The 68,160-nt window shown below is 41.7% G+C and overlaps 1 protein-coding gene across 2 annotated transcripts; it reads right to left on the bottom strand.

Annotated features, from left to right (window-relative positions):
• Positions 1–7,869: 7,869 nt before the first annotated feature.
• On the bottom strand, positions 7,870–46,024 carry AHCYL1 (adenosylhomocysteinase like 1). 2 transcript variants are annotated; one of them, XM_065872082.1, is made up of 16 exons: positions 45,633–46,024; positions 19,798–19,909; positions 17,156–17,299; positions 15,901–16,001; positions 15,360–15,462; positions 14,104–14,198; positions 13,418–13,524; positions 12,445–12,561; positions 12,126–12,189; positions 11,232–11,320; positions 10,798–10,868; positions 10,327–10,421; positions 10,141–10,239; positions 9,664–9,732; positions 9,134–9,212; positions 7,870–7,994 (listed from the first exon to the last, which is right to left on the bottom strand). In XM_065872082.1, exons 1-16 carry the CDS (start codon positions 45,750–45,752, stop codon positions 7,870–7,872), a joined length of 1,590 nt encoding a protein of 529 aa, XP_065728154.1. In that variant the 5' UTR covers positions 45,753–46,024. The 2 variants fall into 2 exon arrangements, with proteins under 2 accessions (XP_065728154.1, XP_065728162.1); XM_065872090.1 differs by lacking the exon at positions 45,633–46,024 and having other exon boundaries at positions 17,156–17,284; positions 19,798–19,903.
• Positions 46,025–68,160: the final 22,136 nt, after the last annotated feature.

Genomic DNA, 68,160 nt, shown 5'->3' with positions numbered 1-68,160 from the left:
CTAAATGGCCCTTGGGAAGTAATTTGCCCAGATAGAAATACAAAGGCAAGAGAATCATTGAAGGGGAGGGCATTTTGTTTGGTGTTTAAGCGCTGAAATAGAGGAATCAGTAATGAAATGTGTGGTAACTTTCGTGATTTAAAAACAACCAGAGCACAAGGGCCCAATTGCTCATCAGAGAATCTTTGGGGCCCAAGAGTAGGTAACTCTGCCCCAATTTGGCTCTAGCTTCGAGAAGCAGAGGCTGGTGCACTAGGATGCAGCAGGTTCCTTAGGTGTTCGGGGCTTGCATTCAGGAAGTATTAGGGAAGTCATGGCACCTGCAGTTTGGGTCTTCATGCCCATGTTAAGTTTCTTCTGCTGAGATATGAGTACCAGGGGATTACTGCCTGAAAGTACCCTTGGGGAGTCCCACGGTGACTCCAGAGAAGGGCCACAGGAAGCCAGAAAGACCAGGGTCAAATCCTAGCTCTACCTATCAATTGCGCTGTGACTCTGGAGAGAGATTTGACTTCCTTATAGCCCTGAGAGTTTGTTTCAGTAGGTCTGAGACAGAATCTAGGAATCTCTATTTTTAACCAGCCCAGCATATGACTCTGATACTAGAATCCTGGTTTGGGGCTGTTTCCTAGAATTGGTAGTACCTAGAGTCAAGCATGAACCCTGGAGCCAGACTGCCTGGGTTAATTTCAGCTCCACCAATTTAGGAGTTGTATACTCTTGGGCAAGTTACTTCACTTCACTGTCTCAATTTCCCTATCCATAAAATGGTGATAAAGGTCGTACCTATCCCATGGGGTTATTGTGAGGTGATCTCAAGTATGCTAATTGCGTAAAGCATTTAAAATGAAGCCACTTACACAGCAAACACTGTGTTATTCTAGAGCTACAAACCTTTATCTACAACTCCAAAATTAAAAGAATACTAAAAATCAGAAAGTCTTCCCCTAAAGTTTGGCACAAATTAACTTGGCAGCAAAACCTGATCTAACTGACAGGAGGCTATTGTTAGTCTGTATTTATCCCTTATTCTGTATTAATAAACTTAAGAAATATCAACATGTTTGATTATGGAATGCTGCTCCATAGCCCCAGAACAGGTGTAACATAATAAATTGTATATTTGTGTATTTCCTAAAAATCTGAAATATTCTCAATTTCAAAACACAGGGGTTTCAGAGAAGGGAGTGTGAACCTATATTTTATTATCCTTTGTTGGCCAGAGACCCTGTGTGACAACCATTGTGAGAAAACTCGCCATCTGGTGGTTGCAGTGGAGAACAAACAAAACCAGAATAAAACAAATAAACAAAATGCCATAAAAATTTCCAATAGCGTAGAGCTTCCAATACAGTATATATACAAAAAACTGATTGTAACTTAAAATTGATTACTAAGTCTAAATTGATTATAGACTCTAAATTGGAATCATAAATTTTAAAATATTTAAAAATTGCTTTATCAGTTTGCTGAGGTTTCCTAATCCCAGAGTGACTCCTACTCCTAGCCAGGATGCAGGTGGATTTAGCATGTGCTACTTAGACTAGAATACTCTTTGATATTTTTTACTTTCCAATGCTTTCATTCTCACTTTCTTCTCTGAGACTTTCTTTTCTTACCTAATAGAATGCAAATCAAATGCCTTTGGACACCTTTCCCTTTATACCTAACAACCTTTATGCCCGGGGTCAGCAAACTTTTTCTGTTAAGGGCCAGTTTGGACTTTGTGGGCCATTTGGTTGCACCTACTCAACTCTGCCATTGTGGAATGCAAGCAGTCATAGACATTACATAAATGAATCAGGGTGGCTTGTGTACAAAACTTCATTTATGGACACTGAAATTTAAATTTCATGTAATTTTCACAAGTCACAAATATTAGTCATGATTTTTAAAAACCATTTTAAAATGTAAAAACTATTCTTAGCTTGTGAGATGTGCAAACACAGGCAGTGGGCCAGATTTGGCTCATGGTGTAACAGGGAAGAGCCAATTCTGACTCCATGTTGGATCTGTTTCTTTTACTTTAAGCATTGCTTTTTGTTGCTTTTGATATTGTAATCAAATTACAGTCTATAGCTGTAAGCATGCATAATGGCCTGCCGCAGGGAACCCTGCCCCTCTGCCTGTTAAACTAAAAGGCTTTTGTTCAGCTCACAGAGACATTGACCCTGCCCACCTGTGAATGGCTGCAGAAAAGAAATTAACACATCCCCTCGTATTTTTTAAAAAGATTTATTTATTTTTGGTTGTCTCAGGTCTTAGTTGCAGCATGCAGACTCTTTGTTGTGGCATGTGGGCTTCTCTCTAGTTGTGGCACACAGGCTCCAGAGTGTGTGGGCTCTAGTTTGTGGCACACAGGCTCTCTAGTTGAGGCACGTGAGCTCAGTAGTTGTGGCGCACAGGCTTAGTTGCCCTGCAGCATGTGGGATCTTAGTTCCCTGAGCAGGGATCGAACCTGAGTCCCTTGCATTGTAAGGCGGATTCTTTACCACTGGACCACCAGGAAGTCCCCATCCCCTCCTATTTTACAAGATAAATGGTCTTTTTACTTTACTTCCTCACCTCCTCCCCCTCTGTTCACAAAAGAAACTGGCATTGAGACCCCGGTAAGATGGTTTTTTGGGGACCCTAGTCCGCCATCTTCTCGGTCTGCTGGATTTCCAAATAAAGTCTCTATTCCTTGCCTTTACACCTTGTCTCTTGATTTACTGGCCTGTCATGTGGCGAGTAGAGCTTGGACTTGGTAACAATGGGAGGGCTAGTTTGCTGATGCCTGCCCTAACTCAGGGTTTCACAACCAGTTAAGCAGTGATGTCAATTCTTATTGTACATTCTTTTAAAATTCAGACTTCTCTGGAATTTCCCACATTCAGAAGTTATTTGGCAGGTAAGATTCTGTTCAGGGAGCCCTTTGGAGTGAGGCCGCACCCCTTATCCCCACCTTCCTGTTGAACCATCCAGGTCTACGTATTACTTTCACTGAGCTTGTCAAATGAAATACTTCGTTTTGTGCAGGCGTGTAAAATATTGTTTTTCTGTTGCTTTCTTTTCCTTTGCTAACCCAGAAGGCTTAAGACCTTTATTATTACTATCTGGTCTAAGACGTTCCTAAATGGAGCAGATTTTTAAAATTTTCTAAATCGATAAAGCCAAAGTCTGATTTTTTTGTTTTGGAACTATCATTAAAAATTTTTTTTTTAATCTTTGCAATAATCAAACTTACAAAAACGTTAGTACATTACAGATAATCTTCTCCTGACCCATCTGAGAGTCGCTGACCTGATAAACCACCACCCCCTAATACTTCATCAGGAAATTAACACTGATGTTACTACCACATAGTCCTCAGACTCGTTTCGCAACTGTTCTAATAACGTTCTTGAGAGCAAAATGATCCACTTCAGTTCGTTAATTTATGTGTCTTCAGTTCTTTGACCTTGGTAGCCTTGGCACTTTTGAAGATTATAGGCCTGTTAGTTTGTAAAATAACAATTTTCAATTTGGATTTACCTTATACTTCCTCATGATTACATTCAGGTTTTGCATCCTTGGCAGAAATATCACAGAAGGGATGCTGTGTTCTTCTCAATGCGTCCTATCAAGTGGTGGAAGACTCAGATATCTCCCATTTTGTTCACTTAAGGTGAACTCTGCCAGGCTTCTCCATTTTAAAACTCCTCTTTTTCCCATTGTACTTAAAAAATATCTTATGGAGAGGTACTTTGAAATTACTTACATATCCCATTCTTCATGAAACTATTCATTCATTCATATCAGTATAGACTCAGTTTTCTCTTTTATTCAGTGATTTATAAGCCATTATTTGGATGCTCAGATTGTTCCAGATTTGCCCGGTAAGTCCCTTAAGGCTGGGTTCTGTGTCCTTTTGACATGCGATTATTGTTTTGAGTACTTCCTTGCTTTCTTGCTCATCTTGTACTTTTCCTGCCCGGCCATGGAATCCGCCATTTCCCCAAAGACTCCTGGCTACTTTAAGTGGAGAATGTAGTGCCTGAATCTGGATGCTAGGTGTATGCGCTGCACTGGAGGGAGAGGGGAACTGCTGCTCCACGGCTCACTTAGTGGACAGTGCTCCCCTATATTTCTTTATGTTGAAATTCATGAGTTCACACCAAAACCCAATACCCCCTATATTCAAACCCAATACCAGAGTTTATTCTAGTCTTTTCCCTTTCTGATGTGTAACATCTCCTCTAAAAATGAGAAAGCTGGCTTCCGTTATCCTTAATATTTCTGCTTATTTAATCAAGTTCCCTGTTCCTACCCAATCCACCATTGCCATCCCTCCCCTGCGTGGATGCCCTTCCCATCCCAAGTGTAGGATGACTTCCAGCACTAGGCCACACCCCCAGCTCCTACCCACACACACCAGGCTGGGAACCCATGTGGATGCCTGCCCCATCTAATGGTGGAATTGTGGGTAAAGGAAAAAGGGGAAGGGGAAGGCTGAGTCTTGTTGAGGTTTTATGTAAATTCCACAAAGGAAGAGATCTTGGTTTTCGTTGATGTATCCCAAATACCTAAAACAGATCCTAGCACGTGGTAGGCAATAAAAAATACCTTGAAAAATTTATAAAACTATAGGGTAAACAGTTCATTTAAATTCTTTATATTCAAATATTTAACTTCAAGATATTTCCCCATCATAATAGATTAACTTTATATAACTATAAAGTTATCAGATTCAGGAAACAGTTTAAAAAAAAGGTTAAATCTCTGATTAGGCAATGTGAAGTTGGTCTTAAATTTGGATTTATATGCATGGATAAAACCTCACAGAATTGCACTGAAAACATCAACATTGTTTGGGACCATTTTTAACAAAATAGAAAAGGTATTACTTCTGAACAATATTAACAGATACATTGTTAAATCAGAACACATGGAGATAACTTCAGAGATGGATACAGGTATGGGGGTGCTGAAGCTTACATAACTTTGGAGGCATTTTTTAAGGAAAAGAATTAGGTACAGGGTCTTATAAGGGGACCGTGTAAGTGAGGAGCCCTGAATTTTAGGTAGCAAGTCTGCTCCTGGAAGTAAGTCAGAGTGAAAGTGTCCAGGCCCAATGCTCAGCACAGAGCAGGCATACAAAATTTTAAGATATTACTGAAGAACTCTGCATCCAGCCTGTTCTTCTACGTATTAGGTCCTAAACAAATCTCTCCTAGATACTGCTAACTGACCCCTGACTTGTCCCTCCTTAAAAACAGGTTTTAACGAAAGTTTCACTGTTCAACCAGGAATGACACAGGATTCCAATAAGGTCTTATCATTTTAATTGACTTTAATGATTATTGCTCATCTGCAAGGATTAATATTGCATTCATTAAAAATCATACAAAATAAACTTGTTCCTCCCAAGTTGCTCTCTACACGCTCCCTCTGATGCCAGACATTTTCCCACAGTGTCCTTTGTTACATGGCTTGACAGAGACGGAGCCCTTATCTAGTATTCCTATGGACACAGTAATAGATATGGGAGCAGGGGGCAGGCCAGAGGGCAGCAGGACCTGGGCCCCTTCCCTCCAGCAGAACTCACACGATGGATACCACTGTTGGCCAGGTTACCTCCCCTAAAGGATGTGCTGTTCTGATTGGCTGGTTAAACGCCTTGGGAAAAAGGGCTTGAACCATTAGCATCTACAGAGAAGAAAGCATGGTCACACTGGCAAGGAGTGCGAATGGGCTGGTTACGGAGAAACAGGAGAGGGAAAAATGTTTTGGCAAGATCACTGACCCCTGCTAGGAAGTCACAGAGTGAAAGCTTTCCTTCTTAAATTTCTATTTTTAATGTCTGTCTTCTCTGATCAATGGCAATAGGGAAATGAAAATTTCTAGTACCTAGCACTACTGCCTGACCCAACTTTGAAGGACCACCAGCTAGAACAAGTTGAGAATTTAGAATCCTGGATAATTATACACTTAAAGCTCATGAGCACAAAGCTCACCTGACCATGCAGAAATGCTGGTAAGCAGGGTGCATGGCATGGGAATACATCTCTCTTATCTCTGAGGATTCTTTCAGAGTGTGAGCCAGGACACACTGATTATTTTCTCTATGCGCAAACTGCCCTTTAAGGTCTCAGTTCATAAACCTTCTGTGACATGGGTCCATCAAAAGTGGTACTGCTTCTGTAAAACTAAAGTCCCAGACAAGTTATACAGAGCTAATTTCCCTCAGCCTGACCCAATTTATCATTCCTCCTCCCATCCACATCTACCTCCCTTTAAGTATTTTAAATTGCAGAAGCACAGCTGATTAGAAACTTGCTCTTAAAGGATAAATCCTAAAGACAGAGCTCAGTGCTGTATACTGAGTAATGGCTCAAGAAATTTGCTTTCAGCACAAGCTGATGGGGCAGAGCTGATAAAATTTACTGTTATGGCCCCAGTTCACTGATGCTATAAACTATGGGCTAGAAACAGAGGGATTATCAGAGTTTGAGATCTGCATTTCTCTAGACTCAACTCTGCACTTTTAGCTCCAAAGGTTCAAAAGATAAACTGATAACAACCACTCAAGCAGCTCCTCAGTATTAAGACTAAACATTTTTCTTACTTAAAAAAACAAAATAAAAAAACAAAAACCAAAAAAACAAACAAAACAAAAACAAACAGAAAAACCCAGAAATAAATGCTAGGGGACAAAATTCAACTTAATAGAGTACAGTCTGGATAAAAACCTGGAAAATGAGAGGGTCTGATGGGAGTGGAGGAAGGGCTGTACTAAATCCAAGTGGGCCTACCAGATCTTAACAAGCGACACTCACTAGTACACATCTCTGAACCAAATATACCACCTTTACACAGGAAACAGGGCTTGGAACATCTAGGGGAAATTAACATGCACCACCTATATATAACCTACCTGCCTGGTAGGTACCATCCCTGCTCCTCTGAAGAAGTGAAAGAGCACTGATCTCAGCAGCTAAGAAATGGGCTCTTTTAAGGCAATTTAGACATTGCAGATTGTTCCACATAGAAGGTACCTTAGCATTTCCTGTTAATAAGGTACCCAATTAAGACTATAAAGTCCCCAGAAATGGTAAAGAAAGAATCACCTTTCTGGGCTGGGAGAGTAAAATCCTTCTTTAGTGACTAGGGTGAGAAACCTTGAATCTCTGTTTCATCTAAAGAGCCATGAAGCAAGTTCCTGTGTGGTCTGCAGAACTTGGATAATAAGATGAAAAAACAAGAAAGAAATTATAGGAAAAAAAATCAAGAGGAAAGGATAAAGAAGGAAATAAAAGTTTTCTTAAAAAATATTTCTTTTAGAGTTGTGTGGTTCATGTGGACTGGTCCTTGGTAATTCGGTCCATTAGTATCTGTAAAGAAAGAGATTGACTGTTTAGTATTTGTGTCTTCCACATGAGCGTTCCAAGAAAAGAATCCAAAACAGAGAACACTCTCCAGGGTCCTTCCCCTGCCCAGGCCAGGGATGCCTGCAGTAATTCCCCATGGATTGTTCCTCCCTGCGCTTCCAAAGGATTTCCAGCAATGCCACTTCTAGCTGTATCTCCTGCTCCCTAATACTATACGTCAGTGGTTTTCAACCCTGACAATACATTAGAATAATCTGAAGAAGTTTTACAAAATAAGCCGGGGCCCCATTCTAGACTAACTCTATTAGAATCTCTGGGGGTGAGGCTCAAGCTCCAAAATCTTAGAAAATGCTGACTTCTTTACATCTACTACTAGATATACAATTTCTCTGTTTACCTTGTTAGTGTGGGGCAGAGTTCTTGTACTCTTCAAAATTAGCTATAACACTATTTAAAAAAGCTGGCTAGCCTGCATGGCTTAATATTGGGGAGAAGAGCTTTTCATTTACTTTCTCCCAAGTTACCTGTAATAATTGGGTTTGAATGGCCCGTTTTTGTTGAGTCCCAGATATTTTGCTTGGTCATCTGTCAGCTCTGTCAGGTGGGCATCAAATGATGGCAGGTGCAAGCTGGCAACGTACTCATCTAGGAAGAACAAAGCGGCAGGGGGGCAGACTCCATTTCAAATATGCCTCTCAGGGCACAGCTTCCCCCTATTTTCATCTGAAGCTTCTTTGAGAGAGAGGACAAGGCTTGGAATAACTTCGAAAGAATCTGACTCGGAATATTTGCTTAATTTAAAAAACCCCTCAAAGTTGCCTTTAAGGTATTTCTCTCAGTACATCCAGAGTGCACTTAGAAAGCCATCTGCCAGCGGGACAAAATGGGCCGACTTGTTCCTCCCCATTCTTCTCCGGCAAAACTTTTGGGTTCACCTCAATGGCCAACATACCATGTACTATTCTCACTTTCCTGCAGCAACTTCCTTAGCTGGATCATAGTCAAATTATGAATCAAAGTGGACACCAGTAAGGTCAAAAGAGTTAAGTCATCAACATTTACTTACAATAAGATCCATAAAGGCCTCAAATCTTAGGATCATGGATTTCTAAGGCAGCCGGCACAAATGTATTAGTTTTCCATAGATAAGCTTCCTGGGCTTTTGCCTTTATGAATATGAATTAAAAACCAAAAGCCAACACCCAAAGGTAAGCTGAGGTAAGCTGTTGAAGGGGACAACAGCAAGAAGTTTTTTAGCTTTAAGAGGACAGGGGTTTGGGCCGACCAATGAGAGGGGAGGTTGGCACCATACTCAGAAAGGTAAAGAACTAAAGATGATGCATTATGTCACGTGAACACAACACAGCTGACCCCTGGAATGACAGATTTTTTGTATATCTCATAGAAGATGGACAATAAAAACTATATTTGTTTGTTTCTCTCATTTTGGTCCCAGGCTGTAATCAGTGGTAGTAAAGTTTACTAAACTTCATAAAGCTACTCAGGATAAGAGCATCTACCCTAAACCATTGTGCTAAAGCACCTTTACTCATTAGCTGTAATTCTTACTAAAATTTTGCAATATATTTAGTATTATTCTCACTTTACTGATAAAGAAACTGAGGCTCATGGAGATTAGAACTTGTCCCGAGGTCCAAAAACCACTAAGTGCTAGAATGGGGATTAGAATCCTGACTCTAAATCTAATGCTTTTCACGATATTCATTTTACCAAACCGTGCAAGAGTCTGGGGATCAATATAGGTTTCTACTGTTTTCACTCACCCATTTTCTTAGGAAGCAAGTATACATCTTGTTTGTATCGTCCCTCAGGTGCATTATAGAGTTCTATCAGTGCCAAAGCCTAAGAAGGGAAAAGAGGGTCAAAAAACACAAAAACGCTTCTTAGGGGCATTAAAAACAAAACAAAAGAACTAGATTTAACAGGGCCTTGGGGTAAATATTTAAGTGATCTACCACAGTGACAGCACACAGGACTTGGACTGTAATAAACACCAGCACACAACGTGGGAGGATTTACTGGTGCTTTTGTTTAGTTCCTAATAAAAGAAGGCACTAAATACAATTGAGCTGAAACACTATATTCTAAATTAAAACAGCCAACCAAAGGGACACAAACACTGACTCTGCCTAATGATTATTTTCTACACTCGAGAAAGCCGAAATCTTGACAACTTGTAACCTGAAGAAAACAGGTTGATAAGAACACAGGAGAGCACACTCTCACTGGAACTCTGATCTACGCCCAGTTCCACTCATCTTAGTGCAGGTTAAGCCGGTCTTTTGTCACATACCTGTGTTGTAGCTGTGATGGACAGAACAAATGTGGGAACTGTGGAGCAGCTCAGATTGAGCAGACGACCCTAAAAAGTTGAAACAGAGCCCTGGTATGAGTTGTGTTATCCCTCTGTCATGTCATGCAAGTCACACAAATGCTGGAAAGGACTTTATACTCCTTCTAGACTCAGTTAGTAGAGGAAGAATTACAGTTCCAAATCAGGACTCTAGGTTTTATCTTATTTTCTGCAAGTCCATCTGAGTCTGACAAACTGAAGAATTAGCTGTGGTCAGGAAGTAGTATGTTACTTAGTAAAAAGTAGATATTTTTTGAGTGATTCTATTTGGAGACCGGACTATTTGAGAAATATACCTCTACCCAAAGACAGCATTCAGGGAAACATAGGCCAAATAGGTTTACCCTGCCACCCCTCCCCGGATGGCTCTAACCATATTGTTTGTGCTGTACTGCCCGAACCCTTCTGTGTGTGCACCTCTGCCAGAAGGACGACGCGTTTGCCATCTGGCCAGATGACATGATCCACCTGAGAACGTACTCGCTCCCATGTCAGCTCCGGAGTGCGGAGGCTGGTCTGAAAGGAAGAGAGCGCAGTTGACTGGCTATAATGGAAGGAAGCAAAAAAAAAGGCCTAGCAACAAATCAATGAGAGAAGGCTTACCACATCAATTTCCGTGTTTGAGTGGCCCATATTGCACACGATACAACTGTTTTTCATGCGATCCAAATGCTCCCGTGTCACTACGTTCTTATTTCCTAAAAGTAAAGGAGAGTGGCTGAGGAAACAGATCCTGGCGGGGAAAGGTACTGACTAGCTTTCAGTTAGAACATGGGACAGAGGTTTGCTGGCACTAAAGAGCATGTATACGTTGTGAGGAAAGAAGTGTGCGTTGCCTAACAGCTCTTTAGGCTCAGTTTTTTGGTTTTAAGATCAAGCAGGATAAAAAGTCATCAAGGAAAAAGGCTCTTTGTTCAGGAAAATATGTTAAGGTTCTGATAGCTTACTCTAGTTCTCAGACTTTTAAACACAACACAGGTCTTACCTACTTTATATAAAAGTCAATTAGATCATTTTCAAGATTTAACCTCAGAGTTAATAATCCTCCATGTATACCAAAGCACTGACACTTACCTGTGCAAGTTATTACGACATCAACTTGCCGGATGACTTCATTCAGCTTTACCACCCTGAACCCATCCATGCTGGAAGAAAAGGAAGGCACGCTATGAGCAAAAGCAAGGAGGCAGTGGGACAGAAGCTGGTCACAAAATGAGACAATTAAATGTCTTTCTAAAGTTAAATCCAGGGCTACCTCACTGGAATGGTAGTAATAAGCTGTGCTAAACTATACACACTGGGCTCTTCAGACTCCCCAAGATTCCATCCAGGAAGGGAAAACACCAAGAAGCTCTATGAGTGCCCTATGATTACAATGCAGGGAATAAAGCAATCTTAGCCTTCTCCTTCTTTGAGAAATTTCTCCAAGGAATGGTTAATACAATAATCAAACTCTCAGAAACATAAAGTCCCTGGAGTGAACCTAATGGTATTACCGCTGTTCTTACCAGGCCTGCAGAGCACAGATGGGGTCAATTTCTGTGATATAGACAATTGCTCCGAGGGCCTTGAGAGCAGCACAGCAGCCCTTTCCCACCTGCAGAGCATAAGGAAGAAGTCAGGTCCATTCAGGCACAGATATTTAGGCAGGTAGGCTCTCTGGGAGATGGGAATTAGCCTCCGTGAAACCACCAATCATCTAGCAAGTCCTTGCAAAGATGCTCCAATCCAAGCAGAGGAGAAACAGATCCTGATTATGTTGTGACCCTTAGAGGAGTGATTTAGCAGACATTTCAAGGGCTTTAGCAAGGGCTGGAACTTGGGATAGTAAAAGAGATAAAGGAAATAAAAGTATCACCATCAAGGAAACAAGACCAAGGAAGATCAACTGTAACCTCTAGTTTCTTGTTCCAGGAAAGCCTGATAACTATCACTTGAGAAGCATCTCACTCAAGGACAGCCTAGCAGCTCAGAAACTTCTGTGGGTCATTGTTTATGACAATAAATAAAGTCTCCTGTCATCTATTCTAGTTTAGAGATAATCAACTATATGCCACTTCAGATTTTACCCTTCACTCCACTAAGTCACCTGTGGGACCAAAATGCTACATATTTACTTGAATTAAGTCTCATAATGAAAAGGTTACTGTTATAACTGGGTGGAAATGATGGCAACATTCCATACCATAAGACAAAGTGGTGAAATCTGAAAACTCAATTCGTTCTATATGTCTCTATTCATAAATCTGAATAAAGGACTTTTGCTACTATTTTGAGACACTTTATCTAAAAGCATATTTTAAACCCTGCATCAGTAACTCTACACTGACAGCACAAGTCTCCTTCACTCAAAATTTCTAACAAGTCTGTGAAAAGGCAGACACTGAGGCCCAGCTACTTACCTCACCATAGCCACACACCACCACTTGTTTCCCACCAAACATTACATCTGTGGTCCTCTTCAGGCTGTGGAAACAGACAAGCCTCAACTCAAACATTATTAGATCAAATACAGTCCCTCTGAAAATGTAAGTGTGGGCAATGCCCCATAAGAACTTCGACTGGAAGTTGGCTGGGCTCAGTATGAGATAGAATGCCTCTAACAAACTTTTAAAGCCATAGGAAGACCAGGGGGCAAAACTGGAGGGATATCAGACTAACATTATAACCCAACCCAAATTTATCCCCTATAAATTTGAATAATTATACGTTTCAACCTACCCATCTAAAATGGATTCTCGGCAGCAGTATAAGTTATCAAATTTCTGTTTGGTAACAGAATCGTTGACGTTCATGGCTGGAACACAGAGTTTCCCAGCTTTGGAGAGCTGATACAGCCTAAAGGGAGAAGAAAGCCACAAAAACAAAAACAAAGTTAGCTGGTAAAACACAGTAGCTGGCAAAGTCTGCCTAATTCTCTTCAAGCTCTGTGCTGCCATCCCCAGTCTTATTTATTGCCCAAGAATATTAGTAAACAAGGTAATTCCTTGTTATCCCTCCTAACTTCTTTTCATTTTCTCTTTCCCAACTCCCCCCCCCCCCCCCCGCCTTTTTCTGGAAGGAAAAAAACCTTTCAATTGAAGAAATTTACTTCTCTTTCATAAAAGGGGATACATTTCCTTAGACCAGCATTTCCTTAATCTTTAAAAAAAATTCATGCCTACTTCTGATAAAGATTGTCAGTGATTCTGATATGGTTCCGTGTGTGTGTGTGTGTGTGTGTGTGTGTGTGTGTGTGTGTGTGTTTAAGCATGTGTAAGGTGCCCCCAAAGGAGAAACACTCTCTCAGATATTTTATAGGTACTCCAACAAGCAAATAATATTTTGCCCAGTTTTATTTTTTGTAATGTTTATAACATATAGTTTTACAATAGATTTTTTTCGTATTTCAGATATAAAATTGTAATCCAAAATTGAATACAGTTTTTCAAGATATATTCATTCCCTACCTCCCAGCAATGACTGAGAATCACAGTGGAATAAATGGGAGAGAAAATCTCTGAACTAGAGTCTGAAATAACTTCCTTTTAGGGTCTCCTTGATTTTTTCCAAATTTATATATACTCAAAAGTTTTATCTAATGAAGATACTCCCATTTAGTTACAAGGCTGAAACATAGCCCTAAAGCCTAAAAGAGACCAGAAGAATCTGCTGAGGCAAGGACACAAGGGGCAGCTACTCCAGAATCTGTTACCTGTGAACACCAGTCACGCTCTCTTCCACAATGCCTCGGATCTTCTTAAACACGTTTGGATACTTCTTATAAACCCAGTGGGTTAAGTCTCCCCCATCATCCAGGATCTATAGAACAGCCAGAAGACTTCTATGGGCATTCAGGCTGCTAGAGCTGGGGGGAACTTTGAACCCACTTTCTGCACTAGTAAGAGAGCCCTGTATGTTTTGGAGAGCACTCCTCAGAGCTCCTTAGAGCAGGTTTAGACAGTGGAAACACAGTCAAATTTGTTGGTGTAAAATGGTTAAAAGGATTCCTAAGTTTGTTCTAGGCTATGGTGAAGAGTAGTAGGCTAATCACAGACTCATTTTTTAGTCTAGAGCCCTGATATAAAGCCCCTTGGAACGTAAAAGGAGAGCTGGGGCAGGAAGGAAAGAAACCAGAATTTTACTCCAAAGAGGTACCATATCATTTTCTTCTATTTCATTCTGCTGTGTATGAGCCACATGTGTTCAGTTGGTCTTACCCTTCCCCCGCCTTTCCATTCAGTACTCAGACCCATCCTGAATAGGTATCAAGCTAACCATTTTGGCAACAAAGTAAGTGCATAAGACCAAACATCCGAAACATATTTAGGGAACCATGTTTTGAGGGAAAAAAGGAAAGAAATCCATTGTCAAAAGTGTAGGATGAATATGCATTATTACCATGTTGGCTTGCCACCCATCCATGTTCACACAGCGGTCAATACACCACCAGAAGTCATCTTCTGACTCGCCCTTCCAAGCAAACACTGCAACTCCTGTAGAGATGGAAACAAATCAGCTCATTCCTCTTTGGGGGAGTGTCCTATACCAACATCACTCTCTGAGATCCAGGTGAAGAGAAAAAGGCTAAAGAAATTACGCTGGAAAGGAAACAACTTACGGAGGGCAAGAAGTCAGAAGAGCATCTTTAGTTCAGAAATTAGTTAAGAATTTAAGGGATATTTGTTTTTGAAAGTATTTTAGAACCTTAAAATGTTATTCACTTCAGTCAATTTTATACGTGGAACTTTATTCTAAGGAGATAAAATGAAGTGGGAATCAAAACAAAGCTGTTCACTACAGCATTATTTATATTAGCAAATATCTTGAAACAAACTAAATGTTCAACATTAGGAAAACAGTGAAGTAAAATCACATGGCCATATGACTATTATAAATGATGCTGTCGAAGTTTTTAGTGACATGGAAACTACTTCTGAAAATGTTATATTTACGTTGTAAAATTGTATATATACCGAGACTTATTTCATCTCTGTAAAAAGTGAACAGAAAAATGGAAAAATATGTCAAATATTATCTCTGTGTAGCAGGATTTTAGTTTTTTGGGGGACCCTCTTAAATTTTCTGCAATAAACATCAGAAAAGAGTAAACAAGAAAAACAAAAGTACTATACAGTTGCTTTCTGAGGATCATAGGAAGATGGGAGAACCTTAAAGAAACTTCAGAGTGATTTTCCTTTGAACATTTTAACAATAAAAATTACTTTATGTTTAACTGAACTCATAAGTAGTTCATATATTTTCAATGCAATACTGAATACCAAATTATCTAATGAACTATCAAATAGATGGTACCTCTTACTTGTGTTCTCTCAAAAGTGAGGAGACTTTTGTGAAAGGAGACCAGCTGAGCTCATACTCACAGCTCACAGTTTAAAGTTCTTTCTCATTCATTTAACATTAGAATTGGCATTTCCCCATATATTATATTCTTTACAAAGATCATTTTAAATGACTATACACTATTCCATTATGCATATGGACCTTTATTATCCATTTCCTTCCTGTTGACACTATTACCCTCCACATTTTACAGCACCTAGACATACATGACATTGTAAAGATAATTCTGATATGTAAAAATTATGTTTAGATAATTATTTTGCAGCAAAGTCGGTGAAAAAAGCTGAACTTACCAGCCTCAGCCAGTGCTGCAGCCACTTCATTCTGAGTGGAGTAGATGTTGCAGGCAGACCAGCGGCACTGAGCCCCCAGGGCACAGAGTGTTTCAATCAACACCTATATAGATGTATAGGAAGACAGAGTGAGAAGGAGGAGGGCCAGACTTGAGTGGTAACTAAGAGAACAATGCCCAGCAACTCAGCAGCAACAGGTGCTACACTGGGAAGTTACAAAAGGGTGTGTAATCCACTAGTCAGTACACTGGAATCTAACTTTACCCCCCAAAAATGGTCCCAAATGTCTTAATAACATATTTATAACAATCACATTTTTGCAAATCGAGATCTCCCTAAGTCAGGTTGGTTAAAAGTAGGTTATATCTACACAATCAAAGTAGAAAACCCCATTATTGTGTAACTGGGAGGTTCCACTTAATAGTTAGCACTTGGAAGTTAGATAGGGAAGGAAAAGCAAGTAAAAAAAAAAAAAGAAAAAGTGTCCCTCCCCACCCCCACTCCCATCAGAAGACCATCACTTTTCTCCCAACAAACTCACCGCTGTCTGGGCTGTGATATGTGTACAGCCCACTATTTTAGCACCAGCCAAGGGCTTCTCCCCCTGAGCACGTTTCCTGAGTGAAATCAGAGCAGACATGTCTGTGAAAGAACAGAGTATTTGAGCTAGGTCTGCACTAGCAATATCATTAATTCCTGCCCCAGCGACATCTAGGGCTGGTCTGGATCTGTTGAGATACGGTGAGGTAAGGAAGAAAAAACTCTAAGCACATTTTTTATTTTATTTTATTTTTGGCCGTGCCACGTGGCTTGTGGGATTTTAGTTCCCCGACCAGGGATTGAACCCGGGCCCTTGGCAGGGAGAGCATGGAGTCCTAACCACTGGACTGCCAGGGAATTCCCTCTAAGCATATTTATTTGAGGTCTGGCAGCTTCAACTGCAGAACAACAGCAGTGAGTTGTCATCTAATCACTTGGAATTTCTCTCTTCCTCTACAGTTTCAGCCTTATATACAGAGGGCTTATATGTAGTCAAATTCTCAAAAGTGATAGAAATGGAAGGTGAGTGTCACCATTCATCTGGGAGAAGAGGGAAGTAGTTATGGCACTGGCTAATGGATTCCTATATACTACAATCATCAGACCAGGAAGAAAGACTTTACATCAGCAGAAGCCACTTGCTTCTGTTCTTCTACGCTGTCTAATCCTATTCTATCAGTTTGTTTGAGTTCTGTACTCCTGCCCAGTATAGAACATGCCTCCAATGTGAAAACAACAAGACATTATTCGAGTGGGGCTGGGTAGAGAAACCAAGATTTAACTGATTGTCAGTCATTTTAACTCTTGCTCCAGCAGAGGGTGCTCAGGATCAAAGACCAAAAGAGACCCTAGGTCACCACATCCTTAGCTGAAAACCCTCCCACATTTGCTGCTTCTGGGAAATCTGGGTCTCTGAGATTGGCAGCTATGGTAGGATCCCGCAGAACTAACCACCATGTACTGATCCAGGACTTGCTGACTCTGCAAGCAGATCTTTGAATATGGTATCATGCGGGAGGAAAAGGGAAAGTACTCTGTGTAATTACCACACGTTGAGAACAGGAAGCAGCAGGGAGAACAAGAACAAGACTCCTGAGGCTCAGGCTCCATACAGATAGATGTGTTTATATAAAAGTCCAGGATACTGGAGTTTCCCAGGAGACTTTCAAGTTAGCTTGCGCGCCTTAAGTTGTTTGTGCATCCTGATGACTAGCAAGTGGGCTGCTTCTGGTCCCCTACCCACTCCCCTTCTTTACCTTGCTCTGCAATCTCAATCTCCCGGCGTCCGAATTCTGCCTGCTTGATGTTCTTCACACAGAAATTGCTGCTGCCCTTGGAGTTGGTTTGCTGCTTTTCTCGGGGGGAAACCTCATCATCAGAGCTATCTGTATAGGACGCAGCTAGAACCAGGAAAGAAATGAGGAAAGAAAAACCTCAATGGCCCCAACTCCACAGAGTGCAGTCACCAAGGGACTCTCATTTAAGTTAAGCGAACACTCTTAATTGGAGCCACCTTGTACGTCTCTCTCTGTTCTACTCCTCCAGGGTCTAAGAAATGGTACGAATGAAACTGTTGTAGATCTTTCGGTATTGTGGCCCTTTTACCCATCCCCCCCCACCGATGACTTTGCCATTAGTGCCTGTGATAAGGAGCTATTGATCCCAAACCTGCACCAGCTCAAGAGAATCCCTCAAAACAGGGGCACTTGGTCCCAACCAGGACTGGAACCAGACATGGCAAAAATGGAAGAATAATTTAGGCCATATAAGGAATGTTATTTCTATAGATCACTAGTTCTCAAACTTAAGTATCTAAAGCATCTGTCAGAATCACATGGAAGGCTTGTTGAAACACAGATGGCTAGGGCCCCACTGCCAGAAACTCCCATTCAGTAGGTCTCAGATGGGACCCAAGAATTAGCATTTCTAACAAATCCCCAAGTGCTGCTGATATTGCTGTTTAGAGGATCATACTTTGAGAACCATTAATGTAAAAGAATAAAAACAGTAAGATAACCTTATCTTATAAAATCTTATAAAGAGATTTTACACTAGGTTGCACTAAGGAACACAGAAATGGCACAAAAGATGAGCAGCACTGATTCTGTTGCCAGCCCTGAGATCACTCACGATGTTCAACTTTAAAAAGCAGCTTCACAAAAAGCCAAAAATGTCCTTGCAGATAGATACGCAGGAGAATATAAAACAATCACTCCTTACCTCTCAAATCACTTTTTTTCTCTCATTGAATATTTTCCTGATCACCGTCTCTGCCAGTGTACCAGGTCTCTCGCTGACTTCTACATACACATCCTCCTCTGTCCAGCTAACACAAATACTACTAAAGGTTATCTATCCACTAGGACAATTTAACTCTATCACTAAGCTTTTAAAAATGCTCTACTAGGTCCCCATAAAACATGGCCATCAAGATCTTTAAAGACTTCTTAAAGCTTCCATCACTCATCCCAACTTTTTCTCTCATAACTCAATCTTTCAAATTTTTTTCTCTTAGCTATAATTAGCCTGCTTGCCACCTATCACTTTTTGTATCTGTCTCACTCCAAAACACCTTTTCACTTATGATCGCCATTATATTTTGGAACCTTTTCTTGCACACATGCTCACAGTGAGACTGCATGTTCATTTATTTCCGTACTTAACCCTGTATACCACCATTTGTACTTGTCTGCCTATCTTGTCCATAATGGGTTAACAGTGTCACAGGGCAGAGAATACGTTTTTAAAAATTGTCTATCCATTTCTTTTTTTTTTAAACAGTCCTTATACCTCAAGCCCAGTCCTAATGTTAGTAATACAATGCAAACAAGATTATGGCAAAAGAAAATAAATGGCTTTTGGTACAAATTCCTTTGCTGACATTCATAGCAATCTATGACCTTGAGCAAGCCTTTTAATCTTTTAACACTGTTTCCTCAGTTGAACAATGAGGAGGTTGGATTAGATGCCCCATTTCCTCCAGTACTCAAACTAAGATTCTATATCCTTTTCCATGTTAATTTTCTAATACCCGCCTCTAAAGTTGAGAAGGGCACAGTTCAAAGCAGAAAAAAAGACTGCTTATATAGGGTTAAGATAGGAGAGGAGAACTAAAAAGAAACAGCTGGAGCCACATTAGTTGGACTCTTTCCCACTCCAGAGGTTAACAGGGGAAGATATTTCAACATAAAGGGTAACTAGTAAATAAAAAGAGCTAAATACTAATTTTTTTTTTGCCGTACGCGGGCCTCTCACCGCCGTGCCCTCTCCCACTGCGGAGCACAGGCTCCGGATGCGCAGGTTCAGCGGCCATGGTTCACGGGCCCAGCGGCTCCGTGGCATGTGGAATCCTCCTGGACCGGGGCATGAACCCGTGTCCCCTGCATCAGCAGGCGGACTCTCAACCACTGCGCCACCAGGGAAGCCCACTAATTTTTATTGTTGACAATTCAAGCAGTCTTAAAGGCAAGAAGGAAAAATAGGTGGCAGGGTATATCTTTAACAAAGAAATCAGAAATTATGCTTCCAAAGTACACCTCTTCTTCAAGGCCCGTTCTGGCAGCCAAAATACCATTGATTTTCTCCCTTCTCAATGTGGGTGAATAAACATGGGAATGGGAACCGGCCCAGTACTACCAACCAGGAACTGGCCACAGACCACACACAGAGACCATCGGGGAGGAAAGTCTCAAGATGACAAAAGCTTCTCCAACTACAACCCTGGTTGGGAACATTCCCATTGCTCAACCACTAGTTATCAGCTTTCAGCACAAAGACAGGCAGTCCTGACATGAGGTATTTTCAGATCCTAGATAAGTGAAGAGAACTGGGTGAAGTACTAGCTCAAGACTCTGGAGTAGGGAGGAGAGATCAGAGACAACAGGAAGTTCACACCTACCTGAACTGTAGCTGTCAGTGGAGGACTGAGAAATAGAGCGAGACAAAGATCGTCGGCCAGTCTTGGTGGGGAATTTGGTGAACTCCTGCATGTCATCAGCAAACTGGATTTGCTATAAGAGGAAGACAAAAAGTTGAAACTTACAACAAGGATTCTATGAAACGTCTCATTTTTAAAGGCCATACATTGCCTCCCCTAAAAGCTAGTATTATCAGGTGGCTCCTACTAAGCCAGTAATTCTTCCACCAGAAATGAGGGTGGAGGAGGCTATTCTCTGACTCCTCCCAAAATGCCGGATGGCTTCAGCAGAATTTTGTGGGGACAGGGGGAGGAGAGAGAGCGTAAGACCCAACTTCGTTTAGCATTTGTCTAATTTCACAGGTCTTCCTTCCCACGTTCCATAAAGTTTTCTTTTCTCTTCTCTTATAACCCTGAGACATTAAACTCTTTACCCTTGCTCTCAACTCTATCAAAAAGCAGGCATAATCTCTTAGGGCTTCTGCTTGATTTTTATTTCAGAATATTCTCTTGTAGCATATTCTTATCCTGAAGTTAGCAATGGTCTTGTTTTTTTGTAAGAATTATGAATAGATGCCTTAAATGGTGATGGGTATTGGGGTGCTAATAGTCAGAGTCCAATCATGTACCTATCCTTCACAAAGCCAATGGAATATTGCCAGAACCTTCTATACACAGTAAAATACCAGAATATTCTAATAAAAATTTAAAAACACACATACCATAGTAAATCCCAACTAATTAGGACTAATATATATATATATATATTTTTGCGGTATGCGGGCCTCTCACTGCTGTGGGCTCTCCCGTTGCAGAGGACAGGCTCTGGACGCACAGGCCCAGCGGCCATGGCTCACGGGCCCAGCCGCTCCGCGGCATGTGGGATCTTCCCGGACTGGGGCACGAACCCGTGTCCCCTGCATCGGCAGGTGGACCCTCAACCACTGCGCCACCAGGTAAGCCCAAATTAGGACTAATTTGAAGGAAGGAGAGAATAATGACTTGGTAAACTCTGTATTAAAAACTTACTTAACCATAATTCAAAGAGTCATGTACCACGATGTTCATTGCAGCACTATTTACAATAGCCAGGACATGGAAGCAACCTAAGTGTCCATCGACAGATGAATGGATAAAGAAATATGGCACATATATACAGTGGAATATTACTCAGCCCTAAAAAGAAACGAAATTGAGTTATCTGTAGTGAGATGGATGGACCTAGAGTCTGTCATACAGAGTGAAGTAAGTCAGAAAGAGAAAAACAAATACCATATGCTAACACATATATATGGAATCTAAAAAATTGGTTCTGATGAACCTAGGGGCAGTACAGGAGTAAAGACACAGACGTAGAGAATGGACTTGAGGACACGGGGAAGGCGAAGGGGAAGCTGGGATGAAGTAAGAGTAGCACTGACATATATACACTACCAAATGTAAAATAGCTAGTGGGAAGCAGCTGCATGGCACAGGGAGATCAGCTCGGTGCTTTGCGACCACCTAGAGGGGTGGGATAGGGAGGGTGGGAGGGAGACGCAAGAGGGAGGGGTTATGGAGGTATACGTATGCATATAGCTGATTCACTTTGTTATACAGCAGAAACTAACACAACACTGTAAAGTAATTATACTCCAATAAAAATGTTAAAAAAAACTTTCTTAAATGAAATAAGGCAGAAACAGATAACTTTTGAAGGATACTTGGAAGACTGGCTTTAATAGCAAATAGCTTACAATTAACATTATTTATAGTTAAATTAATTAGTGTTTCTGAAGTGTAGGAAAACACTTCTATTAACTGGTTTAAACCTTCCTCCTAAACTCCTATTTAAACTCTGATAAACCCTTTCTTTGAAATATAAAATAAACCTCGACCTCCTCTGAAAAACAGAATGGTTTGAGAATCTGAATCAAGCTTCTCCTCACACGCTGATTAAATATGAAAAGGTTCCCATGGAGAATTCATTAAGCTAGGTTTTCAGCAAATAATATCTGGAAATGTAACCTATTACAGATTAAAATCTTCTCTCCATAATGCTAGCAACCTGGTTATAGGCATTTTGAAGCCAGGAATAGTGAAACGCCCATTAGTTGCAGCTGCTAAACATTCCCCTCCTCTGTCATATGTACCCTCCAGCTAGGGTGGTATCTGGTGGCAGCGTAAGAATCAGGCATAACTGTGCAGCCTAGGCACAGGCAGCTAGTATGAGCAAGGCGATTACTGAATTAGTAGATGCTACAGGTAATGAAGCAGTAATCAAGGGAACACAGACTTGTGTTTTTACACCAAGAATCAAAGCAGAGAAACTGATGTCATAGATAATACTACTGGGCAGCAGGCCTGAAAGAAAAACTTCAGTGTACTTTCATTTTAAATCTACCTTGGCTTAACATCCAACCGGGCAGTTTTTCTTTAGGTTACTTTGTGAAATAGAGAGGAGGCAGAGTCCACAGACTGTATTTTTAAGTTTAAGGATAGATCCTAAAGGCATGGAAGGGAAAGAGAGCTACGTATTCTGGCATCTAGACCAGGATCTTGCACATAGGGAGCGTTCAATAATTATTTGTAGAATGAATGAACCTTTCAAATTTCTTTCTTCTATAAGATCAAATCAATCAAATTTCAAAAATAAGTAAATAATAAAGATTCAAGCTAAACCACAAACACTACACCTGAACTTGATTAACAAGTATCTTCGTACACCTGAAGAAGCAGCTTTTTTAGTTTAGGTGCTAAAACTTTAATCAGCTTAAATGTCAAAAACACAACTGCCTTTCAAACCCAAACCAAACCAAACCAAAAGCATTTATTGAAGTGGCCACAAGTCAGCATCTACCCTTCTAGATAGGATCTCCCACTGTATGTTCACATGACTTCTGCAGTCAGCAAAGCTAGATTTACTGAAGGGATTAATCCAGGACCAAGGTAATGACTTTCAACCCAATATGCAGTTATTTTGGTGGCAGAAAAAACAGTCAAGAGACCATCAACACCGTTTAACACTCTCCAGAGGCAGCTCTTCCTCCATCAGCTTCCTTGCTCCTGGCCTAGGCAGCCTATTTGGAAGTTGCTCTCCTCTAATGACTGTTACGATTCCCTCCCTGTTCATCTTCCCCACCCCCCCCCCCAAAGGTTCTGGGTATATTCCCAGACACCACCTACCTGGGGGTAGGAAGGGTGGGGGAGGGAAATGCAATAACGTTTGCAGTTTTTTTAAATAAAAAATATAGACAGCCTGCTGTGTCAAGACAGATATGTATTTCTTTAGCAACCTAAGAACTAATAGTCATAATCCCACCTTGTAGAATGGGATTAGGCTTTAGTAGCCTAAAGCTTAGCAAAATCTTTCCCATCTAAAAATACGAGACTGTTGCAAGCAGCTTACTAATCACGGCAGCGCCTCATCTCTCAGATAATGAATATGGTCCATATTTGAAGTGGGCAGAGAGTTAACTCAGGCCATGACATAAATGGGTCACTGTCTATTCTTGCAGCATATTGATAATCTCAATGCTTATAAATAAAATGATTCAGCTACACAAAGATATATGATAACCTTGTCTTCTCTCCCACCCCAAACTACTTGCAGAAGAGAACCTATATCAGTAACTGCTGCTGTGAAATGCAGCTTCTCTGCTAGTTTCCATCAGGCCTGCTAGCTCCACTGGCTGTCTTCATAGCTAGTAGCTCTGTCTTCTCCTTGGTGAAATACCTCCTGGAGCGTTGTTCACCTTCACATTGTAAATAGACAGTGTTGCCAAAAGCAATTTACAGATATCACAAGTTTTCTCTCTAGTGAAGCCAGATCTCAATAATAGCCTTCTAATTGGGTTGGACTCACTGCATTTAAGCAAAACATGGTTATTTAGTTGAAAAAAAATACAAAAAATGACGACAAAGTCGTCTGTTTACTTCCTATTTATCATGATTTCTTCCAATCATTATTAAGTCTTAATTGGTATGCTTTCATGTTTCTTCAAATCGAGACCTGTAAGGAATGCCAGGTCTAATATGATGTAGGATGGGGATGAGGAGGAGGGAAAAGAAGATAGTTGGAAGTCCAAAAAGGTCTGAAAATCAAAAAGTCCTATGTTAAAGAACTATTCTGTTTCAATACTCACTACCCCATATAAACAGCCTTACCCACAACAAACACACCAGTGTTCTATTTTTTTGGCCAGGCCACATGGTTTGCAGGATCTTACTTCCTCGACCAGGGATTGAACCCAGGCCCACGGCAGTGAAAGCACGGAGTCCTAGCCACTGGACCGCCAGCGAATTCCCACCAGTGTTCTATTCTTGAACTAATATCAATCATATATGAGAAAGGTTAGAATATCAGATTGACCCATTCTGCAAATAGCACATCCAAATACAGAAGTGTACTTGCTGTGCCTTAGCGACTCAATTAAATGTCAGGCCAATTTTATGTGCTATTTTAGAGCACCTTTTAAAATAGCTTGGTGGGTACAATGGTTGACTCTTCTATGTGATACTGAGAATGGTAAGAAAAGCTCTACTGAAGAAACAATTTGGCGTATGGTACATCTACCACCTAGTGGTAAGTCTAGTGACAGACTGAGCTAAAAGAATTGCTCTACAGAACTTGGCAAGAAGAAGGAATCATAGGCAATCGATAACAGCTATAAGACTCCAGAGAAGAAAAACTGTCGTACACTACTTGTTTAGTTGATCTTAATTGATATTTTTTACCATCAGAAGCTGAGAAGTTTACTTCCACAAACACATGGTCTATCTACTCAGATAAAGTAGCTTAATTACACTTCCTTCCCAGGTCCCACCCAACTTTGCCTTCTAGGTCCTAAATCAGAGAATTAATAGCCACCAGAATTCCGCCATGACACTATGGCCAGTGGAGGGTGATCAGGATAATATTCAGGGTATTACATTCCTTTAGTCAATACATCTAGTAGGCACCAACTAAGTACTCAGTGCTATTTCAGGAAAGATCTATGGAAGATCTATGGACTCCTTCCAGGACTCCTACCGCATCTTTTCTAATCCCCTTTTCACACATCTTCTGGCTAATTTATTCTTTCTTCCACAGATTCTACTCTCACCTGCTTTTTTTTCAGAGGAAATGAAGAGAGTATGGCTGTCAGCATAAAAAAAGTCCAAGACCTTTTCTTGATACTTACCACTGATCAGTCTGATTCCCATTTCAGATGAATCCAAAGAAAGTTATCAATAAACACCAACTTCTTTTCTTGGTACAAGAACTATTTCAGACTTTCAATCAGGCAAAAGAAATTTCCCAAATGAAAGGCATCCCTTTCTCAACTCTTGGCCCGCAGGTACACCAACAGAAAACAGCTTATCTCAAGGGAATCAATCTCAGGCCACAGAGTCGAACCCAGAGCCACCTCCAGTCACTTCTTCCATTCCCTGGTGCAGAAACCAGTCTTCTGAGACTCGGCAGGTTTTGGCTGCTCACTGTCCTCCTTCCCTGTCTCAAGTTTCTTAAGTTCTCAGTTTCCCCAGATGGGGCCTGAGTTTCTAGAGGGAGGGGGTAGGCAAGCTAATCACAGCACACATCTCCCTCCCCCACTCCACTGGGCTGTGTCTCAATAGTAACAGGATATAACACACACACACACTGCTAGAATCCAATTCCACTGTCAGAAGAAACACTCCTTTCAAAATGGGACTCAACTTGATCTTTCTTCAATGTTGGTGGGAGCAAGCGGTGTGGCAAAACCAGGGCCCACACTGCTGAGTCACTTAAATGGTGAGGAAGGAACATAAAGCTTGAAAAACTCTGCCAAAGAGTGGTTTTACCCTTATCAGCTACTCCCCGTCTCTTGGTATTAGAGAGCACACTTCATTGGCTTTCTATTATCTCCTAAAGTGCTCTAGTGAAAATGAGTGATCTAGGCCTCCAACTGCCAACTAGAGGTAAAATTAAGAGGTTTAAAAAATAGCAACAAGTGGGCTTCCCTGGTGGCGCAGTGGTTGAGAGTCCGCCTGCTGACACAGGAGACACGGGTTCGTGCCCGGGTCCGGGAAGATCCCACATGCCGCAGAGCGGCTGAGCCTGTGAGCCATGGCTGCTGAGCCTGCCCGTCCGGAGCCTGCGCTCCGCAACGGGAGAGGCCACAGCAGTGAGAGGCCCATGTACCACAAAAAAAAAAAAAAAAAAAAAAAAAAAGCAACAAGTAAGAGGAAAGGCTTCCTAATCTTTTGAAAACCACAAATTACAACAGAACATAACACGCAACCGGACTATGTTTCAATGCCTATTTAGCTATCTACCTGTCCAATTGCCTGGCCAGTCCCAACTTTCCTCATCCTCAATCTGTCTACCAATATTATATGAAAACATTCCAGTCATTCTTCTTTTTCTCCTGACACTGAATTATCATTAATTCTAGGGTTGTTATTTTTTTCGTTGCTGTTTTTTGTACAGGTGACTGAAGAAATCTAGGTTCTTGGAACATACCCATGACTTTACTGATACACCAAAGTTCCCCCCACCGCACCCCCCAGCACCAGCTGGCACTTTCTATTTATTTTTCCAACTTTATTATGATCATTTTCAACATAAAAAAATTAACATAATATAATGAACATTTGTATACCCTCCATCTAGATTGAAGCTTTCCATTTTCCATATTAGGTTTCTTTCTCTATCTCTATACATATACACACATGCATACTTTCAAACAGTCCTGCAAAAAAAAACCTTCCAAATATAAAAATTCATAATAAATTCTTCAGAATGCATCTTCTAACAAAGATAATCTTCTACAGAGCCCCTATAACATTATAATACTTAAGAACATTAACAACAATTCTATATCATCAAATATCCAGTCTGTATTCAAATTTACTTCATTTTTCTCAAGTATATCCTTCATAGTTGTAAACCCGACTCTTCCAACCCAGGATGGAATCAAGGTTCACTAAATGCATTTGGTTGTTAGGTTCTTTTAGTTTCTGCTAATTTAGAAGAGTTCTCCTGCTTCCCACCTGCCCCCACTCCCTGCCCCACCGCGCTCTGCGGTACTGACTTTTCCTCCCAGAGTCCAAGCCAGTTGCCTTATAGAATCTCCCCATTTTTTTTTTTTTTTTTTTTTTTTTTGCGGTACGCAGGCCTCTCACTGCCGCGGCCTCTCCCACTGCGGAGCACAGGCTCCGGACGCGCAGGCTCAGCGGCCATGGCTCACAGGCCCAGCCGCTCCACGGCATGTGGGATCCTCCCGGAGCAGGGCACGAACCCGTGTCCCCTGCATCGGCAGGTGGACTCTCAACCACTGCGCCACCAGGGAAGCCCTCTCCCATATTTTGAATTTTTCAGACTGTTTCCTTCCTGTGAACTGGATGTTCAGTTTTGGGGTTTGATTAGAAAGAGGTTAAAATTTGGCAAGAATATTTCATAGTTGGTGTTGTATACTTTACTTCGCAGCATATCAGGAGGCACATAAAGTCAGGTTGTTCCACTACTGGGGACACTAACCTGAAACCCTTGGTTAAAGTGACGAACATCAGTCTTTGAAAGGAATATTTTCTCCTTTGCAAGTGAAGGTTAATTTGTAGGGTGATCCTTGTCAGCCTGTGAATGTCCTGTTCCCTAGTGACTTTACCATCTGTTCATAATCCTTGCCTGAGCCAATTATATTGGGGAGGAGGGGGGTTTATAGAATCATGATTCCTATCATTCTTTCCACATATAGTAGGCTGGCATGTAAAGAAAAGCTTTTCTTCTTTCTCTTTCACTTTCTTTTTTACATGTCATTCATATTTTATTTATCCAATATGTTACACTCAATTATATGAGTGCACTGAATGCTCCAATTGTCCCAAACTGGGCCAATGGGAGCCTCCTTTAAGCTGACTCTTCTGTTCTTTTGACATGATCCCATTTAAATGATTCCTTTCTTTCCGACATAAGAAGATATACCAGGCTCATCTTGTTCTTTCTCTGCTTCAGACCTAGAATCAGTCATTTCTCCAGGGAGCCCCAATTTCTTTCAGCAGGGAAAGGTATTTAGAAACTAAAATCTGGATATAATGTCTGCCTATTGCTATGAGAGGTGTCAGTGCTTCTAAGTTCTTTCAGTAGAGAGAGAAATTAATCGTTATTGTTTTACTCATGAGTTCATATTGATACTTTTTTTCAAATTTAACATTACCATTTTTAAAATTTTTAATTTTCCTATTTGTATCTTTTTTTTATGGTGACAATCTTGGGTCTCTAACAGCAACACAATATTTACTTATTTGCTTTAGTCTATACTACACATAAAATAATTTCAAAATTACAAGGCTAATATTATTATTAACAATAATCTATGCAGTGAAGTGCCAATATTTCATTGAAGTTCTTTTTTTCCTTAGAATATATTTCACAAAGAGTATGCATAGTCAAAGTACTTTTTTCTGGGTGATTGTGTAATCTTCCTGATATGTAGTTAGGTTCATTTGTTTCTGTTTATATGCAATTTTAAGATTTCCTTTTTCTTAATTTTATTTTTTGACATATAAAACACATCTCAAAAATTTTAAAGGTATACTCAGAGAAGTCTCATTTCCATTCCTATCCCCCCAACTCTGTTCCACTCTCCCCAATTTTCATTAATTTCTGGTTTAGCCTTCTTATGTTCATTTCTTGAGGTAGGAAAAGCAAATATGTATTTATATTCTTATTTTCCCTCTCTTTCTTACTCAAAAGGTAGCATGCTAAAATATTCTGCACTTTGTTTTTTTTTCACTTGGAAATCACTTTGTATTGATTCAGAGAGTACAAGAATCAACAATTCTTGAATGTCAGGAAAGACCAAGCCTGGTTACACATATATACAAACCTTACATGTTTATAATAAAAAGTCATTAGCCTTAATTCGCAGTCCTCTTTAAAGCCAATACTGATTTTAAGTGAAGCTCACAAGATGTTAAACTTGCAAACCTTACTGCAAAGTACGCTGGGATATTCTTTAAGATGAAAACACAACTGCTTACAAATTAGGCAAATCTGTAGTCTTCAAACAAATTGCTATGAGAAGAAAAGTTAACACTGAAAGCAAGTAATCGGTGGATATCTCTAGAAGGAAGATGGAGTCTGGCATTTTGGAAGGTGGCCACATAGACTGAGTAAATGCCATCTGTGTAATTTCTTAGCCTATCAAATTGGAACAAGATTGGAGATGTTATAAGAACAAGTCTTCCTTCCTTGATCTGGAAGTCTAGCTTAAATAAACTTGAAAGCCAATTACATCTTAGAAATTTAAACCCTCTTTACATATTCACTTGAGTGAGTGAATCCCACCTGTGATATGGCAGAAGAAATACAAGTAGCTCCCAATAAGTTGCAGCTGAGTCCACGAGGCTCAGCATTCAGAACCCTAGACTAATACTCAACAAAGGTTAATGAGATATTTTTTTTAGTCACCATCCACTGCTTCCCATCAAGTACAGGCTCAAGGGAGGAAAAAACCACCAAAACTCAATATTAAATAACATTATCTGACTTTAAAGACCTAATGTTAAATACTATGTAGTAACAGGTATTGCTTCCAGAGATGAGTGGGTCAATGGGACTCTTCAGAATCCATTCTGTAGTTAGACTGGATATTTTCAAGTTCAAAGGACAAGGTAAAACCACTTTAAAGATCAGCTGCAGCAAGCTTTACTTTCCACAGCTCTTAAAAACAAAACACAAAATATTAAGCTTCTAATACATAGACAAGAATCTATCAAAGATAATTAGTCACATCAAAAACATGATTGTAGGGCTTCCCTGGTGGCACAGTGGTTGAGAGTCCGCCTGCCAATGCAGGGGACACGGGTTCGTGCCCCGGTAGGGGAAGATCCCACATGCCGCGGAGCGGATGGACCCGTGAGCCATGGCCACTGAGCCTGTGCGTCCGGAGCCTGTGCTCCGGAACGGGAGAGGCCACAGCAGTGAGAGGCCCACGTACCGTAAAAAACAACAACAACAACAAAAACATGATTGTAGGGACTTCCCTGGTGGTGCAGCGCTTAAGAATCCGCTTGCCAGTGCAGGGGACATGGGTTCGAGCCCTGCTCCGGGAAGATCCCACATGCCATGGAGCAACTAAGCCTGTGCACCACAACTACTAAAGCCCGTGTACCTAGAGCCTGTGCTCAGCCACAAGAGAAGCCACCACAATGAGAAGCACGCGCACCACAACAAAGAGTAGCTCCCATTTGCCACAACTAGAGAAAGCCTACACGCAGCAACGAAGACCCAACACAGCCAAAAATAAATAAATAAAACATAATTGTATTTTTCATTGTAGAGAGGCAGTATTTGCCATCCTTCTTGACGTTCTAACTTGAGGTGTTTATGTTCAATTTTAGATAAGTCTCAGTATAAAATAATGACCTTAGATGGCCTACAAGAAACAAGCTGGTTGAAAGAAATTGTAGGCCGAAACATCTTTGGAGCTATTGAAAAATAAGAGCTACCTGTTGTTCCAGAATGAATACAGTACAATCCCCCTATTCTCGCTGCCTCCCAGACCTGAAGACAAAAGTTTGGGTTTTCCTGACCTATGACTTTCTGATTAGCCATATTCTAATGAGTAAAGTGGACAGATAAGCAAGGATAAAGGTCTCTTGCTTTTGGCTGTATGGTAAACCAAAAGCCAAAATCAACTCTTGTATAGGAAAAGTTATTCAGCAAATTTTACCAGTAACACTGCTAGAATATCACTGATCTAAATGTTTTTCAAACCATTTTTGTTTAAATCTTGGCATACAAAGAACAAGTAAAACCACCTGAGGGCACTCAATTAGGACTTTTTACTTAAAGCTGATTAGCAGTTTGAAATCCACACTTGTTAGCATGGTGAAAACCAAGGTCCTGAATGCCTAGATTTCTATGACTTTCTAGTTTAAGCACCTGCTTCAACATTAGTGGCTGTGGCTAAGATTTTCTTATAGAGGATTTGTATTTTCAAAACATTCTGGAATCCTTTGACTGCTGGATCTACCCTTCACAGATGACAAAACAGAACAGGGGTGGGAGTTAAGTGACTTGCTCAAGGCAACATTAACAACAAACCCAGTTAAGTAAAAAACAAAACAAAAACAATAAACCCCCCTACAAAATCAGTACTATTATCCTTCTTTTGTAACAGGCTGGGGGCAACAGCAGCGTTCCCCTTTATTTTCAAGGGGTTAGTTTACAGAACAGTCTACTATTGCACTAAAGCTTTCTGAACTTACAATATCAGTTGAACATGGTGAGCTTTGGGGAGGGAAAAGAACTCTCAGTTCCAAAATCCACACTGGTTTTGGGAGAAGTGGAATGATGCAAAGAAAAGTCATATTAAGTTGCCAATAAACTGCCATTGAGAGATACTGCTCCTTAGACTTGGAAAGGGTGAAGAGAGAATAGGAGAGCCCAAACATTGTGGAAGCAAAAAGCTCCACTCTGGCATATGCTTCAACTGTCTTTTGGGGATGGATTGGGGAGGAGGAGAATGTACAAGCAATCTAATCCTGACACTTTCTGATGAAAGAAATGACCCGTGAGCTTCCCATTGGAATCAAAAGCAATTTAAAAACTCCACCTGATATATAAATCAATTCAAATGATTGTGCTAATTTATTTCTCCTAGTTGAACTACCTATAAAGTAGAATTACATATTTATAACTATATAAGCCTAAAATTTTAGACATGAAATTTATTTTTTTTTTAGCCGTATCAAAGCAAGAAAATATCTTACAACGTAGTTTTCTCCCAATAGTGAGTATTTACTTCCTTTTAGGAAAATGCCCCTTCTGTTGATATTTTATATTTGGGTTTTAATGTAATTTGGATTGGATACAGGGTTTATCCTTTACCCCTCTACCCTTTTTTTTTTTTTGGCCGCACTTCACGGCTTACGGGATCTTAGTTCCCCAACCAGGGATCGAACACGCACCCCCTGCAGTGGAACCTCGGAGTCTTAAACGCCGGACCACCAGAGAAATCCCTACTGCTCGTATTTTAAATAATTTCTGCTTTCTTTTAAATGAGAAATATCTGATCTTTTAAAAAATATATAAGTAGAACATTTAAATGTAATTTATTTAGTACCTTTCATGTAAGGAGGAGAAGTTCGTGTGAAAGATTTAATATTTAAATTTTAGATACTCTTAAACCTTCCAATCCTTAGTGTCTCTAGTCTTTCAGAGCCTCTTAGAAAAATATGTTAAGTCCCCTACATACAAACCTTCAAGTCGCCAACTTTCAAAGATGTGAACGTGTTTGCTTGTCCAATCACGCAAGTTAGTTCACGTGTCTGGCATACGTTGTGCATCCCCTACCAGTGGTTGTGCTTTTGTGTACTTTACTGTATAGTACTGTATAAAGTACAGTAGTACAGTATCTTTATTTCAAGCCCTGGATGTCCAGAAGCAAGTGTAAAAGCAGCAGTGATGTAGCTGGTACTGCTAAGAAGAGCCAAGCAATAACGATGGAAACAAAAGTGAAAATAATCGAGAGAGTGGAGCGACAAGAGGAAGAAGTAACTGAAGAACCAAAGAGATTCACAACCCAGGAAATGGCAAGGGAACTTTCTTTATTTGACGAGACACTGTTAGTTTCTGAGGCACAGGACCCGAACATAGAATGGTACACAAAGGTTGCAGCAGCCTTCAGAATGTTCAGAATGCAAGCCAGTGCTACCGTGTTAACTATGATGAGAAAAAAAAGAGCTACTACCCAGACATCACTGGATTGTTTTTTCAAGAGGGTAGATAGAATTGTATCCAGCAAGGAACCAGAACCTGTGCCATCGACGTCAGGCATTTGAGTGAAATTGCAGCTTGCCCTGCCTCCTGTTGCTGAAAATCCTTCAGCTTTCCCACCTCCCACCTCCTCCAGTCAGTAACTCTTCTTGCCTGTCCACTCAACGCCAGCCCCTGTATGCCAGCTATTGTACTGTACTACTGTACTTTTCAAGGTACTGGACTGTAAGATTAAAAATGTTTTCTTAAAAAAAAAAAACTCCACCTGTATTTACTTATACACACAGGTTTTCAATTTGGTATGGTTAAAACTGACCAATGATTTTTTTTTCTGGTTATCTTGGAAACCCGCTGGCTATCTTCATAAGATATGACGATGCTTTAAAACATGCAGCAAAGAATATATTTTAAATGTGCTTTTTATCAGCGTTTATTTATCCTGTGCATTATAGTGATGGGGGAACTTTTCTTTCACACACTAACACTTAGTATAATTAGAGAACATGCCCTTAAATTGAGAACATTCTACTAGGTTCCTTTCTCAACTGTGGTGTACCACTCAAACATTACCCACTTCAAGTCACTTGCACTTTATAACATGTCTGAAAGATCTAGTGAGGTTGGATTTTCCCAATTCAAAATGAGCTATAAGTAAATTTGGGAACTTCCCAGTAAAATTTTTAGATAAAGACACATTTTGTCACTGATGCTTTCCCACTTTCTGGTACCACTTCTCTAACTGACTCTGCTACAACTAAAAAAAAAAAGTTCTTGTAAGGTTATTAATTTTATTGAAGTATTCTGGACTTAACTGACATATGATTACTGAATCTTGGTTTCATATCCACGATAGACATATATAAAGTACTCATTTAATGAACAAAGAAAAAAATCCTGGCTATGTGGTTTTTAAGAACAGTAGAATTTTCCCAAAAACTCAAAAGTAGGTTTTAACTATATAGCTTCATAAGCTGAACAGAACCTCAAAATAAATCTAAACAGACCCAGGAAGTGAGGTCTGAAATTCCTTTGATCATTTTAAAGGGCTTCTTTAAAAATAGAAAATAAAGATAGTTGGTGGTATGATTATATTCTACTAGATTAGGTAGCTTTGACTTTAATGCATCATTGAGCAAACAATGAGATGTCTTTTATATTAAATAGCAGGTTGTAAGGTTTCACAGCAAAATAGTTTTTCCATATGCTGGAGAGCAGTTACAACTGGAACCATCTAGAGCCTTCCGGCTCCTCCGGGGAGGACTGTGAGTACTGTTCTCTAACGGGCTCTGAATTTATAGAAGTTTGGCCTGGAAGGCCTTGAATACAGCACTTATTCAGCAACCCCTCAATGTGGGTCTGGAAAGTTCTCCTTAGACTTAGGCAGAGAAACAAGAATATCCCTGTAAAGATCACCTTAAGAGGTCTTGGCCTGTGGTTATACTTCAGGGAGGTAAAGGTAGAACTGGCATAGAACTCTGCAAGCTCGTTGTGCTCCAATCTCTAAATCTGGCTGTGTCTTTTCTACATAATTCTTTCTCCTGTTGCCCCAAATGAAATTTCATTCATATTTCTGTAGCACATGTTACACACTGTACTAACTCTGAGGAATGGTTCTGCCATTCATTCAAGTCAAACACCAACTTTTCTAGGGATAGAGACATACTAATATCGGTATAAATAAAGCAAAGCCTTATCTACCCTCCCCTTTTTACCCTAACGTCTATTTGATAATAAAGCAATAGTGACAGACCCCTTCAGGATTAAAAAGGAATCTTTTGTCTGGGTCTCAAATCTATTCACTTCGGCTTAAGGAGGAAACTGCTCTCCTGGCTACCTGGCTTACCAGCTTAGTTAATTGTCTTTCTGAGCTCTGCCCGTTTTTTCCTATCATCTTTCTCTGATCTTTTACTCTTTGGCTATTTCCTCAGTCCCTCAATCAACTCCTTCTGTGATTTTCTATGTTTTGAAGCCAGAATTTCACTAAAAAGTCCTCTCACGATCTTTATAATTTTACTATCTTAATCCAGGAATTCACAATATAAATTATTATGTTAAGGAAATTCTCATATTCTGACCTGATTTTTAATCTATTGAGTCCAAGAAGCTCAGCTAACCAGAAACTGGAGATGAGGACAGAGAGTCAAAGTCATTCTTGACATTTCAAAGAGAACACAGACTAAAGAAATGCTATTGGTTTAGTGGAGGTCTAGCCATTCCTTATACTTTTTCTAGAGACACCCTTGAGTTCTTGGCAAACTACCTTGGCTATACAGATGAAGAAACCACAATCCAGTCCTGCTAGGAGATAAAATGCCCATACACCCAAACTCATGACCTTGCTTTATCCCAATCACGACATTAATCAATTCTAGGCAAGCAAGCTGTCTAGGTTTTTAGCCTGGGATCCATGGATGGGTTTCAGGCTGCCAACTCCCCCTTATATGCAAATTGTTACATGTATGTAATTTTTCTGGAAGATAAGCACAGCTCTGATAGGGCTCTAAACTCCAAACAGTTGGGACCACTACACCAGACTCACATGACCCAAATAATAACCTCATAAGAATGTAAATGCCACAGGATAGATATGGACCTTTGTCTTGTTCACTGATGTATCCTAAGCAGCCAGCACAGGTCCAGGGACACAGTAGATGCTCAACCTTGAGTTGACAGGGATGCATGATTTCTGGTTATGGCTTACTCTGTATACCTTGGGAAAGAAGAGTAAGTATAGGCTATTTTTCAGGACCTCTTTTATGGGGCACAAGATTTCCCTCATGGCCAAAGTCATCCGAGATAGGTGGTGGCTGCATTACCATCCAAATAGCAGATTTCACAACAAGTTTGGCTAGCCTTGCTAGATAATCTAAAAGAGTGGTTCTAAATCTGGGATCTCTCAAGTTTAGCTGAGAAAGCTGTTCCAAAATGCACATACCATCCCATTTTCCACCTGCCCCTTACTCTCAACCCCTCCCCATTCTGATTAAGTAGGCCTAGGTTAGGGCCCCGGTTACCAATATTTTGAAAAAGCCCCCTAGGTGACTCCCTAGCTAGCTCCCTAGCTTTTACTCCTTCCCACTCCATGAGGAGGACTGATCTGAGACAATCTAAGCAGGATCTGAAAAGGCAAACACAAGCACATGGAGTTTACCAGGCTCTTGATAAAAGTGACTCAAGGAACACAGGGAACAAATGAGTTAGTCTTGTACAGAAATAAAACAAATAAGGCCAAGGAAGTAGAAAATCTGCTTTTAATACCAACTCCATCTGTCAGCTACAGACAATCATTCAGATGGATCCACAAGGGTTTAGGAGAGCATGACAAAGAGCCTGTCTGAGGAAGAGAGACTGTATTTTTACAATGCGTTGGTCCAAATTCAGTAAAAATTGGCAAGGTGCTCTCATTCCAAACATGCCCAGTGCTCAGCTAATCCCCTCCCTGTGAAGTCAGAAAAGAATGTACAGAATTCTGAACCCTCTACTCCCCAAATAGGAGAGGTTCCTTCTCCTGAATGCAAGGGTTGAAACTAATCCCATCAACTCTCCACTCCTAATTACAAACTAGAGAAATGAGGTGCCTTCTCAACATAGGTGCTCTTTTTAAATTTATTTTTATTTTTGAATTTTATTTTCTATACAGCAGGGTTCTTATTATCTATTTTATACATATTAGTGTATATATGTCAATCCTAATCTCCCAATTCATCCCCCCTACCCCCGCCCCCCGCCCCGTGCTCTCCTTCTTAACCTTTCTGATTTGTAAACATTCTTTACTCCACCAAATTAAAAACCAAGCCTCTTCCAACCTCAATTAATTCTCAACTGGCAAATAAGAACAGAAACCACCACCAGAGTAATGTTTCCCTCTGGGAAGTCCCGGGGAAGGGGTGCCACAGGGTCAGTCTATCCAGTATGCATTTTCCTTGGACTTACACTTAGAACACCATGTTCCCAACCAGCTTGGTCTCTTCTCTGTTACAAACCTGAAGTAAACAGATTCTACAGCAGCTACAAGCCTGTTACCAAGGCCACTGTATTGATCAGTATAATTAACATTCACAATTCATCTAGTCCAGCATGACAAGCCAGCTGGGCTATTCTCTATAAGAGCTGAACACTGGGAATCTTCATGTCTTGCTTGCAAAGAAGTCTGGTGCTCTGGACACTAAAAACTCAAGTACTGAATTAGAGGCTGGATGCCACCTGGCCACCCACAGGAAACTGAATTAGTTACCGGAACAACTGAACACACTTGCCATTTCTACAAAGCACAGACTTCTACTTCCAAAACAGCAAAATTCTGGAGGTCCCCCATTCCCCTGAATCTTGCCTAGGCTACATACTGTGGGGAAACAACCTACACAGAATTCTCAGTGCCAACCAGAGCCCAAGCTCCTGATTAGGGCAAGCACTGGCCCAGTTCCCTGAAGACTGTGACTCTGAAGGTGTGTTTCAAAGACAAGGGCACATATAGCTTCTGAGCGCTGAGCTCAGCCTTTGGTGCAGAAGAGGCAGCCAGGGTTGCAGAACAAGAAGAATCAGAAGTTTGCTCAGCACTGCCAGGCAGAGCTGCTATTTATTACTTTTATGATTCCAACACAGATTCCAAAATGAAACTGTTCAACTCATCACTGGCCCCCAAATCTCACACACCCTAAGAGTAAGCTTAAATCAAGAGTAAACCAGAATACCACTTTCAACTGTGGGCAGTGTCCCTAATGCTAAGGGTTTCAAACTTGGTGGGAAATTCAAATTACCTTTCCCATTATGTCATAAGGACACCTCTAAGCTTCTGGCCTACTGCCTTGTGGTTCTCATGCTACTGGACTAAGATTCTCAAATCTTAGCCCGAAGAGTCTCTTACCTATTTCTGGCATTATGAAGGGATCTACTAAGCTGTTAGAAATTCTCATCAATTTCTCACCTGCAGTTCTTGGTACTCCATTGTCACTCACGTGGGAGGGGGTCTAAGTTAGAAAAACAACACTGGCCAGCTGAAGGGGAAAGTGAGGCAAAGCCACCATGTGAGTCCAACTCACTTCCTCCTAGGGACAAGCATCTCAAAATACTTTACTCAGTGAACAATTATGGTCAGTATTATGTACCAGGCCCTACATACTATACATATGTATGGGATATGGTCCTTGTCCTTAATACTGTTGGTCTAGAGAAATCAAATGAAAAGTAAGATTCAGATATCACCGTCAGTCTTGAAAACAGTCTGAGAAGTACTACATTGAAATCAAACCTATTTTTGAGAGACACAGAGGAGCATATTATTTTGTTTAGTTTTGATACGCAGTCTAGTGAGTCCCCTATTCTAAACACTGCTATGGAATCAACTCTGGAGACTTAGGGGTACCAACAGTTCCTATGAGAGCAATGGGGCTGAGATAGTACAAAAACTCCCAAAGTTGCTGAAACGCTGGTTTCAGTGTGCATAAGTTCCTCAGTTGAACCCTCAAGGCATTGATAATGAGTCTCTTGGGAAGCTGAGGGGCATCCCAAAGACTGGGGTGAAAGGAACACCAACAACCTCAGCTTTGTTCCAAGGACAAGCTGCAAGCTGGAAAGTTAATCTCAGCTGTTTCTTGATCTGTAAGGGAGAGAGATACTATGGCTTAGAGGCCTGGCCTTCTAAATCAGGGCTCTTAAAGCCAGGATCCAGAGATGAGTTTCAGGGAGTCCCTTAAATCCTCTGAAAGTATAAGTTTCTGTGCTCCTGAATTTTGCCGAGGAAAGAACAGTGATTTTTATAAGACTTTTAAAAAGGGATCTGTGACTCAAAAGATTAGGAACCACTGTTCTGGAGTCTCTAATCCAGTGAATATCTCAGGAGCATTCCCTCAAACGAGCAAAAGAGAAACCTATTTATCTACCTTTCACACATATTTGTCTACTTATTGACCTCCCTTCTGAAGTTAACAACGGGGGGGGGGGGGGGTGCAGTTTGAGAATTCAAAGCCAGTAGCTCTTTTCTACATCTCCAAAATAAAGCTAACTGTCATGAGAGCCCAAAAAGGTTTTCCTTAAAGCCTTTGAGTAAGGATACAATGTGGGGGTGGTCAAAGAGGGCAGAGCAGAATCTATCCTATTGACTTTCCTGACAGGTCTCCTTTTTGATTTCAGGATCCTAAAACCATAACTGGAATAGGTCATAGCCCAGAAACTTTGACTTGCAGTCAAGCCAGTCCTGCGGTAAAGGGAAAAAGTAATTCCCATTATAATACCCATGGAAATCTGTCCTTCAAAGGTTCACCTTAATACAATTAATAAGTACTAGAAGAGTAGGAGCCATTTACTAAAAACAGAACTTCCAAACTCCTGACACTGCTCAAAACACAGTGGTATGAACAGCTTCATTCAGGAGGCCAAAATGAATGGAACATGGTTATACTCATCTGCTCCAGGCCTTCAGCCCCTTCATTCTGCTACTCACCAGGTCACCATCCAGCTCAGAGAGCTGCACACACTGCAGATCAGCACATTAGCATTTTCCTTGGCACCTTGAGCACACAGGCGCAGTGGGATTCCACTGATGCCATTGTACACACACAGGCTCAGGAAAAGAGAGAAAAATACATAAACAACAGGGCTTGCTCTAGCTGAGCAGTTCTTCAGATTGTAAAGAACTAAACCTGAGGCAGGTCCAAGATGAACAGCAAGGAACAGTGAGCAGTCCCAAACCCCTCCCGTTAAAGCCTCACTGCTAGCACACAACTAAGTACAGGGTGTCCACTTTAAAAGAACTGAACTGGTTTGGGCTGGTAAAGGAAAACACTTTAAGCCCATTAAGCCCGAGAAGTTAAGTACAGAGGCACGTTAGCTGAGGCACTGGGGCTTTCAAGACAAGAAAGCAGGAACATGCTTTGCCGTCCTAGACTGGCGGGTCTGTCAAAGTACTTTCCCAATCTCTCCCCAGCATTCCAAATAATACCTTTCATCAGTAGTTCATTACACTGTTTTATTCTGTGTCCTGTTCGGGTAGTAAATGATTAAGCCCCACTGTATACTGCTAAGCAGTACCAATCAGTATATACATTCTGAGATTAAGGCACCTGACTGAATCCTTTAGAAAAACTGAACAGAGATAGGAACAAAAATGAAACCAGCATGAGTGTTAACAAAGGCAAAGGGTGCTCCACCCTAGATCTGTAACTGCTATGGAGCAAAGGCCACACATTTCTGCAAGAGAAAATCAGTTACATGTAATTAAGAGCAGGCTGTTTAGAGCAGAGAGAAACAGTACCTGAGTGGGTATGAGGGAGTTGGAGTACACAGGCCTGGGATCTGAAGGTGACCATATACAAACATAAGGTCACAGCTCAGATGAGCCTGTGGAATTGCTTCATGTGATTCAAAGATTCTAGTTTGGAAAGACTCCCAAACTATTACAGGTTGAGGAAATAAACTCCTGGACTCAGGCCAATGTCTGACAAACGCCCTCATTCTATGCGTACACTGTCATTATGGGGAATGAGGTGGGGGAGTGGTCAGGTAGAACCTATCCCATTTCCATCACAAGCTCTAAATTCTCCCACTGTCTATGTACTTCCTGGAAATCAACAAATAGTCTAGTGTTCAACCAGAGTAAGCTCTACATAAAATAACATTTTTGTCAGGGAAATTTCCTGTTGAAAAGATATTCCAATAGAAACATCTTTGTTTTGGCTCTTTGAGAATATTTTGAAATTCCATATAAAGCAGGGTACTTTTCAGAGTGTAAGAAGGCACTCACTGACTAGCACGCTGGGATAACAGGCATAAACCTGAATTGTACCAGGTAAACCGGGACATATGGTCACTCTAGTTATAAAGGAATAAGTACACTAATTAGTATTTACTAAATGCTAGTCTCTTCAACAATCTTGTAGGACTATCATTATTCCTCATTCCACAGGTAAAAAAAATGGAGGCTCAAACAGGTTAAGTCACCCAGCTTGTCCAAAGGTCACACAACTTTGAGATGGTAGAGGCTGAAGGTAAACCTCACTCCAAAAATCAAGTGCTTAACTTACATCACACTCCTCCTCCTCCTCCTCACAGTTTTAAGAATAAAAAGGGGGAAGTTAAAGAGGTCTCAGGTAACAGCCAAACAACAGTGGGATAGCAAGAGAACTGCCTGAATGAGTCAAAGGGAAATGCGGAATCAGAATAGAATTCACAATTCAATGTGAATTTTTAACTACTTACCATATGCAAGGCACTGATAGTGCTGACAGGAGTTGGAAGGAAAATCTGTGGTAAGAATCTGTCTTTAACCTTGGATTCTCGGATTTCAGGAAAAAAACTCTGGTCTATGCAAATGTACTGTTCTTCATCCGTGAGGGGGGTGCCTCTGAGCCACCTCGATGTGATGTATTCTGAATTATTATACCCAGTATAAGGCTGGCCCTTCTTTATAAAATTTAATATTCAAATTTCCAAACTTGAGAAACAGATAGGTATAAATGATTCTCCTTTATTGGCCAGTTCCTTTAAATAACAGCCCCAAGAGAGCATTAAGGTGCTTATTTACAGATTGTAACTACTTGAGGTGACAGAGTAAACTTTTAGGAGTCACAGGCAACTAAAGATCTACATGATTCTATGTATCAAAATATCTTGTATAAACAACTTTACAAGAATATTACATTGGGTAACACACACTGGATCCAAATGATACCTTCCTGATGAAACAAGAGGTACACATTTACAATCTTGCCAGCAAAGTATCTAGACAATGAACAGATTTCTGTTACAAGTTAAAAATCTAAAGGAATTTACAACAAAGTAATATGGAAACTGTGCCTAACGAACTAAACAGAATCAAATAAGAAAAAGAGAGGTAATCAATATCTGGGGGAGAAATCTAAAAGAGATAGGATCTTCTTACACCTCTGATAGGATCTTCTTACACCTCTGACTCCTGTTCAAACACTGGCACTAAAACAGTAGTCATTCTAAAGAGAAGTAAGAGATACTAATGATGTGGAGAAGATAGGAAATGTCAACCTATCAAATCACTTCTCAGTGAATCTAAGGAGTACAGGTGTAAATTCTATAAAACTGCAACAAGGGCTTCCCTGGTGGCGCAGTGGTTGAGAGTCCGCCTGCTTTTGCGGGGGACACGGGTTCGTGTCCCGGTCCGGGAAGATCCCACATGCCGCGGAGCAGCTGGGCCCGTGAGCCATGGCCACTGAACTTGCACGTCCGGAGCCTGTGCTCCGCAACGGGAGAGGCCACAACAGTGAGAGGCCCACGTACTGCAAAAAAAAAAAAAAAAACCAAAAAAACCCAAAACCGCACCAAGAATTAGCCATAACATAATCCTGATAAGAAGTGGATCATCCTAAACATCTAAGCATTACCACTGGGTCTCTACCTGGTATGCTTCCTAAGTCTCAGCTGACCCTTCTGATGAATTAGTGCTATATATGCTTTATTCAAATATATCCTACAAAGAATATCCTACAAGCAAAATTGTTCTGTTGTGTTTTTTCTCCTTTCCCCTATTGTGCTGGTGGTAAAGGTCTGACTGTATAGATCCTAGGTCAAATGCCTAAGGTATCACTCTAGAAAGTCACCCCAAATGTTCGTACAGATGCTCTGACAGACCTTCCAGAGAAACGTGTCTATCTTACAAGGTTTTCATCAACAAGCTTGGGTTTATTCTATGGAAAAAAAAAAAAAAAAAACCTTGACACAATGTCAATTTCCAAAGGCCCAACGACAAATATCACAGCTGTAACAGGAAGTAGCAGAAAAAGAGGGATAAATACCCAGTTATGATGGGGAACTAGCTGACTTGTTTGGTTTGACTGATAACTGCCAACATTAAATAAGGATTCTCTTCAGCTGTGGTACAATGTACACCGCCCTCACAACTCAAGGACTCCTTTTCTCTCCCAAATTTTCCTGGTAATTCCATCTGAAAGCACCAGTGACAGCCATGAACAAGCCTTAACACGGGAATCAATACTATAACTATTAATACTGTCCTGTGAAAATTTCCTTTAGAACTTACTACCAGCAGAAGTTGTCTCCCTGAGGAAGTGGTGTGTATCATTTCCCATGTCTGCTAATGAGACTATAATTCTGATTCCTTTTATCCTCTGGCTCCTAGGAAGCTTAGAGTTGCATGTGATGATCAGCCTCGTCCACTGTCTTAGCCCTCAGGGTTAACAATGTTTTTTTCATTTTTTCTATAGTTTGGACTTCCCATCTGTATTGTGTGTGTCCTCTGTTATAAGCCACCTCAAATGCTCATTAAAGACAGGGAGTGTAAGTATGCTAATGGACTTCTTTTTAAAAACCACTTTTGCTATCTTAGCTCCCAACACACACCTATCTGCACTTGTTCCAAACAAAAAGCACTTATTTGGCAGATGAGGAAACTGAGGCACAGAAGCTCACTTGCTCAAGGTGGTACCCATTTAGTTGGCTTTTTGACACTCAGATCAAGCTCTGAATCAAACCAGAACAAGTCCCATTTTCTACACACTACTGTGGTAGATCCCGGGGCATACAAAAATGAGTAAGTTGTGATTATAGCTGAAGAATCTTGCTATCTATGCTTTTAGTTAAACGACATCTAGTCTATCCTAAAGTGAATAAAACTTCACTAGTTACAATGGAATCTGTTCTGACTGAAGACCATCAAGGTCACCCTGAAGTAACCTATAGCCTCCGACTGGCACCAGAAATGTCCTCATTTCCTGAGGGGCCTCAGGGCTTAGAATGATCCAAGGATTACTTGGTCTAGAGCCACGCTGGAATCCTCACAGGCAAAGGACAGCACTATTTGAAGAGGCCTTTTCTCACACCATTCAATACATGCCAAGATAAAATTTTTTCCTCTTACTTTGCTCATGCTTTCTCACATTATCAACACATGGCAGAGGTACAAGAGTGACTTAAGTCATTATGTCTGATTCAGCTGAAGTTATGAAAAAACAGATTACTTAGGACTTGCAATGTGACCTTGACTAGTCCTCAATCAACTCATTAACTAGATAAAATGCCTTTCATCATCACTAGGGGAAGGGTAATTAGTCATCATAAAGCACTTTAATACAAGGTGCTGTGTAAATACTGAACAACAAAGCTCAGAAAGAGCAAGATTAATAAGAAACACAGGGGTGCATTTACCAGCAAATGAAACTCACAACAGGGTCTTCCCACATTCCTGGCAGGGACCACTCCTTTCAGCTAATGGAATATGAGTCTCTAAGATCATTAGCACTTGGCCTGACAATAGTTCACATTAGCAACATCTCTCCTTGTAAGAAAAGAAGAAAATTTATTCCTGGTAGGCAGCCATAAAGACATCTCAATTACTAGCTAGCCAGATGGACAATTACTATTTGAGTACCTACTATATGCTAGGTACAGAGCTAGGCACGACAGATGCAATGGTGAACACAAGTCTCTGCCTTTATGGAGTCTACAATCTACAATACAAACTTTGTCTTATTAATAGTGGCACCTGCAGAAACAAAGCCTTACTAAAATAAAGGCAAGTAAAAAAAAAGATGCCTAATCCCTGAAGAACTAGACAAACAATAGGCTAATGGGGAGAGGAAGAGTTCAGGGAATTAGGTTACCAGGGATTTCCCATTCTTTCCCCTAACTCATCACAGGTACTATCCATATTCCATTAGCTTATAAAGACTGTGACTTTGTCTCCACATAGTGCAGATTACAAAGGTTTACTGCTCCAACAAAGCAGTCAGCTGAACTGAGAGCACTAAAAATAAGGTCAGTCAGACTTCTTAGAATCAAGGGATCTTCTGCAAAGTGTTTTTAGGCATTCTATTGGTAAGATCTAAATTTTGTGGGAAGACAGAGCTAAAGCACACAATGGTGACCTGTCTTTTCAACCCTGCATTTGATTTCTGGACTGGTAGGTTAATTTCCTTAAAAGAAAAAAAAAAAAAAATCACCTCTCCCACTTCTGACAGCTTACCTAGTTCAGCCTGAACGACTGTAACTATTCCTGCAAATCTTGCTTTGTGCAGCTTATACAAGCAGTGCATCCCATCAAACACTGCAGGAAGAGAGAGCCTTGAAACTCTGTCTTTATATAGGAGGGAAATATTTATCCAGGTTCTTAACTGGTTTCAGAAAGGTCACCTCTCTGCAAAGGTTCTCTGGTCTACTGTTGACTGGGTACCAGTTACGTGGAAAATCAAGATGTGTTTGGCAGAAAATGCTCAGAAAGCACTAGGGATCCCAATTCCACCACTCAGAGAGCTGGTTAGATTAAAACCTCCAAAGGCTGTCATTTAATCTTCCACAATAAGAGAATTAGAAGGATGTCCTTTGAGTTCAACCCACAGCACAACAGACTAAACTTGTTCTGCCTCACTAAGTGCAGTAAAGAATGAGCAATCGTTCCTTCCCACCCACCCCTCCAACCCACCCAAGCTCCTTTCTCAAGGGATGCCTAAGTGATCTATTCACATGACTCTACGATCAACCTGTATCCATGACAGTATCTGCTGTCACCAACCTCCAAAGGTTAATTTCTTAAATATGTCTAAACTAGACGACCACAGAAGGTGAAAATCAGTTTTCTTTTCAATTTCATGCTGCCCTCATCATTTTCACCTGCATAAAAGAGCTAGCTCCACGCATTTTTTTCATCTTGCCTCCAAGATCTCACGCAGTTGTTGGATAAGCCGGCCACTGCTCCCAAAGAAGCACTATCAGATTTTCACACTCACCTGAGAGGAGACTTCCCGTACACCCTCATCCCGAGACCGGTCATCACTGGGGTCACTTCGTTCACCCCCTCCCACTCCCGTCTTCCAGGCCCTTCATCCAGGAAAAGTCAGTCGCAAATTTAAGGCCCGGCCCTGTCGGGTTTCGAAAAGATCCCGGAGGACTTGGGCCGAGGGACAAAGGAAAGTGAGGTCAGGGTCTGCCTTTCCAGCTCGGGATAGGCCTGGGGCCGCTCACCCTCCACCCCTCACACCACCTCTGTCGTCCCGGGTCCCTCAAACCTTGCCCCTTAAGTCCCGAACTAGCTGGACCCGGGCCCGGAGCTCGCTTGCGCCCCTTCCGCGAGGCCCCAGCCCGGACCCCTGCCGCCACCCAGTGCCCCCCGCACCTTCTTGGGCGCCTTGGTGACGGTGGCCATGAAGGAGTACTTCTCGGCGTCCTCAATCTCCTTGGCCTGCTTCAGCTCCTCCCCGACACCGGGCAGCGGCATCGCGTCAGGCATCGACATCCCCCGGCCGGCCCGGGCCGCGGCTGACCCGCCGCCCCCGCCTCTTTCCCTTACGGGCGCCCGCCCGCCTACCCGCGCGGCACCCTCCGACACGCGCTCGCCCACCCTCCAGGCGGGGCCCCGCGCCGAGCCGCGTCCGGTGCTGAGGTGCTGGGGCCGGCGCCTCGTCCGCTCGGCCGTCCAAGACAGCCGGACAGCGACGGCAGCGACAGGAGCACCAGAAGCAAGCAACACGGAGCTCCGACCGGCCCGCGCCACCACCTCCGCCGCACGCAAACACGCACGCAAAGTAAGGGTAGAGGGCGGTGACGCCACGTCGAGTACTGGCAGCTCCCGGCGGGCAGGGGAGAGGCGGGGAGAAACGGCGCTCTGTCATGACGTCACCACTCTGGACTGGGCCGCCGAAGCCACCCCTTTTCCTAGCTCGCTCGGGAAGAAGCTCCTGGGGTGAGCCGGGCCCTTTGTACCGCCAGGTGGCGCCATTAGCCTTGTGAGTGGCGCGTGGTTCCTGCAAGGTTGCCGCGGAACTGGAGGGCCTTTGGACTGCGGGGTTCCAGGAATGGTCTCAGAAGGCGTAGGGCGTAGGGATACGTGTGAGCAGACCAGAGCCCCACACGACACAGCCTACACCCAGTCCTAGGAAGCTTCCAGGGCCCAAGATAGCCCACTCACTCACTGCCCCCTCCCCAGACCCTTTGAAACAGAAGCCCCTTCCTAAGAGGTAACGTTTGCCTCTTTGACACCATAAGGGTGGGTAGAACAGACCCAGAGCAGCGTGGTTTCTGCACAACTCTTTGTGACCTCCTCCACCACCGTCTCCGCTGGGCCTTGCTTGTTTACAGGACCTTCGTGCCGCAGAGCTGATGGGATAGGGCTAATGATGGGTCAGAGGATGGAGAAGGAGGGGTGGGGGAGGGGGAGAGAAGTCGTTGTGTCCCCCCGACCCGCTCCGGATCAAGCATTATACTCTGACAGCTTCCAGGGCCGCACCAGGGCATTCATGGACTATTCACGTGCTATTACTGGGCTCTACTATGTGCTACCCCTGTGCTAAGGCCCTGGATAGTACAGATGTGTGTAATACATTCTATGTTTCGTTAAACCTTAGTCCAGCTGGCAAGGCAATGTCAGCTAAGGTTGCTTGTCCTTTGACATTCAAATGACATTGGCTGAAATTCCCACGTCCTGTGGAAAGTCCAATGCTCCCCCTCTCCCCTGATTTCTGTGAATTACTGGGGAGACTTAGATCTTTCAAGGTTACCTCTGGCTCTAGTTTTCTGCCTCATCTGAAGTTTTAGTCGCTCTCCTGGTCTTGTGGCTGTTTCTTTAGTTCCTGCTGTCAATTCAAATATGGAAAACAGTCCCTTCTCCTTTCAACGCGCACCCCTATTCCGAAACAACCACAAAAATAATGCCATAACATGTAGCAGAACTTCTAATGAAGGTTTTTGGGCCACAGGGGAGAGGTTACATCACACACAAACAACTTGAAGTCACATTTCTGAAATGTTCTGAAAAGTTATTTTGGCTACCTCGTCACCCGGGACTTCTCATTAGCCACACCGCCCCACAAAGCTCCCTGGCCCATGGTCGTTTCATCTCCCTTCCTCCTGTTCCTCTCTTCCCATCCCTCCACCTCACCTTCCCCTCCTTGATTGACTTTGGGAAGCCAGATTCCTCTCTACTCTGCTGAGTGTTCCAGTCTTCCCAGGGCCCTTTTCTTAAATTCCTCCCATCCCACCTTCTTATATCCAGAAACCCAGCAGGTCTCTGGCAGGGTCAGCTCTTTCAAGAAAGAAGTTGTGATCTGAAGAAACGTTTTCCCCACTGGTTTACATTCAAGGTTAGGAAAAGTGTGAAATACTTGCTTCTGGGGTCCCAGAACTCTTAGAGAATCCCATGTTCCAACCACCCAGCCCCATGAGGCTGTCTGTTTGAAGTAGTCTGTGGAAGTGCCTGGAAGGATGCACTTCTGCAGATCTTCATCTTTCACTGTTAGGATTCTCTCTTCTGCCCATTCTTTCAAGCCCCTTGACTTCCGTCTCAGAAGTATTCCTGTAGCAGAAGGGACAAAGAGATGGGGGAGCAGAATACGAGATTGATCCATAAGGGTGCCAGACTGGCACTTTTCTTCTTATTCCCCAGCTGGGGCCAGGAGCTATGCCTGCTCACCCAGGACTCTTTGGATATATGGCCAGAAATAACTTTCATCCTGTGGGTTTGCCCAAACTGTTGTCAGAGTCCAGGGATCAGAGCTGCCTGCTTAGAGAACAGAGTCAGGGCCAGCTGGAACAGAGGTGAAAACTCCACATCCCTTGAATAGGAAAACATGTGACTTAGGTTAGCTTATTTGAAAAAAAAAAATAGGTGTTTTTGTCTTTTGGGTTTGATTTTTAAAACTCCCGTTGTCTGAGAGCTTTGTGTGTCAGTCCCCCAGCTCTGCCGTGCATGTTAGCATTCAGACTGCAAGACGGCTAGGGACTGGAGTTCAGCCTCTCTTTTATGCCCCCTGAACCAAAGTAACAGGTTTTCCCTTACACTAGGCTCACAGAATTGCCTGCTGCTGCTGCTGATGGTGACGACAGGGCCAGGTCTACAGGAAGCAGTACCTTTGCAGTCTGAGGCAAAAGGAGATCAGCAGGTGTGACTCCACTTACATGAATGCCTGGCCCAAGTAGAGGCTGGGGAGGCTGACCTAGAGGAGTCAAGGTGCTTACATTGAAAGCGGGAGGGCCAGCACTCCCTGTCCTGGTGGAAAGGCAGCAGGCCTAGGTGGTTCATGTCAGGCTAGAGCCAAGGGCATTCCTGGAAACAAGCACGCTGTGGAGGACACGGATGGTTGCCATCCCCATGGCTGTGTGTGGGCTGGAGATCAAAGAGCTCACCCAGTCGGAGGGTGTGACGACATAACATCGGTGAGAAGAGCCGTATGCTCCCCGCCCCCCACCAGATGACCCCCACAGGGCCCAGCTACGGGCATGACTGCTCATGGATGGAAGAAGTGACCTTCCCACCCAACCTGGCCCCAAGTCCAGCTACCAGCCTACTCACCCACCTGTCTGAGCTGAGCCTCCACGCTAGGTCAGGTGGGTGAGTCAGGGCTCACTGCTCTGAACGGCACCATCCCGATGACAGATGTGACTACAAGGAGCCAAGGTCTGAGAAGAGCAGGGACCCAAGGACAGGTACACCTGTTGTGTGTGGTGGGGGGACGTCTCCAAAGGGTCTAGAGCCCAGAGGGACCCTGCTCTAGAAGGGAGTAGCCTGAGGAGAGAGGTGAACTGGGAGATGCTGTTACCAGAAGGTACGGTATGTGGGCTGGGGCTGGTTAATCAAATTCGCTCTTCTGTCTACCCCCAACATTACCCTCCACGCGCATTCATTTCTATTTAATTCATAAGATATACCCTGAACGCTGAAGATGTGCTGCGAGCAGCGCTAGATGTTGGGACGACAGAGACAAGTGAAGTGCCGAGCCCTACCTGGGAGTGCTGGTGGGGTGGGGGATGGGAGGGTGAGCAGGAAAAGCTTTGCAGAGAAGATGCTGCCCCAGCTGCTTCTTGACATATGAGCAGCTGGACAAAGCAGGAAAGGGATTCCAGGCTGAGGGAATAGCCTGAGAAAAGGCAGGGCAGTGACACAGCCTGGCATATTACAGGAACTATAAAGATTTCAGTGTGGGTGGGACATAGGGTGCAAAGCAGGGTGGAGCAAGAGCTGCAGCCGGAGCCAGATCCCACGGAGCCTGGTGAGCTGTGGGTGGCTGGTGGTGACGTCCCCTGGGGTTGGTGAACACAAGGAGGAAGAGAAGCGGGTCAGATGGAGGGGCTGCTAAGATCAGGAGTGAGCTTGAGACATGATGAGTTTGACATGTGTGTGCAGTGCACTGTCCCAGAGGCCCAGGGGAGCCTATGGTGGCTGCTCCCTGCTGGCCTGGCACCCTTCTAGAGCAAGGCCGTGCTCTCCCTAGAGCCCATTCACCTCCTGGGGTGTGAGCCCCAGTCTAGTCATTTTCTTTCTGTCCGGGAGCCCCCTTGTTGCACAACCCTGGGAGGCACCGTAGACACAGTAATTGATGTGAAGGGTGCCCCGAAATGTGACTCCAGATTGCTAATCTGCCCTGCTGGCCCTGAGGGGATGCCCAGGGGCAAGATTCCCAGCTGTACCTCTGTGGCTCTGGGCTCTGGCTCCCCAGGGATGCCAGGCTCCTACTTCCCACAGCTCCTGGTTCCCTACTTCCAGCCTCCTTCCCTCCCCTCTCTGCAATCCCAGCCCTGTTGGGAAGAGGCTCCAGAGGGCCAAGGGCTGAGAAAGACTCCTCCTTCTCTGTCTCCTCCTCTGCTTGTTATGATCATATGTATTATTTATTTTACTATTTATTATTACTTTGAACATAATCTTTAGAGGAAAGAAAAACCTGTGAAGATAAAAATCTCTTTAGGTCTCCTTAAGTTCACTTCTGGTTCTTCTCAGTTTGCAGAAGCTCACTTTTGTGTACCTGTGATCGGTAGGTACATGTCATTTTGCGTTCTGCTTTGGTCAAATTACAGTATTTCAAAAACATGTTACCACATACAGAGATTGTTTACATACTTATCATTGTCAGTGCTTCCCAAGGGTGCCATCGTATTGCCATAGGAGCTTGCCTAATTGTTTTCCAATTGTTGTTTGAGTCGTTTCCAACTCAGTGAAATATAAACAGAGTGTGTGCCGGGGTAGGAGTCAGAGTGGGAATGGCTTTCAAGCAAAACGGACAAGCTAGGGTTGCAGCATCAGATCCTTCCAGAGAGAAGGAGCAAAAATGTTAAGCACTGGGGTCAATTGTCCTAGCTGTAAACAGGGCCTGGGGGAAGGCACATTTTTGCCATAAGGGCATGTGCCTGGACCTCACGATGGCTGACTCACGGGAAGGCTGCATGGTATGGAGGGAAGCTGGGCAGATGGAAGTGTGGCCTCAAGTCTTGACTCTACTACTGACTTGGCCCCTGGAATCCTGAGTTTTTCTGGGCCTCTGTTTCCTCATGCAAAACAGGGTGATAGCTCTCCATCTGAGGCTTGTGATGATCCAGTCCAACAAAATAATAAATATAAAAGAGCTTTGAACAACTTGCAAGTATTGTGAAAATGTAAGTTATTAACATGTGGACCCAAGCTAAAAATCTGGAGGGGAAAGGAGTTATTGTCGAGAATTTGTGCCTTGCTTCCCAGAATGACAAGAATAAGCAGAAACGTGACTGCCGCAGAAAAGGATTGTCATTGCTGGTCCTGAGTACTTGTTTACACTGGGATTGTACTTCCTTGAAAAGGAAGGCTGGACCTGCCCCAACCATGAGCAGATGTTACTTCACTGGCCCAACCTCGCCCCTGGGTATGGCTACTGTGTGTCTAGCAGCCCCTCAAAACTTCCTCAGATGCTTTCTTTGGGGGGTTGGACCAGAGAGCCTGATGTATCTTTCTTTAGTTTCCAAAGCTGCAGCCCATAAAAATCAAGGCTGAGAAGGCATCCAGTAATTGTAAACAATGTTCAAGGAATCTGTTCTGATGATTCTTTGTGCTACTTTGTGTACTTTTGACAGTGTGTGTGTGTGTGTCTGTGTGTGTGTGTGCGTGTGTATGTGTTTGTGGTGAGGAGCTTACCAAAAAAGGACTCCAGAAATTGTGAAACTGGCCTTGGCTTTCAGCCTCTGCCCATGTCTCTGCCAGTCAGTTATTTACTGAACACCGGCTCTGCTAGGTGCCAGGGAGCCCAAAGTCAACAAGACAGGCACAGTTCCTGTCTTCATTGGGCTTAGAGTCAATAGCAGGCCTTTGTCACAAAATCTGGGTCCCCCAATACCTTCTCAGAGAGGAGCCCTCCTCCTTACTCTCTCCATGTGCCCTACCCTGCAGAATCCTTCCTAGAAGTAAAAGTCATCCTCTCCCTGCCTCTGAGACGGTGCCGGGCCCCAGGGTGGGGAGAAGGACAGCAGTCCATCCCCAGAGTTCAGATAGACTTACCAACCCTCGGAGTCACCCTGAGTCTTTAAGAAGCTTCTGAAATACTGTCTCCCTGGCAGATATCCTTTCCCAAGACAATGGAGAGTGGGCTGGCAAGGTGGAGCTGCCGGTTTGCTGAGATCAGGTGCTGCAGTGCCTATCTGTGCCTGCCACAGGTACCGCCTCTCCAAACCCTGCCTGCCACTTGCTCCTTGCCAGGTGATTAGATACCCTGTTGGGGGCTAGTAGAGGCGTTTGCCTTGATTGGAAAGGCACTGGGACTGGATGGAGTGGGACAGGCGGAAGCGGCAACTTCCCAAATCCCAGGTGGCCAGGGTCTTGCCCCCTTCACCCCAAAGGCCCTGCCCTGTGGCTGGTTTGTTGGAGCTGGAGGAGAGAGATTGGTCAGCTGTTGGCTGTGTGGAGGCCTGCTGCTGGGTGGGAACCCGCCTTCCTCACCCTTTCTGGTGTGCAGGGCGGGCCCTATTGCATCACCCTTGGAGCCTCTGCTCCGGCTTTGCAGCCAGCTGGGCCCCTGGAGGAGGGACTCTCCCTGTTTTTCAAAAAACCGTTAACCATTTCATCCTCCTAGGCCTTCCTATAGCAGATCTGGATTCCCCAGGCTGCCCCTCATGCCTGTCTGTCCAGGCCTTAAAAACCCCTGTTCTGCTTCACGATGCACGGATGTTCTGCCTTTTGAGGGCAGCCTTTTGAGGGTTGAAGTTTCCACCTTACCCAGTGCACGCCTGGCCTCTTCCCCAGGAAAGGAGTTAACCTCCCTCATCCCCACCCTAAGCATTTGTCCCATTCTGCAGCAGTGAGGAATGATTCGTCGGCCTCTGTCATGAGCTCATGCCACTTCCACACTCCAAACAGAGTCGGACAAAGGGTCAACACAATGTTTTAGACCAAGAGGAAGAGTGGCGCCCAAGACAGCATCTAGGAGCTTGGACATTGGCCTTGCTCCACAGCAACTCTAGCCATTTCCTACAGACCTGCTCGGGCCTTTGCCCTCTTTACGGGGACCAGGGAATGTGTGGGTGGAGCGACGGTCCTAAGGGGCCCAAGGGTGTGATGGAGGAGAGTCCCAAGTACACAGTGTTTCTCTGCTCCTGTAGGGGCTGGGAGAGGAGGCATGGGGGGTAGAGTGGGGACAGGAGGAGTGCAGAGAGGCCCTTCCAGTCAGTAAGGCCCAGACTACATTCCTGCTCAGGACTTTCATCTCCCAGCCTCAGCACTCCCCTCACTACCCCACCCGTTCCAGGGCCTGAAATAGCCTGAAACTTCATCCAAGCCTAGGCCTAGGTCCCAATTTTAGTTCCACAAACATTTGGCCGCACCATAGCTTGCAGAATCCTTGGCTGGGTCCTGTAGGGGATGTAGAGATGAATGAGGCCCAGCCTCTGCCTTCAGGGAGCTTGTAAAACATACCCTGTGACTGTAGTCAAAGGCATAAGACGTCTGTGGGAGAAGAAAGAAAGATGGCTTTCTGTGGAAGGAATGGGAGCAGACTTGTGGAGGAGAATTGTTTTTGTGGAATCTCAAAGAATGAGTACGATTTCAACTGGCAGAAATGAGGGGCACTGATTCTGGATGGAAGGAACAGCAAGAGCAAACCTATGGAGGTGTGAAGCTTACAGTATGTTCTGGAACATGGCCCGAAGTCTGGTTTGACTGGAGCACAAAGGGAAATATTGAACGGTTTACAGTTTCCATGCATGTGTCATTTAATTTACCAGTGAGTTTGTCTAGCCTTCTTGCAGGCCGAAGACTCCAAAGGGGCAAAGACCTATTGGTTCCTAGAACTGTGCAGGCCAGAAAATGGAGGCACAGAGAGGTTGATGAAACTTGCTTGGAGCTATACAGCACATTAGTGATAGAGCGAGGACCAGGTTCCCCTACTCTTCTCTGTCTTGGCTCAGTTCAGGTCCCCTAGTCCAAGGAGCTTAATCCATGAGCTGACTGACCCCTTAGGAGGTCAAGAAGACGTTTGAAATGAACAGCCACACATCAACGATGAACACAAAGATTTAGCCACATGTGTGTCCCTCATGGTGTTGCATACAAGCATGAATGAATAGCCCCACGACACTTGATGGGAAAGAAAGGCCAATATTCTTTATTTTTCCTAGTTTATTTAATCTGGTCCCAAGCCCCATCGCAGTTGGTGAGAATTTTAGGATCACTATTAGGGCTTCATCCCTCGGCTCATCGGGTTTTACAAAAAACAAAAAACAAAATTCCCCAGACAAGCAAACAAAGAGCCTGGTCTTGTAGAGTTGGGGCAGCTGGTCCTTGTTCAGTGGAGATGGACACAGTGTCGTTGCTCCTTGTGCCCTGTGTTGAATGCCGATCCTTTCTGTCTGTGGGCACTGCTTCTCCAGGCAGGCTGCTAAGCCACCCACTCACAGCGGCCTCTCCCAACAGCTGGCCACTTAGTGGTCTTTCTTCCTGCCTTCTCTTTACGGCCATCTTCATACCAGTTTTTGCCATCCTGAGAGGTGGGAGACTGTGTGTGTTCCAAGTGGCTCTCAACTTCTCCCACTTGTGGACGTTCATGATCCCCCACCCTCTGCTCAGTTACTGGAAATCACTGCCCCACAGGTAAGCCTACTCCCATTCCTCAGTTGGAAAACCAGCCCCAATCTTCTGTGACCTCCAGGACTGGAAGTCCCAGTTGCCCTCCTCAGAGGATGTGGGAAAAATACTTCACATTCTTTTTGGAAGAGTCCGCAGCCAAGAAAATCAGATACGACTGATTTCTCAATCAGGTTACGCTGCCACATTAAATGTTCAATTAATCACCCTGTCCCACCACTAACAGCAAAGAAGAGTTCAGCAGCAGGTGACCAAAAATATGGTAAAGGTCATACTGTACAACATGGAGACTGTTTAATAACATGGAAAGGTATTCACAATAGAACGGACAGCTGAAAAAAGCAGCTTTTAAGATAGCATTACAGTTTGAACTAATTTTTTGATAAACATAAAATTATGTGTTTATACAAAGGAAAAAGAACTGAAAAGGTAAACACCAAAATGCTTATTTCCTCTGTGTTGTGAGATTACAGGTCATTTTTATTGTCTCATTTTAGCTTGTTTTTATTTTCTAAAAATTCTACAATGAGTGTGTATTGCCTTTTCTGGGTGAGTAATTTGAAGAAAACATTAATTTTAAATGATAAAAGTAATATGAGCATACTCATAAAAAAATCTAAAGAAACATGTATGTGTGACACAAGTGCAAGTCCTCTTCCCTGTTCACTTCCACACTCCAGGCTTAGAGTGAGGAACCTCACTCCATTGCTATTTTTTGTATTTTCATACATGCATTAAGAAAATTGCACAAATAGGACTATCCATATTACTCTACAACAGTTTCCTAGTAAAACTGAGATAACAATGTTACCTATCTTACTGGGGGTTTTATCACAATTGAGTTAATATATGTAAAGCGCTTAGAGCAGAACCTGGCATATAAAAAGCACTACATGAATTTTAAGAATTTTAGTGTATTTATTATTTAATTTCCCATTCTACTTCATAGATGTCACTTTATATTAGGACTATATCAATTTAATACTTAGGAAAAATTAAAAATTATTTTTTTGAAAACTGAAACAAATAAATAGCTGACTTCTCATCTGTTCCTCCCATCACTTGGAGATGGGCTGCCTGGTGGAAAGTTCCCCCTCTGTTGCTTTCACATTGATGACCTGGGCTGGCATTTACCTGAATGACCATGGGCCTCAGATGGGCAATCTATTCAGCCAAATGCCATGTTTACCTAGAGGCCTAGGCTTATCGGAACTATTTACACCCTTCTGGAGGAGAAGGAAGCTGAAATTCCCTAAGCCCCCTGGAAATCTACATAGTTGCGAACTGCACAGCGACCTTGGCTCACCTGGTTGTAGATTTTGTCCAGGTGTGGCTGCAAAACAGAGGAAGAAAAACAGAGATCAGGTTGACAGTGCAGCTGTAGGAAAATGTAAACATTTGTTGCACATTAAACATTTGTAAACATTTGTTTTCATCAATCACTGAAAACACGTCAGCAGGGAAGACCAGTTTTAATAATTGGCAATAAGATAGTGAGATTACAAAAGTCAGTTATCACTGCAGCCAGCATGACTACCATCTGTATTTTGGATTCAGGAGCAAAACATAGGAGAAATTATATCCAATTCACAGGCCAGCAAATACGACTGTCTCAGAACCCAGGAAGTATCTTTTATGGGATGTTTACCAAATCTTTGTCATTTCTTAGGTTCTATCCTTTTTAAAATAAAGAAATGGCTCATTAATAGGATGTCATTATACTCAAGCCAGAAAAAGACATCACAAGGAAAAAAATTACAAATATCTCTCATGAATATAGATGCAAAAATCCTGCACAGAATATTAGAAACTAAAATCCAACAATATAATAAAAAAGAATAATATACCAGCCCATGTGAGGTTTATCCAGAGAATGAAGGGCTTGTTTAATATCTGAAAATCAATCAGTGTAATCTCCATATTTGCCATTTAAAGAAAAAAACAATATGATTATAGCAATTGATGCATACAAAGCATTTGACAGAATTCAACATCCGTTTATGATTTTAGAAAAGATATAAAAGGAATGTGGATTACAAAGGAAGAAATATTACTGTCCCTATTCACAGAGAAGACCAAAGAATTCTCATACACATACAAAAAAATCACCTAGAACTAATAAGTGAGTTTAGCAAGATTGTAGAATGTAAGATTGATACATAAAAATCAGGCATATTTCTATACACTAGCAATAAAAATTGGAAATAAAAAATGTTAAAATAACACCATTTACAATAGCTAAAAAATGAGATATTTAAATATAAACCTCCTAAAACATATACAGGATCTATGTGCTGAAAACAATAAAACGCTGATGAAAGAAATCAAAGAAGACCTAAATAGTGGAGAGACATACCATATTCAGGGATTAGAAAACTCAATATAAAGTATAGATTTAATTCTCTCCAAACTGATAAGTAGATTTAACTCAATTCTAATCAAAACTTCAGTGGATTTTTGGTAGATAGACACACAAGCTGATTCTAAAATTTATACAGAAAGATAAAGGAGCCAGAATAGCTAAAACAATTTTGAAAGAACAACAAATTTGGAGGAATCACACTGCCTGATTTTAAGACTTACTTCACGGCTACAGTAATCAGAAGAGTGTGGTATTGGCAACAGGAGAGACACATAGATCAGTGAAACAGCATAGAGACTCTAGGAAGTAAACACACAGATATGGTCAATTGATATTTTACAAAGGTGCGGAGGCAATTCATTGCAGAAAGGATAGTTTTTTTTCAACAAATTGTGTTGTAGCAGTTGGACATCCATATGAGGAAAAGCAAACCTCATACCTTATATAAAAATTAGCTCAGAATGGATCATGAATTTAAATGTAAACATAAAACTACAAAACTTTTAGAAAAAAAAAGTAGGAGAAAATCTTCATGACCTGAGGTTAGGCAAAGAGCTCTAAGACTTAACAAGAAAAGCATGATCCAAAAAGAAAAATATGGATACACTGGACTTCATCAAAGTTAAAAACTTTTGCTGTAAAAGAAACAATTAAGAAAAATGAAGAGACATGTTACAGACTGGGAGAAAATATTTGCAAATCATATGTCCAACAAAAGATGTATAGAATATCTAAAGAACTCTCAAAAGTTTCTTACTTGACAGTAAGGAGGCAAATAATCCAATAAAAATGAGTAAAAGACTTAAACATTTTATTAAAGAAGATGGCAAAGCAAATAAGCACATGAGATGATGTTCAGCATCATTAATCATTGGGAAAGTACATATTAAAACCTCAGTGAGTTAACACGTCACATGTTAGAATGGCTAAAATAAAAATACTGACAATACCAAGTGCTGATGAGGGTGCTCTCATATAATGGAACATTGTTTCAATACATTGTTGGTAGGAATGCAAAAATGGTGTAGCCATACTGGAAGACAATATAGTTGGACTAATATCTATCATATTTGTTACTATTTTCTATTCATTATCTTTGTTTTTTGTTCCTATTTTTGTCTTTTACTCTTTTTCTGGCTTTCATAGTTTTGAGTATTTTTTATAATTCCATTATTCTCTCATAGCATACCAATTATACTTCTTTTTAAACTTTTTTTTTAGTGTGCCCTAGGGTTTGCAATATACATTTACAGCTAATCAAAGTCCATTTTCAAATAACACTATACCACTACAGGAATAGTGCTGTATCTTCTAATAACAAAGTATTCCTAATTTCTCTCTCTGAACAAACTATTATCTATTAGATCAAGTAAGAACAGTAAAAATAAAAGTTTTAATTTTACCTCCATTTATTTCTTCTTTCTTTATGTATATCTGAGTTTCTGACCTATGTAATTTTACTTCTCTCTGAGGAACTTAACATTTCTTGCAAGTCAGATCTACCAGCAACAAATTTCCTCAATTTTTGTTTGTCTGAGAAAGGCTTTATTTTTCCTTCATTTTTGAAGGATAATTGCACAAGGTACAGAATTCTAGGTTGATGGTTTTTTCCACTCAACACTTTAAATATTTCACTCTGCTGTCTTCTTGCTTGCATGGTTTCTGAAAAGTCAAATTAATTTTTATCTTTGTTCCCCTATAGGTACGGTGGTTTTTTCCTCTGGCTTCTTTAAAGATTTTTTCCTTAATTTTTGATTTTATGCAGTTTGAATATATTTAGATGTAGTTTTTATTGGTATTTATCCTGTTCGGTGTTCTTTGAGCATCCTGGATCCGTGGTTTGGTGTCTGTCATTAATTTGGGGGACATTCTCAGCCATGATTACTTCAAATATTTCATCTGTTCTTTTCTCTTTTTCTTCTTCTAGTATTCCCATTGTACAAATGTTACTCCTTTTGTACTTGTCTCACAGTTCTTAGATATTCTGTTCCATTTTTTTTTTTCAGTATTTTTTCTCTTTGTTTTTCAGTTTGGGAGTTGCTATTGGCATATCCTCAGACTCGGAGATTGTTTTCCTCAGCCATATCCAGTCTACTAACAAATCCATCAAAGCCGTTCTTTATTTCTGTTACTGTATTTTTTATCTCTAACATTTCTTTTTGATTCTTTCTTAGACTTTCCATCTCTCTGCTTGCATTATCCATCTGTTATTGCATGCTGTCTACTTTTCCCATTAGAGCACTTTTCCCATTGAGCATATCAATCATAATTGTTTTAAATTTCCAGTCTGATAATTCCAGCTTTCCTGCCATATCTGAATCTGGTTTTGATGCTTGCTCTGTCTCTTCATACTGTGTGCTTTTTGCCTTTCAGTATGCCTTGCAACTTTAAAAAATTTTGGTTGAAAGCCTGACATGACGTACTGGATAAAAGAAACTGGTAAATAGGCTTTTAGTATTGTGATGTAAGGTGCGGGGGGAGGGTAAGCATTCTGTAGTCCTATGATTAGGCCTTGGTCTTTTCGTGAGTCTGTGCTCCTGGGCTATGAATTTCATATGTGAGTCTCAGTTTTCTCTCCCTTTAGGTAGAATAGAATGTCTAGAGTGGGCTGGAGTTGGGTATTTCCCTTCCCCCAGGTTGATTAAGCTCTGATAAAACCCCAATAAGTTAGGCTCTGGTAAAATAGTTTCTCTTGAGATCAGGCCTTGTTAAGAAGAACAGAAAGAATTTGCTGGCATATTTCAAAATGGTCACTTTTCCTCTTCCCCTGACGGAATCATGAGGGGATTTTTCTCTGACATTCTCTATGAGAACCTGGTAGAGCTTCTATAGCTAAAACTCCCAAAAGGGTGGGGATCACCCCTGATTGGTCCCCCTGGAGTCAAACTCTCAGGCTTGTCTATACTGAGCCTCTAGCAATTTGTTAGTTATAGTGTAGGTTGTCCTACCCCAATACTGGTTTTCACGGAAGTTCCTGCTCGGGTAGGTAGCGATGCTCTGTATCTACCTGTCTGTCTCTCCCATTTGGGAAGCAGCAATTTGCCCTGTGACCTTGCTTCTCTGAAGGATCTAAGAAGAGTTGTTGATTTTCCAGTTTGTCCATCTTTTTACTTGGTGTCAAGATGGAGTGATGACTTCCAAGCTCCTTACATGCTGGACCAGAAACCATAAGTCAACTTTGTTAATTTTAAAAAGAAAGGACTCTTAAAATGGTTAAAATGTAACTTTTATGTTATGTATATTTTAAATGATAAAATGTTTTAAAAAGAAAAGAATAAGAAATTATAAATGAGGAACAGTGTAAGGGATAAGGTGATTTTTCCAAATCCTTGAAGGATATCTGTACTTGATAATGCCATCAATATATCAATTCAACATATTTTAAATCCTTGTAACTTACTTTGCCTCCTATGTTTTTGATTTTCATTATAGTGCCACCTTTCTGTTGGTTACCCACGCTCCAAACCTTGGGCCATCTTTGACCACTCTTTCTCTCCAATAGTCTATCAGTTGCCATGTCATGTCTATTATGTATTCAGAATTCAGTTGTACATCCATTTTCTCTTTTCCTTACCTCCTGCCCCTCCTCCAGTTCATCGCCACTTGTTAGGACTTTTGGAATTGTTTCCTAACATCTCCCTCCCTTAAGAATCAGCTTTGGGGAACTTCCCTGGCGGTCCAGTGGTTAAGACTCCACGCTTCCACTGCAGGGGGCACGGGTTTGATCCCCGGTCAGGAAACTGAGATCCCCTCATGCCGTGCAGCTCGGTCAAAAAAAAAAAAAAGAGTCAGCTTTGAATTCAGACTGACCTGAGTTTAAATTCTAGCTTTGCCACTATCTCTGTTTTTGATCTTGAATGTAATATTCTTAACATCCTTGCTTTGAGGTCAAGCATCATCTGTAAAATTGAGGTAGTAATATTCAACTCCCAAGATGATTATGAGGATTGGAAAACACCATGTGCCAGGCACTGAATCTTAAATGCACTGTCTATTACATTTATTGAATGAGACAATGTTTACAAAGGGCTTGGCATGGTACTGGGTGTATAGTAAGTAAGTACTCTATCATTGCTGGCTGCTTTATATATCCATCTTAGCCACTACTGTCAAATTGATTTTCCTAATGAGCAGCTTTGATTCTGTCCATCTCTTGCTCAGAATCTTTCTTTGACTCCTTCTTGCCTGTTAAAGTAAGCCCAAACTCCTTTGCCAAGCATTCAAAGCCCTCCTTGATTGGTTCCCTCCTGCCTTTCAGATTTTATGGTCTGAATTTCTCTACTCACTGGACCCCGTATATACTCCTGGTTTTCCCTCCTCTTTAGTTTTGTTCAAACTGTTCCCTCTCCCTGGAATGCCCTTCCTCCTCCCATTTTGCTCAGCAAATATTTACTGAGTAAATAGATGCTATCCTTTGGAAAAGCTCCTCCCGAGAAGCCAGTTCTTATCCATGCCTTATGACCCTCCTGTGCTGGAGACACACAAGGGAGCTTATGTTTATTTTCAGCAGGACTCTCTGTAGGGAAGACATATATACAAATAGAGAGGTTTTAAAGAAGTCACCCCTGCTCCACAGCCCTCTCCACCCCTCCTGAATATTAATGCCACATAAAACTGATGCCAAGAGGAGATATTGCTCATGTCCTCTTGTTCAGTGAACCTCTCAGTTCAGAGCATATTTTGGGAATACCTACCAAGTGCTCTGCAACATATTGGGAACTGTGGGGGTCAGAGCACATTTAAGACCATCTGGTTGGTGGAGAGAAGGCTTATGCAACAATGGCAGACAGTGCATGGGAGCTGAGAATCAGGATCTAAATTCTGTGATGCCAAAGAGAAGTATCTGACCAGGATGAGCCTTTACAGTAGAGAAGGGGTCAAAGAGGCTGCAGCCAGATGATGCTTTGCGACAGCCATGCCTGGGGTGAGTTTCCACATCCTGCATGCTTTGAGAATGTATGGTATGCTAAAGCAAACATCTGAAGTGTGCTGGGGAAATGCAAACCGATGAACTTCTCTCTTCATGTGATAAGCCAGACTCAGGGCAGTTCCTTAAAAGGCAGCTTTCCTAAAACCACTGGTAACTTTCTGCTGCTAAAGGCATGGATACAGGTGGAGATTTTTTCCGAGGACCAGCTTCCCACACCAAATGCAGTCCGTTTGGTTCAGCACAAGCTCAGTTATTGAAAATGCTAAGGTATCTTTCATCACACTAGGAGTGATAAGCTTCAGGTTAATGAAAAAAATGAGCATGTGTAGCCTTGTAATTTTACTCAAGACCCTAGCCCAGCTTAACTCAATATCTAGGTTCTCGAGGTCTCTAATCTAGGTTTTATTCCCAGAACATTCTCAGCTCCTGGATTATTCAGAATAGGATAAGAGTTAAGTTCAATCACTTACTAGCTCTGTGACTTTGAAACTCAGAGAAATGCTCTATGACTCAGTTTCCTCATTTTGCCCATTGGGATGATACCACTGATGTTAAGGTTTGTTGTAAGGATTTAATGGAATGACATGTGTGGAGTGCCTGAAAGAGTAGGTGCTCAATCTTTGATGGTTCCTGGAGGCCCCTCTACCATACTCCATTCTATGCCCAAACTCTCTCCTCCAAAGCTACCTGAACTCTAAATTTAAGAGCTTCCTCTGTATTTCCTTTACACCTCCTAGTAACAATAATAGTAGATATTAATAACAATAGCAACAGCCCAGCTATAATAGTGGGCCTACTGCATGCCATGCCCTGTGGTGGGACTTTCTAAATTTTATCTTCAATCCTAATTATTTCCAGTTTACAGTGCAGGAAACTGAAGCTCAGGGCAAAGAAGTGCCTTGTCCAAAGTGGCAGAGTTGGAATCAGAACTCAAGTCTTCTTTCTCTGAAGCATATGCTCTTTCTAATCAACCATGTTTTCTCTACTGGGACGACATCCCTTTTCTGGACATGAGGATCAGAGACACTAGCTACGCCTTAATAACTTTCAGATCTTTTCTAATAATTTGCCTCTGTAACTGCAGTTCATTCATTCATTCATTTCACAAATGTTTAGGGAGCGTTCACTAGGTGCATAAAATTGAATAAGACAGTCCATGTCTTTAAAGAGTTCACACTCTCCAGAAACATGGATGGACCTAGAGATTATCATGCTAAGTTAAGTAAGTCAGACAAAGACAAATATTATATGATATCACTTGTATGTGGAATCTAAAAAATTGATACTAATGAACTTACTTACAAAACAGAAACAGACTCAAGACAGAAAACACACGGTTACCAAAGGGGAAGAGGGAGGAGGGATAAACTCGGAGTTTGGGTTTAACAGATACACACTACTATATATAAACTAGATAAATGACAAGGACTGACTGTATAGCATAGGGAACTATATTCAATACCTTGTAATAACCTATAAATGAATCTAAAGAAGTACATATATATATATATACATATAACTGAATCACTTTGCTGTACACCTGAAACTAACACAATATTGTAAATAAATCACCTATACTTCAATTAAAAAAAAAATAAAGACTTCACCCTCTCATGGAGAAGACAGACAAATGGATGGGAAATCAATGATTAAATAAAAGGGCACAGTGGGACCCCAGAATCCAGGTAAGGTTGAAGGGAGCAGTGATGGTGTCAGATAAAGCTTTCAAAGGAGGTGATTTGAGTTGATTCATTATCCTGCTCTTTATTTCATTCATTCCTGAAACATATTTTAAGCAACTACTGTGTTTCAGGCTTTAGGCTAAGCCCTGGGATTAAACACAGGCAGTCTCCATCCAGTATATGCCCCAAAGAAACTTACAGTCTAGCCAGGAAAGATGGATTGTAAATAACTCAACATCATTAAAATTGTGTTGGGATGCACAAGGAATGGTTGATGCTGTAGGCCAAGGGTTGTTTCAGAGGTCCAGTTTCTTTTAAACGTTTTTTTTTCTCTTTCCTATTTATCGCAGTCTTCTGGCACTTTAGACACCTTTGAGGATATTCCACAGACCATGCCAAGTAAAAATAGCCATCCCAAACTACATTTATACTTTACGATACTCTCTAGGGGAAGAAGCTACAATTCAAACCACAATATGTCAAGATGGGACAATGTCTCCATAACCAGCAACATCTTGGTAAAATGAAGGAGATGAAACTTTGACCACTGTATTACAAAATGCAGCTTTAATTATGTTTTAACTGCCTGTTATTTGTCTACTGTTGTCATTTCTAGAGTGCATTAGAGTGCAGGACAAAGTCTAGCTGTCCAATTGCATGATTCTCCTTTCATGAATCATATTTTAGACCTCCTGAACCTCAGACCCTGTAGGTAAAAGATTTAATAATAAGTATTCAAAAATAAGGAAATTTAATATATGATAAAGGTGTCCTTTGTATCAAGGACAACTGTTGGCCATTTGGAAAAATTTAATTTGATATACTCTAATTTTTCCATACTCCATTCCTTTACACCAAAATAAAATCAAGATGAATCAAAGATATTCAATATTTGAAAAATGAAATTTCAGAAGCACCAGAAGAAAACATGAGTGAGTTTTTGTTTTCCTTTTCATAATCCTTGAGTACGAAAGGACTAAAGCTATAATAGAAAGTGTTGATAAATTCAGTCACATGAAAATCAAACATTTCTGCATGGCAAAAAGAAGAAAAAAAATCACCATAAATAGTCAAAGTGAAATAACAAAGTGGGGTGGGGGAGAATATCTGAAACTTAATAACCGCAAAAAAGGACAATATATAATATCCTTTTAATATAGTAACATATAATTATGTTATTAATATATAATGCAGGTATGATTATATACATATTATTATTTTTGGATACTGCAGATAGATCTAAGCAATTCTGGAGGGAATTACGTATATATACAAAATTATTATACATATATATATATATATATATTTTTTTTTTTTTCCTCAAGTTCCCTCCAGAATTGTTCAGATCTACCTGCCCCTCCAGGACCTCAGTTGTTTGCTCAGTGAAGTGTTTGGCCACTGCCCTTGTTGCCTTGTCCCCAACACACTGCCTATCTTGTCCTCCACCAGGCTGAAGCCTGGGCTAGAACCACAGTTGCATTGATGCCCAGATCTGGAAGATATAATTCTCCCCTCATTTGAGCTCAGATTAAACATCATGCCATAGGATATGGGACCTGGCTTCCCCACCAGCTGCACTGGGTGATGTAACCCAGAAGTGCAGGGCAGTTGATGCCCTGTGGGACAAATGTTGACCTATGAGAGACTACAGATGGGGGTGGGGGTGGGGAACTGACGATAAAATTCTCCTCCCCATTTGACATTTATGTAACTGAGCAATTGTGTTTCCTCATGAAGTTGTGGCCAGCTCCATACTGTACCACCTTGTATTTGCTGCCCCTCCTTTTTGGCCTCACTTCCATTTCCCCCTTCACTCTTGCTATCCTGGGATTGCACTCCCCCAGTAAAGCATGAGCATGTGAACTTCCTCTCAGCCTGTTTCCTAGGGAATCTGAGTCAAGACCATGTATAAAGAACTGCTAGAAGACAGTATGAAAAAGACCAACAGCCCTACAGAAAAGTAGGCAGATATGAAAAAATAGTTCACAAAAAAGTTACTCTAAAAGCAACTATAAATAACTTTAAAAAATATGAAAAGATGATTAATCTCACTCATAAGAGAAAGACAAAGTAAAGTTATAATGATATGTATTTTTCAGCTGTCAAATTGAACAGTCTGATAACATACTGTGTGAGCAAGGTATAGGGAAAATAGGCACTCTCATTGCTGGTGGAGGTATGTATCTATGTAACCTCTAAGGAGGATAATTTAGCAATATCTTTAAAATAAAAAATTTGCATACTCTTTAGCCCAGCAATTTAAGCTCATTGTTGTTTTCTTTGTAAAAGGATTGGAAATAATTAGAAACTGGTTCAGTAAATTATGGTACAACCGTAAAGGGACAGCTATGCAGCTATTAAAAAAAAAGAAGAGGTTTCAAAAAAAAATGTACTGATATGTAAAGATCTTCAGTTTATACTAAGTAAAAATATCTTTAGAAAGATACACAGGAAACTGGTAACAGTGCCTCCGGGGTGGGCAGTCTTACTTTGCACCTTTTGTACCTTCTGAATTTTGTACCACATGTATCTATTTTTTCCTTATCAGGTTTATTGAGGAATAATTTATGTACAGCTAAACTATATCCATTTAAAAAGCACAATGCAATGAGTTTTGAAAATTGTATACACTTGTGAAACCACCACGACCATCAAGATACAGAACATTTATATCATCCCCAAAGACTCCCCATGCCCCTTTGCTCTTCCTCTCTCTCTCTTCCCTGGTCCCTCACAACCACTGAACTGCCCTCTGTCATTAGTAGTTAGTTTGCATTCCATATAAATGGAATCGTATAGTATGCACTCTTGTATCTGGCTTTTGCACACTGCATAATGATTTCAAGATTCATTGATATTGTTATGTGTATTGATAGCTCATTACTGAATAGTATTCTATCATATGGTTATACCACATTTTGTTTATCCAGCCAACTGTTGGTGAACATTTGGGCTGTTTACAGATTTGGGCTATGTGAATAATGCTGCTGTGAACCTTTGTGTACAAGTCTTTGAATGGAACTATGTTTTCATTTCTTTTGAGTAAATACCTAGAAGTGGAAAGCCTGGATTGTATGGTATATGTACGTTAACATCTGAAGAAATGGCAGTTTTGCAAAATGATTGGACCATTTTCCATTCCCACCAGCAGTGTGTGAGAATTCCAGTTGCTCTACATCCTGCTGATACTTGGTGTTGGTCTTTTAAATTTTATAATGAGTATATAATGGTGTATTACCTAATTTAAAAGATACACTTAAGAGTAAAAATAAATAAGTTGGTATTTACTTATAGCATTTCCCCCCCAAGTCTATAAATAATATGATAATAAGAAAGTTAGTTGTTGAAATTTTTAGGAGGGGTGTTAGTTTTCTATTGCTATGCAGCAAAACACAATCTGCATTTATTATCTCGTAGTTTCTGTGGGTCAGGAGTCTGGGTGTGGCTTTGTTGGGTCTTTTGCTCAGGATCTCACATGGCTGCAATCAAGGTTTGAGCCCAGGCTTCCTTCTTTGGTGGAGCTTGGAGTTCTCTTTCAGCTCACATAGCTGTTGGCAGAATTCAGCTCCTGTGATTGTAGCACTGAGGTCCCTGTTTTCTTGCCGGCTGTCATCTGAGGCCTGTTCTTTAGCATCTAGAGGTCACCCACATTTCCTCTCTCAGCATTGCAGCTTACCTCTTCAAGTAGGAGAATCTCTTTCCTCTGAGATGGTTTTATATAACGTAATAGAATCACAGGAGTATCTATCCCATCACCTATGCCATTTTCTACTGGTTAGGTGCAGGTCACGTACTCTGCCTGTACTTAAGGGAGAAGGTTAAACAAGGACATGAGTCACTGCGGGACACGGTACATGTGTTCATCACAGGAAACATACTGTGCCAAACTTGGCACAGCTCTCAGATTTGTGTGTGCACAAGATTCACCTGGAGGGGGGGCTATTGAGATTAAGTTAGGATTCCTGGGACCCATCCTCAGAGTTTCTGACTCAGTAAGACTGGGATGGGGCCTAGGAATTTGTTTTGCTGGTTGGCAGTTAATTTTTCAGATGTGTCTAAGGCAGGGTCCCCAGGCCATATCTACAGAAACACTGTCATGGAGGTTACTTTATGACTTTGGAGAGGGACACACTTGGATCTGAGCCTCCCCTTTGCCAATAAGCAAGTGAGACTGATTGATTCCAACTTCTCTTCTTGAAGACCAAAGGAGAGTCTGGATACTTAGCAGCAGAGCCCCACAGAGGCAAAGACCACAGCCAGGGACAAAAAATTCTACAAAGCAGAAAAACTCTTAGGACAAAGTAATCCACTAGGACATTACTGAAAGGCAAGGCTAATGAATCAAAGTAAAACCAACTGGTAATATAATGTTTAATACAATTTAAATTATGGTTCTACAACTTCTAGATGTAAAACATTGTCACTTAACCTCCCTGAGCCTCAAAGCCTGCAAAATGAGGATAATATCTACTTCCCAGATTTGTTACCACATGTCAATGAGACACTGTCAGCCAAAACAAAACAAAAAAAATGCCCACATTCAAACATCTGCCAAGTCCTACCTAAAACACTAGAATTTCAAAAAGGATTCAAGACTGTCAAAATAGTACCACAGAGGTTGGTGCTTCTGTTTCTCCACAGAGACAAGTGAAAGAAAGCAGGAAAGGGACTTCTCTGGTGGCACAGTGGTTAAGAATCCGCCTGCCAATGCAGGGGACACGGGTTTGATCCCTGGTCTGGGAAGAGCCCACATGCCGCAGAGCAACTAAGCCCATGCACCACAACTACTGAGCCTGTGCTCTAGAGCCCGCGAGCCACAACTACTTAAGCCCGCGAGCCACAACTACTGAGCCTGTGTGC

The sequence above is a fragment of the Phocoena phocoena genome, chromosome 1 (genome assembly GCF_963924675.1).
Source record: "Phocoena phocoena chromosome 1, mPhoPho1.1, whole genome shotgun sequence".
Taxonomy (NCBI): Eukaryota; Metazoa; Chordata; class Mammalia; order Artiodactyla; family Phocoenidae; genus Phocoena; species Phocoena phocoena.
The sequence above is the reverse complement of the archived record's forward strand: the minus strand, read 5'-3'. Positions and strand labels throughout refer to the sequence as shown.

What these genes read in the sequence shown, in the direction of transcription:
- AHCYL1 (XM_065872082.1), bottom strand. Translation starts at nt 45,752, where the DNA reads ATGTCGATGCCTGACGCGATGCCGCTGCCCGGTGTCGGGGAGGAGCTG. An exon ending in AGCGTGACTGGTGTTCACAG is followed by an intron (nt 12,562 to 13,417) that starts GTAACAGATTCT and finishes TTCTCCCTTTAG; the next exon opens with GCTGTATCAGCTCTCCAAAG. An exon ending in CTTGCTTCCTAAGAAAATGG is followed by an intron (nt 7,995 to 9,133) that starts GTGAGTGAAAAC and finishes TGTTCTTCCTAG; the next exon opens with ATGAGTACGTTGCCAGCTTG.